The sequence below is a fragment of the Cricetulus griseus genome, chromosome X, assembly GCF_003668045.3.
Source record: "Cricetulus griseus strain 17A/GY chromosome X, alternate assembly CriGri-PICRH-1.0, whole genome shotgun sequence".
In the NCBI taxonomy this organism is placed as follows: domain Eukaryota; kingdom Metazoa; phylum Chordata; class Mammalia; order Rodentia; family Cricetidae; genus Cricetulus; species Cricetulus griseus.
The window spans coordinates 16,613,130-16,685,218 of NC_048604.1; the positions used below are offsets into that span (position 1 = coordinate 16,613,130).

General features: G+C 41.8%; 1 protein-coding gene and 1 long non-coding RNA gene across 4 annotated transcripts; one reads left to right on the forward strand and one right to left on the reverse strand.

Annotated features, from left to right (window-relative positions):
* Positions 1-24,754: 24,754 nt before the first annotated feature.
* LOC113837587 lies at positions 24,755-33,903 on the reverse strand. Its single transcript, XR_003488266.2, has 3 exons — positions 33,790-33,903; positions 27,644-27,785; positions 24,755-26,122 (listed from the first exon to the last, which is right to left on the reverse strand). It is a non-coding gene; the product is annotated as an uncharacterized LOC113837587 (long non-coding RNA).
* Positions 33,796-59,297, forward strand: Mospd1 (motile sperm domain containing 1). Of its 3 annotated transcripts, none has more exons than XM_027432081.2 (6): positions 33,796-33,932; positions 47,891-48,144; positions 48,250-48,325; positions 50,185-50,402; positions 55,848-56,009; positions 57,851-59,297. In XM_027432081.2, the coding sequence occupies exons 2-6, from the start codon at positions 47,991-47,993 to the stop codon at positions 57,880-57,882; spliced, it is 642 nt and encodes a 213-aa protein (XP_027287882.1). In that variant the 5' UTR covers positions 33,796-33,932; positions 47,891-47,990; the 3' UTR covers positions 57,883-59,297. The 3 variants fall into 3 exon arrangements, with proteins under 3 accessions (XP_027287882.1, XP_035305948.1, XP_027287883.1); XM_035450057.1 differs by having other exon boundaries at positions 55,848-55,900; XM_027432082.2 differs by lacking the exon at positions 55,848-56,009.
* The last annotated feature ends 12,792 nt before the right edge of the window (positions 59,298-72,089 follow it).

Below are 72,089 nucleotides of genomic sequence, written 5' to 3' on the forward strand. Positions count from 1 at the left end.
TTATGATCCAACTGGGTTTAACAGATATCTATAGAACATTCCATCCAAACACAAAAGAATATACCTTCTTCTCAGCGCCACATGGAACCTTCTCTAAAATTGACCACATAGTTAGCAGCAAAGCAAACCTCCACAGTTACAAAAGAATTGAAATAACCCCCTGTATCTTATCGGATCACCATGCATTAAAACTGGAATTCAACAGCAATATGAATTGGAGAAAACCTACATACTCGTGGAAAATGAATAACACCCAATTGCACCATTCATGGGTTGAGGAAGAAATAAAAAAAGAAATTAAAGACTTCCTAGAATTTAATGAGAATGTAGATACAACATACCCGAACTTATGGGACACCCTGAAAGCAGTGCTAAGAGGGAAGTTCATAGCACTAATGAAGAAACTGGAGAAAAGTCACATTAGAGAATTGACAGAACAACTGAAAGCTTTAGAGCAAAAAGAAGCAAACTCACCAAGGAGGAGTAGACGCCAGGAAATAATCAACCTGAGGGAGGAAATCAACAAAGTAGAAACTAGGAAAACAGTACAAAGAATCAATGAAACAAAGAGTTGGTTCTTTGAGAAGATCAACAAGATAGACAAACCTCTAGCCAAACTAACCAAAAGGCAGAGAGAGAGCATGCTAATTAACAAAATCAGAAACGGAAAAGAGGAACATAACAACGGACACTGCGGAAATCCAGAGAATCTTCAGGTCATACTTTGAAAACCTGCACTCCACAAAATTCAAAAATCTAAAGGAAATGGACAATTTTCTGGATAAATATCACTTACCAAAATTAAACCAAGATCAGATAAACAGTTTAAATTGACCTATAACCCCTATTGAAATAGAAGCAGTCGTCAAAAGCCTCCCAGCCAAAAACAGCCCAGGGTCAGATGGCTTCACTGCAGAATTCTACAAAATTCAAACAAGAGCTAATTCCAGTACTTCTCAAACTGTTCCGCACAAAAGAAGCAGATGGGATATTGCCAAACTCTTTCTATGAGACTATAATCACTTTGATACCCAAGCCACACAAAGATATGACTAAGACAGAGAGCTACAGACTGATATCCCTGATGAACATCGATGCTAAAATACTCAATAAAATATTGGCAAACTGAATCCAAGAACATATCAGAAAAATCATCCATCATGATCAAGTAGGTTTCATCCCAGGGATGCAAGGATGGCTCAACATACGAAAATCCATCAATGTAATCCACCATATAAACAAACTGAAAAAGAAAAACCACATGATCATCTCACTAGACGCTGAAAAAGCCTTTGACAAAATCCAACATCCCTTCATGATAAAGATCTTGGAGAGAACAGGAATAACAGGAACATATCTAAACATGATAAACACAATATACACCAAACCAATAGCCAACATCAAACTAAATGGAGAGAAACTCAAAGCATTTCCTCTAAAATCAGGAACAAGACAAGGATGTCCACTCTCTCCATACCTCTTCAATATCATACTTGAAGTTCTGGCTAGAGCAATAAGACAAGAAAAGGGGATCAAAGGGATGCAAATTGGAAAGGATGAAGTCAAACTTTCACTATTTGCAGACGACATGATAGTCTACATTAGTGACCCGAAAAACTCTACCAGGGAACTCCTACAGCTGATAAACACCTTCAGCAAGGTAGCAGGATACAAAATTAACTCAAAAAAATCAGTAGCCCTACTATATACAGATGATAAATCCAATGAGAAAGAAATCAGGGAAACATCACCTTTCACAATATCCACAAGCAACATAAAATATCTTGGGGTAACACTAACCAAAAAAGTGAAAGACCTGTACAATAAGAACTTTGAGACTTTAAAGAAAGAAATTAAAGAAGATACCAGAAAATGGAAAGATCTCCCATGCTCTTGGATAGGTAGAATTAACATAGTAAAAATGGCAATCCTACCAAAAGCAATCTACAGATTCAATGCAATCCCCATCAAAATCCCAACACAGTTTTTCACAGACATTGAAAGAACAATACTCAACTTTATATGGAAAAATAAAAAACCCAGGATAGCCAAAACAACTCTTTACAATAAAGGATCTTCTGGAGGCATCACCATCCCTGACTTCAAGCTCTACTATAGAGCCATAGTTCTGAAAACAGCTTGGTATTGGCACAAAAATAGACAGGTAGACCAATGGAATCAATTGAAAACCCTAATATTGACCCACGCACCTACGAATACCTTATTTTTGACCAAGGTGCTAAATCTATACAATGGAAAAAAGATAGCATCTTCAACAAATGGTGCTGGCACAATTGGATTCCGACATGCAGAAAATTGCAGATAGATCCATACCTGTCACCATGCACAAAAATTAAGTGCAAATGGATCAAAGATCTGACCATAAATCCAACCACACTGAATCTTCTAGAATAGAAAGTGGGAATTACCCTTGAACAAATTGTCACAGGAGACCGCTTCCTGAACATTACGCCAGTAGCACAGACACTGAGGTCTGCAATTAATAAATGGGACCTCCTGAAACTAAGAATCTTCTGCAAGGCAAAGGAAACAGTCAGTAAGACAAAACAACCACCCACAGAATGCGAAAAGATCTTCACCAATCCCACATCTGACAGAGGATTGATTTCCAAAATATATAAGGAGCTCAAGAAGCTAGCCACCAAAACACCAAACAATGAAATTAAAAAGTGGGGTGCAGAACTAAATAGGGAATTCTCAACAGAGGAATCTGAAATGGCTGAAAGACACTTAAGAAAGTGCTCAAAATCCTTGGCCATCAGAGAAATGCAACTCAAAACAACTCTGAGATACCACCTTACACCTGTCAGAATGGCTAAAATCAAAAATACCAATGACAATCTATGCTGGAGAGGATGTGGAGAAAAAGGAACACTCCTCCATTGCTGGTGGGAGTGTGAACTTGTAAGACCATTCTGGAAATCAGTATGGCAGTTGCTCAGAAAAATGGGAATCAGTCTACCTCAAGATCCAGCCATTCCTCTCTTGGGTATATACCCAAATAGTGCATGTTCATACAACAAGGACATATGTTCAACCATGTTCACAGCAGCATTGTTTGTAATAGCCAGAACCTGGAAGCAACATAGATGCCCCTCAACTGAAGAATGGATTGAGAAAATGTGGTACATTTACACAATGGAGTACTACTCAGCAGAAAAAAAGCAATGGAATCTTGAAATCCACAGGCAAATGGATGGAATTAGAAGAAACCATCCTGAGTGAGATAACCCAGTCACAAAAAGACAAATATGATATGTACTCACTCATATATGAATTTTAGACATAGAGCAAAGGATTACCAGCCTATAATCCTCTTCACCAAAGAAACTAGGAAACATGAAGGACTCTAAGGGATAAATGGTCCCCAGGAATGGGAAGTGGCATGAACTCCTGAGCTAATTGGGAGCATGAGGGTAGGGGAGAGGGAGCTGCCACAATAAGAGCAAGAGAAGAGGAGTAGAGGAGAGGAAATGGAGGAGCAGAAATATTGAGTAGGAGGAAGAATAGAGGAGAGAGAGCAGGATGAGAGATACCATATCAGAGGGAGCCACTATAGGTCCGAGAAGAGATCTGGAACCAGGGAGATCTCCAGAGACCTACAAGGATGACACGATCTGACAGTCCGGGCAGTGGAGGAGAGGATGGCCTAGAAGCCCTTCCCCTAGAATGAGATTGATGACTACTCTTTATGCCATCCTAGAGCCCTCATCCAGTGGCTGATGGAAGCAGAGACAGACATCCACAGATATACACTGAGCTGAAATCTGGAACTTAATTGAAGAGAGGGAGGAATGAAGAGCGAAGGGGTCTGTCCCAGGTTGGAGAAACCCACAGGAACAGTTGGCCTGAACAAGGGAGAGCACATCAACCCCAGATGCTGTCTGGGAGGCCAGTACAAGACTGATCCAGACCCCTGAACATGGATGTCAATAAGGAGGCCTCTGCACTCCAGGGAGCCTCTGGTAGTGGATTAGCATTTTTCCCTGGTGCAAGAAGGGACTTTGAGAGCCCATCAACGTGAAGGGATACACTCTGGCCCTGGACACATGGGGAAGGGCCCAGGACCAGCACAGGAAGATTTGGTGGACTTTGCAGAGCCCCTGTTGAGGGCCCTACCCTGCCTGGGGAGTGGTGGGTGGATCGGGTGGGGGGTAGGTTGGGAGTGGGGGAGGAGGGATGGGGTGAAGGGAGGGAGAGGGAGGAGGGACTTACATGTGAAACAAGCTTGTTCCCTAACGTGAACTAATAAAGAAATTTAAAAAAGGATGCATATGTGTGTACCTGCCCATCTCCATGTGCACCATGTACATGCCGCAGCCGTGGAGGCCAGAAGAGAGCATCAGATGTCCCGGAACTGTAGTTCCATGTGCTTGTGAGCCACTCAACCTGTGTTCTGGGGACCAAACTGGGGTCCTCTGCAAGAGCAATATGAACTCTTAATCACTGAGCTACTTCTCCAGCCTAATGTATTTCTTTGTTTTTGAGACAGATTGTCATGCGGCTCAGGCTGGTCTGAAACCATCCAGCTGAGATGACACGCATGTGCCACCATGCCCAGTCAATGCAGTGCTACACATCAGAGCTTATGGCTACACACATGTTAGTGCAAGCATTGCACGAACTAGAATATATACACAGCCTGTTCTACCCAGATCTCATTCCTCCCTACCCTGTAACAACTTCTACACAGATGCTGGGTGTGACAGTGAGTGCCGCCAACTTGACAAGGTTGGGAAGTCCCTCAGCTGGAAGTCCCTCCCACTTTCTGGAATCTAGACCCATCTTACAATAGGGTCTTACTGTTCTGAACCAGCATCAGCATATCAGAATTTCTTCTTTCACTGATTGTCCTGTCTAGAAAGCAGTTACATCTCCTACAGCCTAGATTACAGGACCAACCTGATCTAACTTCTCATTATCGAATTGCACACTGAACCAAATTCTAATTTGTACTTCCTGTTTGCAGTACTGGCAATGTTGTTTCCCCAGATTATGGCACTCTTTGTCTCTTCCTTCAATCTCTACTGCTTTCAAAATTGTCATATGTCCTGGCACAGTGGTGCATACCTTAATACTGGCACTTAGGAGGCAAAGGCAGGTGGATCACTGTGAGTTCAAGGACAGAGTGAGTTCCAGGACAACAAGGACTGTTACATAGAGAAAACCTTTCTCCAAAAAAAAGATTGCCATGTAAAATGGCATACCTTGGTCTTATTCCTTGTCTGCCTTGCTTTATTTTCTTGCTTACTATTTATCATGACCTCATACAGCATTTATGAAATTCTTTTTAAGGTTTATTTTTTGTATCTGTCTGTGTGTCTGTGTGATTGTATGCCACGTGTGTGTGTGTGTGTGTGTGTGTGTGTGTGTGTGTGTGTGTGTGCACCTATGGAGACCAAAAGAGGGTGTCAGATCTCCTGCAGCTGGAGTTACTTGATGTGAGTTCTGGAAATCAAACTCAGGCCCTCTGGAAGATTAGCAGATCCTTTTAAGCATGGAGCTTCTCTCTATCCCCAAGAAGTTGCTTCTTTCGGGTTTGACTTCCTGTCTCTTTCTTTGTTTAGGTACTAGTAATGGAACCTTAAGCCCCAAACATGCTGGGTAAATGCTTTACCTAGCTACATACCCAGCCTTTCTATTTTGAGTAAAGGTCTCGTTAAGTTGCACAGGCTGGCCTTGGTTTTACAATTGTCCTGCTTTGGCTTCCCAGGCAACTGGCTTCCAAACTTGAGTCAGCAGACACAGCTGACAACTAGAATGTGAGGTCTGCCAGAGTAGAAGTTTGTTTCGTTCACCGCAATGTCTCCATCATCTAGGACTAAGCTTGCTACCAACTAAGTGCTCAATGATTTTCTGAAGCCACCTTAATCTTCTCCCCCCCCTCTCTCTCTTGCTCGCTCTCTCTCTCTCTCTCTCTCTTTTCTGGAGGGGTTATTCAAGACAGGATTTCTCTGTATTGCTTTGTAGACTGTCCTGGAGCTTGCTCTGTAGACCAAGCTGGTCTTGAACTCAAATATCTGCGTGCCTCTAGCCGGGCGTTGGTGGCGCATGCCTTTAATCCCAGCACTCGGGAGGCAGAGGCAGGCGGATCTCTGTAAATTCGAGGCCAGCCTGGTCTCCAGAGCGAGTGCCAGGACAGGCTCCAAAGATACACAGAGAAACCCTGTCTCAAAACAAACAAACAAACAAACAAACAAACAAACAAACAAAAAGATCTACTTGTCTCTGCCTCCTGACTGCTGGGATTAAAGGTGCGCGCCACCACTTGCCTGGCTGTTAATATTTTCTTTATTCCCCTGCCACACATAGTTTCAGTGTACATTATCTTGAATTTGGATATTCTTTAGGTCTTCTATGTAACCTTCTAACCGCCCATTCTACAGTCAAAATGATCTTTGAAAACAACAGATATTTTATCTTGGTGACTTTGGTGGTGCAGGACCATAATCCTAGCACTTGGGATTCAGCAGCAAAAGATCAACAACAAAGGCTTCAGATCTTGTTTGTTTGTTTAGGTTTTTGAGACAGCCTGTGTAGACTTGGCTGTCCTGGAATTAGCTCTTGTAGACCTGGGTGGTCTAGAACTCACAGAGATCCACCTGCCTCTGCCTCCTGAGTGCTGGGATTAAATGCATGCACCACCACCTCCTCCTAGCTTGTTTGTTTTTGAGATAGGGCTTCCTTATTTAGCTAAGGCTGGCCTTGAACTCCAAGCAATCCCCCTTCAAAGTTCTGGGGTTACAATCATGTACCACAATATTATTTTTTTTTTTTTTGAGACAGGGACTCATTCTGTGGTCCTGGCTGTCCTGGAATTCACTCTTTCATACAGGCTGGCTTCAAACACTCAGCAGTCCCAGCAGCCATTTCAGCTGCCTATAATTTATTACAGGAAGCACAGAAATTTGCCTTCCACAGCTCACCATGGCATATACTCCTTTATTGATACAAGGTGGAGAGGACAGGCTGCAGAGATATATACAGGCTCAGTAGTTAAGAGCACAACTATCCTTCCAGAGGACTCAGGTTTGAATCCCAGCACCACATGGCTGCTAACAACTGTCTCTTACTCCAGTTCCAGTGGATACAATGGTCTTCTGGTCTCCCTGGGCATCAGGCACACAGACATACATATAGGCAAAACAATCGTAGCCATTAAATAAGTAAATGAAGGTTTTAAAAAGCAAGGTGGAAAGGACATTAGTTTACCTCTATGTGACTGGGCAAGTACTAAGTCATCACCAGGAAAAAGGTCTCAACTCTTTAAAATGTATTTTCTTTTAAACTATATGTACCTATATTTACATGAGCATGCTAAACACGTCCATTCCATAATTGACCTTTGGGGCAGATTATGGAGGTTCTTGGTGGATTAATGAAGTTTCTGGTAAACATAAACTGGCCTTTAGACCTCTGTTTGGCCAGCCAAAGTCCTTCTATTTAGGACATTGTTACCAGTGCTGTCATTTCGAGGGGCTCTTTTGTACCTAACAAGCCTTTTTTTAAAAAAAAAAATCAGGGCCTCATGCATCACAGACTGACTGCAGTTTTGCTAGGTAGCTCAAGATGAGCTTGAACTCCCAATCCTCTTGCCTTCCCCTCCCAAATGCTGGAATTCCAGGCATGCCCAGTTGAAGTTACCTAATGAACCTCACTAATTCTGGAGCTAATGCTACTGAGCTGTACATTGTTAGTCCCTCACTCACTTGCTACAGCATGGAAAAAGATACCACCTCTGATGTTTCTGATTTACGGGATAATGGTTGACTAGGAGACTCTTTGTGGACTTGAAGGCCATTTTTGTTAAAGCCACAAACTCTTCACATGTGCAGTTGGTGACTTCTTGATGACAGAAAGTTAAGTTGGCCCTCAGATCATCTTAACACTGTCATTTTCTGAACATGCATCCATGAAGAACCATGAAGTTTGATTCCACATATATAGACCACTGACTACATTTAATTACCTTTCCCCATGCCTGACCACTCTACTTTTTCTTTTGACAGGGTTTCATGTCATAAAATAGGCTGGCCTCAAGCTCTCTATGTAGTCAAGGATGCCCTAAAACTCCTGTTCATCCTGTATTTACTTCCCAATAGCAGTGATTATAGGCATACAACACCATGCCCAGCCCTTTATCCCGTAAATGCCCCTAAGCTCTGTCTTCAGGTTTGAGAGTCTGGTCTTTCCTCCTGCTATGCTCAGCCACCTTAAGAATAACTGTTTTTTTCCTTTGCAAAACTCATTGTTTTGGTAATTAACATACCATGGGATGAGCAAATGGGCCCAGATTAAAGGCATACGCTCCCTTCATTGTCATCCAGTATGAGAACTTCCCTCTACTGCTTTCTTGTCCTCTGAGACAAAATAGGCATACAATTTTAAGTAGATCCTTTCAATAGAAAGCAAAGAGTTTTAGAGTTATAAATGGTACTGAAGGAGTTGTCTTTCCCTGAGTACAAAGTACCATAGGTCTAGATGTGACTGAACTGCTTATACGGCAGATGAGATATTTAGTCCCCTTTGCTTTTTGATGTGCTCCTAGATAAGAGGATGGCAAGACCTACGATGCCTGCCTTCAAAGGCTATGGAAAGATTCCAGGAGATGGAGATTACCGCAATAAAAATAATAATAGCTAATACTTAGACGGGTAGGTTAGCTACATCACCCTTGAATGAGGTCGTCCCTATAATTACCTCCAGTTTGCACATAGAGAACCCGAAACACTGGAAAGTATGTCAAAGCACTTGAATGCTCAAGAAACTAGGATAAAGATATTGTGGAATATGAGGCTGGAGAGATGGCTCAGTAGTTAAGATAATATACTGCTCTTGTGAGGACCACAGTTCAGTTTCCAACAGCCTACATGGGTGGCTCACAACGGCCAGTCTAGCTACAAGGAAATAAAACACTCTGCCCTCTTCAGACATCTGTACTCATGCACAAAGCATCATACACAGCACACACATACACATAACTAAGAAATAAAATTAATCTGTTTTTTAAAGAAATGTTGAGGTATAGAAATGTAAATACGGGGCGGTGGTGCTGCTGCTGCTGCTGGTGGTGGTGCACACACCTTTAATCCCAGTACTCAGGAGGCAGAGGCAGACAGATCTTTGTGAGCTCAAAGCCAGACTGGTCTACAGAGTTGAGTTGTCCTCTGAGACAAAATAGGCATACAATTTTAAGTAGATCCTTTAAATAGAAAGTGAAGAGTTTTAGAGTTATAAATGGTCCTGAAGGTGTTGTCTTTCCCTGAATACTAAGTACCATAGGTCTAGATGTGACGGAACTGCTTATACGGCAGATGAGATATTTAGTCCCCTTTGCCCAAGGTTACACAGAGCAACACTGTCTGGAAAAATAAATAAAGAGAGGAAGAAAAGAACAAAGAAACAAAGAGAGAGAGAAATACAAATAGGACCCTGAGCAAGTCACATCCCAAATTGGGCTTATTTTTCTCATCTGTAAAATGAGAAGGTTGAACGACTTCAAAATGCATCCAAAACTTCCAGTAAAAGGTTCCAGAGTTGCACCAGGCATGGAAGCACATGCTTGCAATCCCAGCACTCAGAAAGCCGGCCGAAGCTGAAGCAGGAGGGCTGCAAGTAATAGGCCAACATACGCCACATGGTGAGACCCTGTCTGAAAACAAATATAAACAGGAAGTGGAGAGGTAGGTCTGGGGTGAAGAATACTTGATGCTCTTGCAGAACAATAAAAGTTTAGTTCCCAGCTGGAGTTGCCTGTAACTCCAGTCCTGGGGGTTCTGACTTCTCTTCTGGCCTCCATGGGCATCCACATGTAACACACACACAGAGAGAGACAGAGAGACAGAGAGAGAGAGAGAGAGAGAGAGAGAGAGAGAGAGAGAGAGAGAGAGAGAGAAGGAGAAGTAAATCATTAGCAAACAAATGGAAAAGGCTTGGAGTGTGATTTTGTTGATAAACTGTGAAATTATTTTTGAAAATTCTAATCAATTCATGGATCATGCTTTCTACAACTGCTCTATTACATTCACATGTTGAAGCATACATTGCCAAATTGCCCTTTATTTTATGTTTATTTGACAAGCATGAATGCTTCAAAGTGTTCAGAATATTTCCTCCTTAGAGTGCAATAAAAAAGCTAAGGGACATTCTCAGGAAGTCTGCTTAATGCAGATTTTAATTTAATAATACATTTATAGCTCTTTTGTTCTGCCTCACTGAAATATTTAATGTGTACTTTCCTGTAAGAGGAACAGAATGGTCATTTCCCCTACCCCCATACATCCCAGTACTAGGGACCGAACCCTGAGACTTGCACATGCTAGGCTAATAATGCTTGGGTCTCTTTTTACTTTTTGTTTTGAGACAGAGTCTGACTAAGCTTCCCAGGCTGACCTTGAATGCACTGTGTAGGTTAGGCAGGCCATGGACTTGGGATGCTCCTGCCTCATACTCTCAAGTGCTAGGATTAAAGACAAACAACACAATGCTTGGCTTCTGTTTTCTCTGTTTTGTTTTGAAACAGGATGTCTCTATGTAGCCTTGGTTGTCCCAAAGTCCCAATGCCAACCAGGCTGGCCTCAAAGTTCCCTGTTGCTGCCTTCAGAGTGCTAGGATTAAAGGTAAATGCCATCACACACACAAATGACTTTTTTGAGCACCGCCTCAGTGACAGATACACATTATAACACCTTTTACATTCACCTTCAATATGGTCCTCCTAGGGTTGAAAACATCGCCTTGTCTTCACTTTGCCCAAAGAAACAGGTTCAGACTGAAAAAAATCTACAAACAGCAGAGTCAAATAGTCTTTTTCTATGCTGTTGCCCAAATTTCTTTTTACCCATGGGATGGAATATCTCATTCCCTGTCCCTTTTGAATTTTGGGGAAAATGGAGGGCACTCTAAATTCTTTTATCTTGGATTGCTTGTTTGTTTGTTTTGGGGGTAATGAAAACTGAACATAGACCCTTTTGCATGATAAGCAAGCAAAGTACTGCTTAACTTCGTCTTCAGCTGTCTTTCTGCTATTTTTCTGAGAAAATCTTGCTATGTAGCCACGGCTGACCTGGTACTCACTATGCAGCGGTGCAAACTCACAGCAATCCTCCTGTCTCAGACTCCTGAGTAGCTGGGATTGTAGGCCTATGCCAGCAGGCTAAACTTTGACAGATTTCATAATGACATCCAGGTTTGAAAGGAGACAAAAATAGACAGGAAATGATATGCAATTTAGAGGAAGTTAAAGAAAATGAACCTGTTCCTTTTCTCCTTTCCTCACCTCCAGTCCTGCTACTGTAGCACTTACATTTGAAAAAAACCACGAGAAATGGTAGAAACTATTAGTAGCAGCATGAAACACAAATGACTGGGGTGCATTAAGTACACTGAATATTTGAGGAATGTCAAAGACTCATAGGCTTATTACATACATGCACCAGTGCTTAAAAGGAGGCCAAGGTCACCTTGAACCCTTGAAATATAACCAAGGTAATAATGGCAACAAAAACAAGATTCTAATAATAAGAATCCCTAAGTAGTCATGTAGCCCTTAACAGCCTCAATGGCCCATATAGCAGCTTCTCAGATATGAGCAATGTGTGGGCCCCCTGTGCCAGGAAGAGTTCACTGAATCCCTTAGTGTTGATGATTTATTTTAACATTAAATATATGACATCATAAAATGACAGATAAACTCCTGATGCTTTATGCCATTAGACAACTGTAACACCAGAAGGATTTTGCATGTTGAACATAAACAAATTAAATAATCAATGCAACTTGAGTTATCAATATTCAGTTAGTATGTTGGATGGCATTGATTTGTTGAAATAAAAGCTCATTCTCGAATGTGAATATTATTATGCGTATTGTTAAAAACAGTTCCTTTGAATTGATTTGATATGGTCTGCCTTCATGTAGAGTAAACATTTATGAATTGGGGTTGGCCTCTGTTCTTTTTGCTTGGATCCAAAATAGTACTCTTCGGCACTATTAGGATTATGAATGGAGATGCAACAAATTCTGTTGCTAACTTCATTCCAGTAAGTGGTTCTGAGTTCATCATCCTAGGATACACCAGGAGGATCAGTTTCAGAGACACAGGCAAAGAAGAGCATAAGTGTTGGACTCTGGCAGATCTTTAAATTGTGTCCTAGCTCTGGCTTTTCCACGTGCCAGCTGTGTGTTCTTGGGTAAGTTACCTAACTTCTCTGTTCCTCAGCTTACCTCCTCTCTAAAATGGGGAGGAAAATAATAGCACTTTAATTTTTTCTGACAAGGTCAGCAAGATGCTTCCATGGTAAAGGCAATTCCTACCAAGCTTGACAAGCTGAGTTCGGTCCCTGGGACTCACACGATGAAAGGAAAGAACCAATTCCTCCAGGTTGTTGTCTGACCTCCACACATGTCCTATGTTATGCACTCAAACACAGAGACTAAATAAATAAATGAATGAATGACCGTAATTATTTTCAAAACCAGCCAGCTGACATGTTGGTACACACCTTTACTTCCAGCATTCAGGAGGTAAAGGCAGGTGGATCTCTACAAGTTCAAGGCTAGCCTGGTCTATATGGTGAGTTCCAGGCCAGCCAGAGCTACAAACTGAGACAATGTCTCAAACAAACAAACAAACAAACACAGCCAACAGAAATAGGCACCATGACCTACTTTCCCGACACGTGCCGTGTTTTAAGAGTGAAACTCTAGAGAAACTAGAAGTCACTCTGTCACTTCGCAGCTCCTCTGTAACTTGAGAACGACACGGGCAGTTTGCAAAAAGACATTCCTCTGCCCCCCACTCTGTGCTCCCCATATCTGCATCTATTGACTCAGGTTCGTGTTTTAGAGTAGAACTGGAAATGGCCATACAGGGAGACAGAAAAAAGACAATGCACATAAACAATTGGGAATCTGTGGAACAAATGCCTGTAGACAGCTGATGTTATCTAAAGCCCACCGACAGGGCCTTGCTTATTTGCTTCCTGGCTTGGAATGACTCCCTTGATTCCTGAGGCCCCCAAGGTTGAAAATAGCTCAGCCACCTGCCAATGGTTGGTGTATTTTTAGGTCTAGCAGGACTGGAAACCCAGCTCTGTATGCCTGGAACTTGAGCCAGGCTGCTTGGTGGGTCTTTCGCCTCCATTGGTGGCTTGGTCTGGGCTGCTAGATACAATATCCCAGTGGAAGAAAGAGCTACTAGAATAGACTGGGACAGAGAGAGGAAGATGTGTTTGCTTGGGGAACATGTATGCCAGGTTTTAGCTGATAGGTATATGGTAAAAGGATATAGGTAAGTTTCATAAAAGGCAGGAACCCACAACAAACAAAAATAATAGCATCAGACTGTTTCAAAAATGCTGTTGGGGCTTGAAATGTAACTCAGATTTGCCTACTGTACAAGGGCCTGGGTTTGATCCTTAGCACTACAAAACAAATAACCCCCCACCACACACACTGTACTGACCAGGCCTAACCACACAAGTCTGTAATCCTATCTCCTAGGGAAACTGTGGGAAGAATATTGAGAATGCTAAGATTTCCTGGGCCACAGGAAGAGTTCAAGTCCAGCCTTGGCAACTTTCCAAGACTGTTTCAAAGTGAGAAGAGGGATAGGTATATCTCCCAATGGTGTGTTCTTTTGACTATCAGAAGTGAGGCCCTGGGTTCAGTTCCCAGAGCCACAGAAAAATTTCTAACATGCCAAAGTAGATGGAGAAAAGTCCATGTCAAAGACACACTCTCAAAAGAAATCAAATGAGAGGCTGAGGGTATAGCATAATGGTAGAGCACTTGCTTAAGATATACGAGACCCTAGATTAGATCCCCAATAATCTTTTAAAAAGCGAGATGAGTCACCTTATGGTCATAATCGCAGCACTCTGGAGGCTGAGGCAAGACGATTGTCAAAGGACATTCTTGGATATATAGCAAGTGCAGGCTAGCCTAGGTTACAGAGTGAAACTTTGTAGAGAAAAAATGCTGAGTGTTGTGGCACATGCCTTTATCCCAGCACTCAGGAGGCAGAAGCAGGCACAGGTGGATCTCTTTGAGTTCAAGGCCAGCCTGGTCTACAATGAGAGTTCTAGTCCTGCCAGATCTATATGGTGAGTCCATGTCTCAAAATAGGCTTGAGCAAAAATGTCTTTATCTTTTATACATGGTAGGCAGCCCAACCCAACACATTTGAAATTAATACATATGCTCTTGTCAAATTATATTATAATAAGCCAAGGATTGTGCTCTCTCAGTTTTTAAAGTTCTGATGTAGCCCAGGCTAGCCTTGAATTCTCTGTGTAGTCAAGAATGACTGAACTGCTGATTCTCCTGCCTCCAATCTTCCAAGTGTTAGGATTACAGGCATCTACTACCAAACACCTCAGGCCTTTCCCCTTTATTACTATACTACTGAATAATAAGAATAAGAATAAAATTCTCTACTATGGAATAATCCTTCTGTACACTATGAGTATGTATTACTCTCATTGGTTTTAATAAAAAGCTGATAAGCCAGTAGCCAGGAAGGAAGTTACATGGGAAAGCCAAACTGAGAATGATGGGAAAGAGGAGGGTGGAGTCAGAGGTATGCCAGCCAGCTGCCCAGGAAACAAGACATGATAGAGGACAGGTAAAGCCATGTGCTACGTGGCAATACATAGATTAATCGAAACGGGTTAATTTAAATGTAAGTGTTAGCTGGCAACAAGCCTGAGCTATTGGCCCAGCATTTGTGTGTTTATTTGGAAGCAGGTGGTTGGGATAGAAAAATCTATTGCTCTATCTTGATAATCCAAGCCCTTCTTTTAGCCCAACATGACATCCCATTATGTGGAACGCACACATCCAGATAGGGAAGAGATGAATAGATGAGATAGTAGGACATGAGAACCTAAGCTAATAAGGAACCCAGAAAACATTTCCCTGAGCTGGTTTTGTTAGTCTGTATCACCAACACTTGGAATACTGAAAAGGAGGACTGCAAGTCAGTACAAGACTGGCTAGGGTTATAAAGTGATAGCCTAGGCAAGACCTTGTCACAAAATGAAAAATAAAGGGCTTGGGGTGACAGCATACCTTTTTTGAAATTTTAACCAGTTTATTATAGGTCTGGCAGAGTAAAGAGACTAAGAGAGAAGAGGAAAAGGGTTAATGACTGACCGCCATGGCCAGTGGCCATAGAGAGGCAGAGAGAGCATAAGAGAAGAGAAGAGAAGAGAAGAGAGAAGAGAAGAGGAGAAGAGAAGAAGAGAAGAAGAGAAGAAGAGAAGAGAAGAGAGACCTAAGTGGGCAGGGTCTGTCTTTTAAAGGGGTCCTTTGCACCTGTGAGCAGACTTAGTTCCCATGGAACCCTGGGCTGACCAGAGTACTGCCTGAGTGGATTTCACCAGGTAACAGGGGCAGGCCAGCATAATGCCTGAACCTTTCAATCCCACCTTTACTTATTATTTTTAAAAGGTGGGGTGTTAGACATGGCAGATTAAGGAATAAGGGCGTCGAATTCTCAAGACTGCTTCCTGATGCCGTGGGGAGCGTTGACCATCTTTGGGGGACCCAAGAAAGTTGAGGTGCTGTCATGTCCTGGGGTATCTGGTTGTTTCATCACAGTCCACACTGTACGGAACTCCCTGGCACCTCTTAGACCTGGCAAGATGTTGGCAGAGCAGACGACAAGGTTAAGTGTAGGAAAAAAATTTTTCTTAGGTCCTGGTATTTGAGGGGAAGATTGTAAGATGAGGGAGGGGTTCCCGAGGAGTCCCAACATGAGGGAAGGGAGTCCTGGGACCAGGGAAAGATTGAATAATATTAATTTGGAGTGAATCTGACCTGTTTGTTTGGATCCAATTTAGCTCCCTGGAGCTTACAAGAATCCTTAGAGTTTGTGGAAACATAAGTATTAGACACATTAGCAGCATATTCATGTTAGAAGCAACTTGGCTGAAAGCATTAACATTTTAAAATTGACAGATTATTTTTTAGGACAATGAAAAACATCTTAATCTTGACCTTGTAGTTATGATCATATAGTGGTATTGTAGAACTTTACTATGAACAGTAGCATGAGAAATAGGGAAATCTGGAACATATTTCATTCTTTTTAATGTCTCAACTCATCACTTAAGCCTTTTATCCTCAGACCTTTATTACTTTAATTCATACACCTTACATTATCATCTTAGACCTTCCATTCTCAGACCTTCATAACCTGCATTTATCCACCGTGTTAGACCTTTCCATCCTCAGATCTTTGTAACTTACATTTTCAGACCTTCATAACTTTAGTTTATACACCTTACATTACCATCTTAGACCTTCCATTCTCAGACCTTTATACCTTCCATTTTCAGACCTTCATAACTTGCGTTTATCCACCGTGTTAGACCTTTCCATCCTCAGACCTTTGTAACTTACATTTTCAGACCTTTATGTGCCTTACACTTTCCTATCTTCACATAGATAAACCCTAAAATACCTGTTCCTGAAATCTGTTTTGCTTTAAGCTGGCAAGACTACCAGTAGTCAAAAGCATCAGAGTTCTTGAGAAGGATAAGATTTTACCTGAATTAACGATTAAAGAATAACAGAGATTTGCCAGCAGGCTGCATGGACAGCCATTCCCAAGGTCCTCCATCCATAATAGCGGGCTGCAGAACACCTGCCTTCTTGCTGATAGCATGTGACCTGTGGATTAGGGACTACAGGAAGGCTCGCCTATCGTTGACCCAAGCAACTCAGGAAAAGTTGATTCCACTGTCCTCTTGTCCATGGTCTGGAGTACTTTGTAGCCGTTGAGGTGAAGGGCAGGGTTGCTCAGTGACCAGCGTTGTCACTGACTCAAGATGGTTTCTTCAGTGCCCATCAGTCTTCTTGGAGGAAACGGGGGTGGGGGGAACAACAGCTGGCCTATCTCTCTGTTATAGGAAGCTTTTTAACAAAACATTTTAAATTCCATGTCCTCTAGATCACTGAGCATTTGAAGGCTGTCTGTCTGCTTAATATCTCAGCAGTCAAAAGTTTGCCTTTATTTAGAGAAAAATCCCTTTTTGTAATAAAAGTGTTACCTTTGTAAACGTCTTACAGGATGGACTGAGTGGTATAAATATTTTGTTATTTTGAAGTAGACCTTTATGATTTTAAATGTTCACCATCATTTAAGGATACATAGAAATTTGGAAATATGAGACTTAGAACAGTTTAAGTTGCATATAGAGTTAGCTAAGTATCAAATCACAGTACAGAGACAAGCAGACACATCAGGAGATTTAATGAGATAGAGTAGACTTAAACAGAGGGCCCTGGAAAGACACAGTATTCCATAAACAAGTCATGAGCAACAGGGCCAGTAAAAGAAGAAATCACAGACAAAAAAATAAAAAGCAAAAAGTCCTGCAGCCAGGTTTGCTGGCACAGGCCTCTGGGGTGGGCATACCTACAAGTACATCACATGGCCGAAATGGCAGTGCCCAGGTTAGCTCACATGGCCAAGATGGAGGCTGCCATAAGCCGCTTTTTTGCCTGTTTACCTGCCTGTTGGCTGCAACCAGAAAGGTTCTGTATGCATTTCCCATGGATGAAGCAAATGGAAAAACCGGCAAAAGCTCCTCTCAGGAAGCCCGTCTGCCCGTGGGAGTTGCCAGGGGCCTGGCCCCAAAGGTGGACACAGCTGTCCCGAAACCAAAAAGGACCCAGGGGTCCGAAATGAAAAAGCAAAAAGCCCCGCTCCTGGAGGGGATTCCAAACCTGACCCTCGGGAAATTCAAGGGATGTCTTACCAGATTGCAGCATACAGATGAGTGGGTTCCAAAGAAGCTTAGTTGGAAAAGCGGTGAGTTGAAGTGTACAGAGTTCCTGCATCTCAGGCCGCCCCCAAGGCAGGAGGAAGTGCCAGGAAAAACTGAGATGGAAAGTGGGTTGTGTGTTCGGACTCTAGGATCCCCGAAATGTCCTGTACCCCTGGCAGGAGAGGTTTCAGGGAGAGCCTAAACTGAGTTGGGTGCCAAATGTTATTCTTTTGCTTAAATTAGAAATAAAAGAAGAGGCGCAAGATGAGACATGAGACTAAGAGGCATATTACCCAGTTTATTATAGGCCCAGCAGAGTAGGGAGACTAAGAGAGAAGAGGAACAGGGTTAATGGCTGACCGCCATGGCAGGTTGCCATAGAGAGGCAAAGAGAGCCTAAGAGAAGAGAAGAGGAGAAGAGTAGAGAGAAGAGAGAGCGTGAGCGTACCTTTAATTCTAGCACTTGGTAGGCTGTGAGTTCAAGGTCAGCCAGAGTTATATAGTGAAGACCTGTCTCAAAACAAATAAGCAGAGATAGGGATTTAGCTCATATCATGTCTGAGGCTCTTGGTACTTAATCATTGTCTTAGCTATGGTTTCTACTTCTGTGAAGAGACACCATGACCACAGAAACTCTTATAAAGGAAAAACATTTAATTGGAGTGGCTTACATTTTCAGAGGTTTAGTCCATTATCCTCATGCTGCCACATGGTGGCATGCAGGTAGACATGGTGCTGGAGACAGAGCTGAGAGATCTACATCTTTACTTGTAGGCAATAGGAAATACTCTGTTTCACCAGGTGTACCTTGAGCATAGGAGACCTCAAAGCCCAAGCCCACAGTGACACTATTCTTCCAACAAGGCCATACCTCCTAATAGTGTCACTCCCTTTGGGGGGTCATTTTCTTTCAAACCACCACATTCCACTCCCTGGCTCCCAAAGGCTTGTAGCCATATCCAAATGCAAACATGCATTCAGCCCAACTTCTAAAGTCTCCATAGTCTGTAATGGTCTCAACAATGTTTAAAAAGTCTGAAGTTCAAAGTCTCTTCTGAGATTCATCCAATCTCTTAACTGTAATCTCCTGTAAAATCAAAATAAAAAGGAGAATACATACTTCCAACATATAATGGCACAGTATATACATCACCATTCTAAAACACAGGGAAGGGACCATAGCAAGGAAATACTGGACCAAAGCAATACTGAAATCCAGCTAGGTAAACTTCAGACTCTGTATCTCTACGTCTGATGTCAAAACACTCTTCAGATCACTATCTCCTTTCAGCTTTGTTGACTGAAACACACTTCTTTCTCTTGGGCTGGTTCCACTCCCTGTTAGCAACTTTCTCGGAAGATATTCCATAGCTCTGGCATCTACATCATCTTGGAGTCTCCAAAGCAATCCAGGTTTCATCTTCACAGCCTCACACAATGGTCTCTTCTAGGTCTCCATTCAGTAACAACCCTGACATATGCCTGGCCTCAGTGGCTTTCCTTAGTCACAGAGGCAAATTCCATAACCTGTTTCTTCTTTCATTAAAGCCAGAACCATGTTGCCAAAGCTGTCAAGTTCTGCTGCTTGCTGGGGCTGAAACATGCCCCCCTTATTCAATTACATCTTCACCAGCTTTCTGTTTTTGATGGTTTCCTTCACTGCCTAAGCTGTACTGAAACTGGATCTGTAGACAAGGTTGGCCTTGAACTCAGAGATCTTTCAATTACATCTTCACCAGCTGTCTGTTTTCAATGATTTCCTAAGTGTGGCTCTTATGGAACTTGCTCTGTAGACCAAACTGGCTTCAAACTCAGAGATCCACCAGCCTCTGCCTCTGGAGTGCTGAGATTAAAGATATGCACCACCACATCTTGCTCTAAGATTTTTCAAATCCCCTTTTCACAACTTGGAACTTAGCAGGCTGGTATCTTGCCCTGAGGTCACCACTCCCTTTATTCCATTTCTTAATCTGTTTAATTCTTTGACTATAGGATTTAGCTCCATTACACTTTCTGGTGCTCCTTTTCTAATAAAATATTTTTCCTTCCTCAGCTTTCTCATTTTCATTATAAATCTTCATTAAAGTTACCATTAGTAACCACATGACAGAGTCTACACTAGGCTGTTTTAAGATTTCCTCTGCCAACAGAATTAATCCAAAACTCTTCACTTTAGTGTCAGCAGACTCTTTGAACAAGGGAAAAGGTAGCTACATTCTTCACCAAAATATCTCAAGAATGATCACTAGGCAACATGATGAATTCTTCTTCTCTGAAACCCCTTGAGTAAGTCCCCCACAGTTCAAATCATTATCAGCATCTCTGTCTTCCATGATCTTACTAATATGGCCCATTAAGCAGTGCTTAAAGCATTCTACTGCTTTCCTAACCCAAAGTACCAAAGTCCATATTACTCTAAACAAAAACTTGGTCAGGCCTATCACAGGTATATTCCACTCCTGGTACCAACTTCTGTCTTAGTTAAGGTTTCTATTAATGTGAGGAGACATCTGTCCATGAACATTCTTATAAGGGAAAAACATTTAATTGTGGTGGCTTGCTTACAGTTTCAGAGGTCTAGTCTATTATCATCATGGTGCCATATGGGGGCCTGCAGGCAGACATGGTGCTAGAGACAGAGATGAAAGTCCTATATCTTGACTCGCAGTCAACAGGAAGTGGTCTGTCTCACTGTGTGTAGCTTGAGCAAAAGAGACCTCAAAGCTCAACCCCACAGTAACACACTTCCTCCAACAAGACCACACCTACTCCAACAAGGCCACACCTCCTAATAGTGCCACTCCATTTGGGGGGCATTTTCTTTCAAACCACCACAATCATCAGTACTAAAAAACAAAATGAACAAAAAATTCCCTGGAAAAAAATTATAGGACTAAAAGTCAGTGTGCATAAATGGTTGTAGTTTTTGATGTGATTTTGGTTTTATGAGACAGTGTTTCTTTTCTCCATTTTTAAATTTAAATTAGAAACAAGATTGTTTTACGTGTCAATCCCAGTTCCCTCTCCCTCCCCTCCTCCCCTACCCCCCCAACTAACACCCTACCTATCACATACTCTTTCTGCTCCCCATGGAGGGTGAGGCCTTCCATAGGGGGTCTTCAGAGTCTGTCATATCCTTTGGGATAGGGTCTCAGCCCTCCCCCGTGTGTCTAGGCTATGAGACAGAGTCTTAAGTGTCCATGCTTGCTTAGAACTCCTTGTGTAGCCCAGGGTTGTCTCAAACAAACTATATAGTTAGTGTTGACCTCAAATTTTCAGTCCTCCTGCTTCTTTCTCCTGAGTGATGGCGTTAATTTGTAATTGCTTCAAACAAAATCAGCACAAATGTTCATCAAATGGTAAATGGATAACCTGTGGTATAGTTATAGAATGAAATATTTTACAGTAGTAAAAGGGAGGATACTAGTTGGGCTTAGTCATGCACACCTATAATCCAAGCACTTTGGTGATCTAGGCAGGAAAATTGCAAGCTCAATCCCAGACTGGATGACAAGAGAGGCCTCCAGCTCAAAAAAAAGGAGGAAGAACAAACTATTATGCATACAGAAACATAGATTAGCCTAAAGGTAATCATGATGAGTCAAAGAAGGCAAACATAGCTTATTGCTGATTTGTATACAACTCTAGGAAATTCACATTGTTTTATAACTGCAGAAAGCAAGTCATCAATGGGTGGGGGTGAAAGGGAGAAGTAATGGCAAAGGAGCACTAGGAACCTTTTATGGCTGATGGCTATTCACCGTGTGATTGCTGTGGTTTCATAAATGTTGCACTCATCAAAATGTATGAATTGGAGCCTTAAACAAGAGCAATTTGTGGTATGTCAATTCCACTTTAAATAATATGGTTAGGAAAAAATGATATGGTTAGGAGATTTTTTTCAATTTAATTTTAGATCTAAAGGACAAATCAGAGGAAATTGTGGCTATGAAGTTGGGGGAACACTTGAAGGGATGAGGGGGGAGAATGTTCCAGGCAGTGAGAACACTGTGCAAAGGTCCTGAGTGGAAGAAGACTAGGACATACTTCAGGAGGTCAGAAATGTCCTGTTTGGATAGAGTTGAGAGATCAAAGAGAATCATTGAAGGAAATAAGGCTGCAGAGGGCTGAAGGGCCAGGAATATGCTAGTCATCTCTTTTTTGGCAAATATCTGCTTAGTCTTCACTGGACACCAAAGCTGTGCTAGGTGTTTAGGAGTAAATTAGTTTCTACAGACATCCAATAACAAGGTACCAACACGAACTAGCTTAAACAACAGATTTATTTCCTCCAAGATATGGAGGCTGGGATGTTCAAGATCAAGGGTAAGTCTCTCTTGGGAAACTCTCTGTGTGGCTTTTAGGCTGGTATGTTCTTGAGTCAGGCATAGTAGCACAAGCCTGTCGTTGCAGCATTCAGAGAGACGGAGGCACAAAGGTTAGGAGTTCAAAGCCAGTCTGGGCTGTGTGATATTCTGTCTTTAAAAACAGAGGAAGGAAGGGAGGAAGGGAGGGAAGGAGGGAGGGAGGGAGGGAGGGAGGGAGGAGGAAGGAAGAAAGAAGTAAAGAGAAAGAACAAAAGAAAGAAAGAAACAGAAAGAAAGAAAGAAAGAAAGAAAGAAAGAAGGAAAGAAAGAAAGAAAGGAAGGAAGGAAGGAAGGGAGGAAGGAAGAAAGGAAGGAAGAAAGGAAGAAAAAGAAAGAAGAAGCCTAGCGATTCCTACTCTCATGGAGTTTCCATTCTAAAAGGAAAGACAGGCAATAAATAGCAGTCAAAATAAAGTATATAGAAGATGAGAAGTGAGTCAAATGTTGTGGTACATACCTGCAATCCCAGCACTCAGGAGGCTGAGACAAAGACATTTTTGTGAGTGCAAGGCATGCCTGAGCTGCCAGACCTTATTTCAATACAACAAAGCAAAGGACAACTTCTTTGGAAAACTGAAAAGGCAGCATGAGGGTCCTGGGAATGTGAGCTGTGGGAGGGGGGGCAGTGGTATGGAAGGGATCAGGAGGGTCTCTAAAGTTTGCATGGATGTTCTTTATTCTAAGGGCAACAAAAATCTATTGAAGGGGTTTAAACAAAGCTGTGCCATATTAGAGCCAGATGTGGTAGTACAGGCTTGTATTTTCAGACTCAAGAGACTGCAACAGAAGAATTGTGGTGACTTTGAGGCCAAGCTGAGCTACAAAACCAGTTTTGTGCCAACCATGGGCTTTCCTCAGAGTAAGAGCCCTTCTCAAAAGAAAAAAAAATAAAAAAACAAACAAAAAACATTGAGCTTGATAGAGGGCTAAGTGTTATGGGGTCCTTGCTGCATTCAGGTAGCTCACAATTGCCTATAACTCTAGCTCTGGATCCAATGACCTCTTCTGACCTCTGTAAGTGCATGCTCGAATGCGCGCGCGTGTGTATGTGTGTGTGTGTGTGTGTGTGAAAAGTTGTGACATAATTTTCTTTTGAAAAAGATCTCACGGTGCTGAGGAATGTTGTTCTGTCATAGAGGGTAAGGCTCTGGATTTGATCTCTAGTGATTAAAAAATATAGGAGATCTTTAGTGGCCTGGAGACCTGTCTCAGTTGGTAAAACGTCTGCCATGTAAACATGAGGATGTGAGTGCAGATCCCCACTGCCCACGTGAAAATGTGTTAGGTGGTGTGTGCTTATAAATCCAAAAGTGGGGGAAGGATTCCTGGGGCTTGCTGACTAACTGGTCTAGCCAGTTGGTGGGCTCTAGTTTCGGTAAGAGAACCTGTCTCAATAAAAACAGGGTGTCAGGGTGTCCAGCAACAGAGGCAGACATCTGGCATCTCTGACTTCCACACATATACCCACATGTACACACATGCCACATTGCATTACCCACACACACACACACACACACAGAGAGAGAGAGAGAGAAAGAGAGAGAGAGAGAGGTCTTCAGACTACTACAAAAAAATAAAATCATAGGTGGGAGAAGTAGAGAGGAGGGTTTAACAATAGTCCAGATGAAAAATAATCTTGACCCTGAAAGGAGAAGCATTGGGGACTGAAGAAACAGATGAATAGGACTGGTGACTTATTGACTCTAGAGTGTAGAGAAAAATGGACAAATCAATCATGACTCCTAGGGTGCTACCTTGCACAATGAGATAGGTGGTGGCATCATTCCCTAGGATAAGGAATACTAAGAGAGGACCTGGTTTGCAAAAAATAATGAGTTTGATTTGGGATGGGGTGAATGAAATGTGTTCATGATGCCCAAGTAGAGACATCCAATGGCTATATGTGAGTCTGGAAGTCAGAAGAAATATGTAGACTGGAGGAAGAAATTTGGGAAAGAGCAATTTATAAATGATAAAAAGCAATGAGAATGGATGAGGTCAAGAGTGCCTGGAAAGATCATTTTGTTTCTCCAGTGTATGTGATCTCCAATTTTTATGACCCAATGTCTTGGGGTTTAGACCTAGAGCCTTGCCCAGACTAACCAAGTGTCCTCCATCCTCCATCCTCAGTCTATTTTATGTTGAGACCAGTTCTCACTAAGTTGCCCAGCCTGTCCTCGAACTCACTCTCTAGCCCAGGCTGGTCTTCTTCAGCTTGGAATCTTCCTGCCTCCACCTCTTGAATAGGTGGAATTATAGATGCTGGGATTACAGGTGTGTGTTGCCGTATCTGGTAAGAAACAGGATCTTAAACTCAGCCTCAAGGCACCGGCATTCAAATGAAAAGCACACTCAGGGATGGGAGGGAAGGAAATATGTGACTATTCAAGTTTTCTCTCTCACACTTTAGATCTGACAGGCTCTAAGGAGCAGACTTGGGCCTGTCTCCAGATCTAAATTAAGGTTTCAAAAACAAACAAGCAAAAGCCATGAAGCCAGGAGTAGCAGTGCACATCTTTAATTCCAATATCCAGGAGACAGAGGCAGGCAGATCTTTGAGTTTCAGACCTACAGAGTGAGACTCTGTCTCAAAGAAAAAGGTCATGAAAGTATCATGTCCTATGGTCCTGTGGATAGCAGGGACACGATGAGACAGATGAGTAAGAGCTGATGACTTTGGTAATTTGTAAGAATACAGGATACTTGAGTTAGCTAGTTTCTGTCAAAGAAACCATTCCTAAAGGAGTGTGCAGATCTGTATTTTTTTCAGATGGTCCTGGTGATGACTCTGGGGCTTGACTATGCCGAGCAAGTACTCCACTACTAAGCTACATGGTCCCTACCCAGTTTCATACCTCCTTTTTTGTTTGATTGTTTCAAATGACTTCTCATTGTATAGTCCTGGTTGGCAGTTGGCCAGGAAGTCACTATGTTGACCAGGCAGGTCTCAAAATTCCAAAGCTCTCCCTGCCCTTGCTTCCCATGCACTGAACTTGTAAGTGAGAGCCAACATACGTAGCTAGATTTTTGTTCTTTGGTTGGTTTGGTTTGAGAAAGGTCTCATATAGCCCAGACTGGCTTTGATCTTTCTATGTAGCCAAGAATAAACTTGAAGTCTTAATCTTCCTGTCTCTACCTCCTAAATTCTAGGACTACGGGTGTGCACTACTATGCCTGCCTAGCCTTTCATACCTCTTAAGAGATGGACATAGGACTGAAGAGATGACTCAGCATGCTTGGAATTGACTTATCTAGTTTAGAATTTTAATTGTTTTTTAATTTGTTACATTTATTTGTGTGTATTGTGAGGTGTACAAGACATGGTGAGAGTGAGCAAATCAGAAGATAACTTTTGGAAGTTGATTTTCTCCCACCGCATGGATCCTGGGCATCCAATCCAGGTCGTCAGGCTCAATAGAAAACACATTTATCAGCTTCAAGGTTTCCTGGGCTGAACTTGAGTTGGCCTCAGCCTCTCCAGTGGTGGGATTACACATAAGGGCACCATACCAGTCTCATCTCCATTTTATAAATAAGAAAGCCAGGGCTACCCTGAGAAAGCTTGACTAAAGTCACACACAGCTGGGATGTGTCAATGATGAAGTGGTATCCTAGAGCTGAATGCATCTTCTCCAAGCTCTTCATCAGTAGTACCCCGCAGTTCGGGACTCCTGCCTCCTGCCATGCACTCTTGGAAACAATACAACTGGATTATAGGGCTGGTTACTTTGAAGTATGAAATCACATGGGCTGAAGGGGAGTATAATTATACACAAGCTACATCTTAAGTATGTGTTGCTGAAGGATCTCCCTGCCTGGTTTACTCATCCCAGTCAGCAAAATCAGCTGTGCCTCTGTGAAGAAACATTCCAGATGTGCTATGCCATCTGTGCTTTCCTTTAAAATCCATTTGTTTGTTGTTCCCCAGATATGAGTTCTGTTTGTCTTCCAGGTTTGCTTGTGGAGAAAATTGAGAAGTGGGTAAATGTGCTATATCCTGGATCGTGGATGCTCCCCCTCCCCCCTCTCATGTGTGCAACATGCACTGGGATGAAAGGCATGCACAGTTGGATTTTTAAGGATATTCATTTTATCATTTTTAAGTTGGTGTGTGCACGAATGAGTGCATGAGCCCTTAGAGGCCACAGAAGTTGGGTCCTTCTGGAACCTGAGTTATAAGCATTTGTGAGCTGCACAACGTGAGGGCTGGGAACTTGGGTCCTTTTTAAAAGCAGGATGCACTCTAGCCACTGAGATATGTCTTCAGACTCCACAGTTTGAAATGTACTATCTTGGTGTCCCCCTCATTTTCCTTTGTTCCTTTCTAAAGGTTCTATCACCTGGGACCTTGCTCTTTACATTCCCCACATTGGCTTTTCTCCTGCTTGGCAGGCCATTAGGCTAACCAAAAAATTTCTACCTAGAAATTTAGATGGCATTCAATAAAACCAATTTATCTTTAAGGCTCACATTTGTGTTTAGCCTTTTGGAACACAGTGTAGACAACATATCAAAGGGCAACACTCAAATTTCATGATGCATCTGAGATGTAAATCTGGGTGGGCTGCCTAACACCTGTAATCTTTGCACTTGGAAGTCAGATAAAGAGACTCCCAAGTTCAAGGCCAGCCTGGAATCTCCTGGCCCTTCAAAAACAAAAAGAGTAGAAAGCTATTTAAAATACAAAGTGGGACCTCTACAACAACCACTTGCAAATTGAGGTAAAAGTGGCCTGGTATGGTGGTATACACCTTTAATCCCAGAGGCAGGTGGATCACTGTGAGTTTGGTCTGTGTAGTGATTTCCAGGACAGCCAGAGATACATAATGAGACTCTGTTTCAAAAAATGTTGAGTTAGTTATCTAATAAAATGTTGAGATAGTTATCTAATATAGAAAATACTGAGTGTGTCAGAATTTCTTGTAGAAAATGGAAAAACCTAGGATTTTATGTGTAACAGAAGCAAAATGACATGGACAAATGTCCAAGAGCAGGGAGACATTGAAATATGAGGAAGTGTAAACTGGAACCCCTGGGCTGAGTGTTAAGATATGAGCCAGATTTTGGAGTTGGCCTAAGACAGTATTTGGGTCACACAGCATAATTATCATAGACTCCACTTGACATTTTTTTTTCTTTTGAGACAGGGTCTCCCACAATCTTGAACTCATTCTGTAGTCCCAGTTGACCTCAAACTTGAAGTGGTCCATAGTAGCCTCTAAAGTTTGAGGATTTCAGAGATGCAGTAACCATAGCATGCCTACTTTATGCAGTGTGGGGATTGAGCCCAGGGCCTCAGGCAAGCACTCTACCAAACTGAGCTACATCCCCAGCACCCCCACTCCCTGATGCTGTACAACAAAGTTAACCAGTTTCTGTAACCCTTGGGCTTTCTTTAAATCCCTGAAGGTCTTCTATGTTCTACTCTCTATACAAACATACATTATTCTCTCAGCTCAGCTTGGTTAAGCAATTTACCCTAGTTTCCAGAGGTCATTAGTCCATGCTTTTCTGAAAGTCCACGTGCTTCATATGCTTCATTCCACAGCCATGTTGTACAGTCAGCAAGAATTCCATCCTGGGTGAAGTGGTGCTTACCTGTAGTGCTAGCACTTGGGACCTAGAAGCAAGAGAATTAGGAGTTTAAGGCCATGGGTGACGGAATAAGGATGATTGCTCATGAGTCTGAAGCCAGCTTGGGTCACAGAGTGAAACTCTGCCTTAAAAGACAACAGCAAGCTGGGTTTGGTGGTGTACATCTTTAATCCTAGCACCCAGAAGGCAGAGGCAGGTGGATCTCTGTAAATTCAAGGCTAACTTGGTCTACTAGTAAGTTCTAGGCCAGCCAGGACGATATAGTGAGATGCTATCTCAAAATAAATAAATAAATAAATAAATAAATAAATAAATAAATAAATAAATAAGAATTGGGGTTGAGAGATGGATCACCAGCTAAGAATACTTGCTGTCCATGCAGAGGACCTAGGTTTGATTTCCAGCCTCCACGTGGTGGCTCACAACCACCTATAACTCCAGTTCTATGGGATCCAATGCCTTCTTCTGACATGCTTGGGAACAAAGCATGCACATGGTACACATACATATACATAGAATAAAATAAATAAATCTAAAAGAAAATTTAAAACCAACAGATGAAAATGATTCTTCTCTCTCTTTTATCTCAGTGCTATGCCCACAACATTCTTCTTTATCTTAGTCAACTTTATTTAGCAAGATGACTTGAAAGCCTGTGTAAATAGTGTTGTAATTTGACAGATACAAACAGTACAGGTGCCCTTATTGCCACAACAGAAGATGAAAAACATCCTTGGCTTTGCACACATGCTCTAAGTAACCCACAGTTCAAGTCATAGGGCTCCCTTGCCATCTCTAAAGCGACCCAAAACTCTTGCAGCATGGAAAGTGTTTCTACTCTTTTAAAAAAAAACAAAACAAAAATGAAAAAGTCATTTATACAAAGTGTGACATATAGCAGACAATTTACTAAGAATTTTAATGTAACTGATAATTGTTAATACGTGTAAAGATGTGGTGTGGCCATAAAATATAGGACAATTTCTCCTGTGCTTTGATTCTGTAAGTTTGTACAAAGAACCAGATAGGAGATTCAGATGGTGATGGTGGATTTTCTACAACAGCTGCGCATGTTGTAGAAAAACACACACACACACACACACACACACACACACACACACACACACACACACACCAGCAGAAGCAACAACAACAGCAGCATGAATAATGACATGAACATGGTGTGTGTTTAAAATCAAGCTAAGACATGAAGGCCCAAAGTTGAACTTTGGCTGCCCCCAATAAGCTCCTCCAGTAGTTGGTAAAGTAGACAATGAACTGGCAATTTGAACAGTCAGCTCTGTGTGAGCCCCTACACTATATAACGCACAGTGCAAAGCACCAGCTGTAACAGGGTGTGTTAGACTAGGTCCAGCCCTTATCACCTGAGAGACGAACAGGAAAACGATGAGAGTACTAAAACACCATCAAAGAAGGCTGGGGGCTGTGAGAACTCTGGAGAAAGTATCTAACAACACTAGTTGGTCAGAGCATTGTAACACTAAGAAATGTTTGGAACCTCACCAATTAGTTTGAGGCAGTAAAGATCCTGTTTAATCATATGACTTCCCTGGTAAGTTAGTTAGATTAGCTGCAATTCTTATTTCCCCTGGAGCCAGGTTCTAGAACATTGGGAGCAAGGATAAGGAAGTACAAGGAGGTTTTATCCAGACTAGCTATCGGCATAATTTGACTCTTTGTTTGCTTGGCTGGAGACTCCTTCCAAGCTCTGTTTGTGTTCCCCTCCCCTTTATCTAAAAGGACTTTTTCAGAATGAATCCTAAATGAGCTTGCATTGGTATGTGCCTAACTGTTCATAGCAGAATCTCCCACACTTGCCTAAGGATAAGATCTACCTGGAATCATTCTTAATTGTATGGTCGACCATTTGTTGGGTCTGGTAAAGGGTCTGGAATCTGCTTTTTAAAAAGTCATTCTTACCCTTAGGTAGATTTGGAAAGTCATCTTCCAAGTAAAATGTCCCTAAAAAAAAGAACTACCATATAACCTAGCTAGACCACTCTTGGATATAGAAATGTGCATATGCACAATGGAGTTTCAATCAGCAACCAAGAAAAAATGAAGTCACAACTGTGGAAAAATAGATGCAGTTGGAGATTAAGTGAAATAAGCCAGACTCAGAAAGATAAATACTGTGGGGTTTCTCTCTTGCATTGATCCTAGATTTAAAAGTGTTTGGGGGGTGAGAGACGACAGAGAGGGTCAGGGGTGTGTGTTATGAAATTAGAAAGTGGATCATAAGAGGGAAGGAAGAGATTTGATAAGGAAACAGCAAATGTAATACTTGACAGTAGGAACCCAGTCACAGGAGGGTAGGGGGATGAATTAGAACCAAGAATGATACATATGTAGGAAAATGTAATAATGAAACCCTTTACTTTGTATGCTTACTTAAAAAGCAAAATGTAGACATTAAATAAAGGTATTGTCCCAAGATTTGTAATAAAGCACTTTGATTCCTAAGCACATATGGCTAAATTGTAGAATGTTAAGAATTTTAATAACAGAACTTAGGGAGATGGCTCAGTGGTTGGGAGCAGTTGCTGCTCTTCCAGAGGACCTGGGTTAGTTCTCAGCACCCACATAGTGGCTCAAAACCATCTGTAGCTATAGTTCCAGGGGATCTGACACCTTCTTCTAACCTTGCAACTACACAGTACACAGAACCTCTCACAGACACAAATATATACACACACAAATAAAAATAAATATTTTTAAAATTTTTAAATGAAAGAATTTTAATAACAAAACAGACCTTATGTTTGAAAAGCATTATACAGTTTATGATATTTTATATACACCATACATGTTACCATAATAGAACCTCCCAAAAGCCTGTAATTCATATAGGCTATCTTTATCAGAACGACTGAACTTGTTGGAAGAGGCCATTGCAACCAGTTCTGCAGACTGTTGACAGTCCCTCAAAGAAAAATGGGCTGGGGTGGGTCACTGGACTATTACCTGAGGTTCCAGTCATTCTGCTCAGCCATTTGTATGTGTGCAATTCTGTCTTAACTACTCTTGGCCTCAGTGGTCTCTATAGGTGCTAGAGTCCATAGGCTGAGTAAGGCTAATGAAGGGATGCTCCCTTTTGCAGCTAAGAAGCCATTGTCCATGCTGTGTGAAGACTTTCCAAGGTGGCTTTGGGATCACCCATACACTTGTAGGCAATCCCTCAGTCATGCTCTATAACTAAGCCTCAAACTCCTTGATTCCCCAGGTTGAACTTCAGTGGAATCATACTTTAGTTTGTTATTGGGGACTTATAAAGAGGAAGCAGACTTTGTTTACATCTCTCTAGGGAAGGAATTCTCTCAACATCTGCCATTATATAGTCTATAATATAATTAGAAAGCAACCACACCTTAAATGATTGGAGAACAACAAAAAGTAAGGTATCTATTGTTAGATCACAGAAGCTGCCCCTTTAGAGGGGATCAGCCATGCTTTACATCCTATATATTCTCTAAAACTGCTAAGCATGTAGCAGACCCAGAGTTGTGTGGACCAACAGGATTAGCTTCCTAAATTAAGGCTTTATATTCTTCTTAGTATCTTCGTTAATCTGCTACACTTAGAGATTCCTACTCTCTAAGCTCAAAGACCACTTACCTTCTTAAGTGTAAACTACAACTGTAGACTTAGTTCTGTGGGTGGTTGCTGGATTGTTACCATATCCCAGCTTCCCCTCATCCCAGGGCTTTAATGAACCTAGAAAAGAGTCTTTTTATTTTAATGCCTACTTTTGCAAAATACTTTATGTCACAGACAATGTACATAAGGTTTGAACTGATATGGAGCCCAAGGATAGACTGAACCAATAGGAATCAAAAAGCCTCCAAAGCTAGGTAGCATATTTATATGGAAACTTAATCATTTTCTGTGGCACCATATACTTTTCTGCACTGGTTTCTCCTATGAGCTGCACCACTTATGTCTTCCGCAACCACATTTTGTACCACAAACCAGTCTGACCTGCAAGAGGAGTACAGGCTTTGGTCCTTTTGCAATGCTCTGCTGCCTAACCAGTTTGTGTTTGCAAAAGCGACATTGGTCGGGTCAAGATGGAGAGATGTCCTAGTGAAGGAAGGGTGACTATCATATAAAGCCTTGCTTAGAATTCTTTCTGGGCCTACTTAGGATTTCTGATGCAGTAGAGATGCAGTATCACATTTAATTAAACTGTATGCATATATGTTGTAGAAGGGGCATCATGTTGGCAGCTGTGACCTGTTCTGATGTATTCATATCCTAGGCAGAGTAGAAAGGAAAATATAAACATGTTACCTATGTGAGGAAGAATTACAAAACAGAATAAGAAGTGTTCTTTGGTGACAGAGTAGGAGTCAATGGTTCTTATGGAAGAATCTGCTGGGCTTGATGGTGCATGCCTGTGATCCCAGCATGACAGAGACAGGAGGATCACTCTAAATTAGAACTATCTTGATCTACACAGTGAGTGTCAGTCTAGGGCTACATAGTCAGGCTATGCTTCAGACAAATAAGATACAAGGTTTTTATGGAAGATTCTGAAAGGTTAGTTGGGAAACTGGCATTTCCCCTGGATCCTGAAAGATAGGTATTCAAAAGACAGATAATAGCATTACACACTGAATCTGTGAGTAAAGGTATCACTTAGGCTCTTGTCTCTGGCAGTTACTGGATAGCTGATGGCTACCCATTGCTTGGGTAGGACAACCAGGAAGAAGTCTTTGGGTCTTATACTTGTGGAGACAGGACCTATGACCATTATACCTTATTCTTTCTTTTTGAGTAAATAAGTTTGAATTTTCAATTTATTTTTGAGATAGGCTTTCTCTATGTAGTCCAGGAATTCACTTTGTAGACCAGGCTAAGCCTTAAACTCAGAGATCCCCCTGCCTCTGCCTCCTAAGTGCTGGGATTAAGGGTGTATGCCACCAGCCCAGTAAACTTCTTTTTAAACACAGGGTATCGTAGTTAAGTCCAGAAGCTATTGTTTCAACGAAACAACATGACCAAAGCAAGTTGGGGAGGAAAGGATTTATTTGGCTTACACTCCATATCACTGTTCATCATTAAAGGAAGTCAGGACAGGAATTTAAATAGGGCAGTAACCTGGAGGTAGTAGTTGATACAGAGGCCATGGAGGAGTGCTGCTTACTGGCTTGCTTCCTATGGCTTGCTCAGCCTACTTTCTTATAGGACCCAAGACCATCAGCACAGAAATGGCACCACCCACAATGGACTGGGCCCTCCCACAGCAATCATTAATTAAGAAAATGCCTTCAAGGTTTGCCTACAGTCAGCATTTTCTTAATTGAAGTTCCCTCCTCTCAGATGACTTCAGCTTGTGTCATGTTGACATAAACTAGCCAGCATACTACCCCACCCCACAGGGTATTGCTATGCAGACTAGGCTGGTTTGGAATGCAATCCTTTGGATCTTCTGGACTTTGCCTCTTGAGTGCTGGACTTACAGCTGTGTTCCACCATGCCTAGCTGAAAAAATCTTTCGCTGATTGGTTTTGAGACAAGGTCTCACATGTAGCCCTGGGTGTCCTGGAACCTGTTGTGTAGACAAGGCTATGCAGAGGAGTTTAGACAAAAGTAACAGTGGAAGGAATGAATCCAAATTGGAGGCTACTGTAGCAGCATGAATAGTCCTGGAGCCTAAGCAGTCTGCCGAGCTGATGTTAGAGTGGAGACAGAGGGCTGGTCATCAAGACATGTCTCAAAGGAAGAGTCACTGGCCTTGGGTACTCATTGAGTGTATTCTGGGTTGGGGAGAGGAGTGAATGAGACCGATGTCAATGGTCACCACCAAATGAGTGCAAAGAGATTGCTCTCTGAGAAAGCCTCTAATCTTCTCAGGGGTCAGAGGAAGAGGAGGAATAACACACAACAAAGAAGGAAGTAGTTTGAAGCACTGAGAAGGAAGCCCAGAAGCCAGGTGGCAACAACGAAGTCCCGCCCCTGGTTAGACCCCGCCCCCAGGTCCGCCTTCTCTCCCTCTTCTCACCCACCCTCCAGTTGAGACTCATCCTTCTGGGCGGGGAGAGGTGGCAGTTGAGTCCTCCCGTATCCCAGCAGGCAGTGCAGTCTGGAGACGCTGACAAAGGAGCAAGGAGCAGTCGCTGCTGCTTTGGAAAGAGCCACTGTTACTGAGGTGAGAGTCCCCCAATGTCCCGTCACCCACTTCCTCTGACTTGGGTAGAGGAACGTGGAACTTACGTGGCCCAGGCTGCCCCCCCGTGTAGACAATGCCCAGGATCTGCAGCCAGAGCTTGGCTCCGTGACTGACAGCAGGACGGCGCGGTGCCGGCTGCGGTGGGTGGCTGGGACTAGGCAGCGGGTCCACCGCTCTCTGACTGCTGGTGGTCCTTCCGCAGGGTCCGGCCAGCAGATGTGTAGCTAGCTGCCCCTGCCAGGGTGAAGGCAACTTCCCAAGCCTCCCGCTGCCTGCCTGGCAGAGTTCAGTTGCCCTGGGGATGTGGCTCCAGGGACAACTCTTTGGCGGACATTGCCTGGATGGCTGCGGGAGGGAAGTCGGTCTACTACCCTGTTCGGGGTGACACTGTCCTCGCCCTTCCTGCAGTTAAGCCGGTCCCCCCAGCGAGCAACTGGGAGGAAATGGGGGGGTGGAGCCAGGCGTCCCGGGGTGGCTTTGCCTGAAGGGACATGAAAGGAGGTGGAGAAACAAACGGGGAGGGTTGTGTTGGAAGCAAACGTCTTCTTGGAATTAAAAGGGAGAAAGGGGGTACGTGGCCTGTCTCCTCACCCCTCCCTGGACCTCTGCACGGATCCTGATGGTTGCACCAGCTGCTCAGCTGTAAACAGGCTCACATGACCAGTTTCACATGGAGCAGGGCAGTGTGGGGATAGAGCAATAAAGGCTGGGCCCCAAGCAGGTGGGGCTGATGTCTTAAGGAGGACGGTTTTAGTACCTCTCTAGATATCAGCCTTTAAAGTTCTGTGGTTCCCCTGTGAGGAAAGTAACTGACATGTCTTTCTCCCACTGAAGTAGCTTTGGTGTCCCAGTAGAATTGAAGGAAATTTCACTTAGGAGAGCCACAGGGCAAATATGAAGTGAAAAGTGTCCTAGCATTTTGTTCTTTAAGGAAATGAAGAGATGTATGAAAAATTCAAGTTCCCGAATTTTGCCTAAAAGGCAGTCCTGTTCTTTTGGAACACATTTTATTCTTAATGTGAATTCCAGACAGAAGGAGAAAGTCTACTCTTTCAAGAAAGGCACACATGGGATTTAATACATTCTTAGTGATGAAAATCTTGTCCACACTTCCTGTAAGTATTGGGAAACCTCTTTGCCCATTAAAGACTACATTCAGGAAATTGAGTAAGGGGTAAACACCCACCTTTTTACACATTTATTTGGTACAGATCGGTGGTGAGTTTGGAAAACAGGAAACATGGCCAAATGTGTCTTTGAAGCTGTACAATCTATACACTCAAACAGGATGTGAGATTAAACTGGTGTCTGAAGGATATGTAGAACTGGAAAAGCAACATGGGTTTTCTAACATGCCAGGATACTTGAAACTTTAGAATTTTTCAAATCTGTGAGAAATGGTTGTGATAGATTCCCTTTACATGTAGTATATATATAGTCAAGTGTAATAGGCAGTATTTCAGTGTAAAGTGGTAATCCCTTTGTAGGCAAAGACAGAAAATAGATACTTCATCTATCTTCCTCAAATTGTTCATGTCTATTCATCTCAAATTTTGTATATATATATTTTTTTCTCATAGGGGATTTATATTCAAGTCCACTGTCTGAAAACATAAGAAACTACAAAACCCATCCCATTCCTTACTAAGCCTGGCCATGACTATATATGGGATGTCTCAAAATATTGCTACTCCACCCTTTTTAAATTTAATTAGTTTTTTTTTTCGAGACAGGGTTTCTCTGTATTGTTTTGGAGCCTGTCCTGTCACTCCATCTGTAGACCACAGAGATCCACCTGCCTCTGCCTCCAGGGTGCTGGGATTAAAGGCGTATGCTATCAATGCCAAGCTCCTTCTTTTGTTTTTAAAAAAGACTTAAGATAAGCTGCTAAACTGCATAGTATCTTGAATTAAAGGCTGGCCCCTACATACTGAGTTCCAGGACTTCCGGGGCTGTTCATAGAGAAACCCTGTCTCGAAAAACAAGACAAAAACAAAAAGGCAAACCAGAACAAATAAACAAAATCACAATAAAGCAAAAAAGGGAACTTAACATAGAAAATGGAGAGCAACAATCTGGCTGACATAGGCTCCCAAATGTTGGGAGTACAGGCATGAGGGACCATGCCTGGCAAATGTGTAGTTTTTGACAGGGAGCTATTTTTGAACAAATATGTTGGCCAAATAAGGCAAGATATTGTAACAACTAAAAAGCATGATAAAAATAGGAATTGTATCCTGCATTAGTCTTGAGGCAGGTGGATCTGTGTGAGTTTGAGGCCAGCCTAATCTATACTGTGAGTACCAGACCAGCTGGGTTACATAGTGAAACTCTGTCTCAAAAACGGAGGTAAATTAGTCATGTAGGTTGGCGTGTACCTGTCTTACTTTTCATCAGGTAATTGAAGATGGCCCATACTAAATCATGCCTCCCAAATGAGAAATAACAGCTCTGCTTGGCTTTCTTGACCTTCAGGGTATAGCCCAAAGTCTAATTCATAGGAGCTCGAAGCCAGCATGGTCTACAGAGTTCCAAGACAGCCAGGGCTACACAGAGAAACCCTGTCTATGGAAAGAAAAAAAGAACCACATAGGGAATGCTCTCAGCTTCTCTTTTTCTGGGGTCTATAAATTGACAAATACAACAAGACTACAGCTTTTATGTAAAAGCCACTTCAGTGACACATCTGTATGATTGTGCTTTCGTCACTTGATTGACCTTTGGTCACTTGAAACATCTCTTAAATCTGATTCCATTCCTATAACCTTAGCCTCAGCTTACGTCATCTCCCCATGCCATAGTCATCAACAGTTTCTTCTTGTAGCTACACTGGAGGCAGGTGTTGGACTTGGATAGTCAATGGCCACCATTCACCCACCTCCAAACTTTTCAGGCCAGTCTCTGTTGCTTACAAATCCCTTCAGAGGTTTCTCACTGCCTGTAGCAGGGGTTCTCTAAGCTGGTGAATCTCAGAACTACCCAGACAACTCAAAAAACAGATCCAGACTCTACTCCCACCATTCCTGATTCAGTAGGTGTAGGGCAGGCACTAAGAATTTCCGTGTCTGACAAGCTCCAAGCTTAGGAAAGTTAATGATCCTTCCACAATCTACCTCCAACTTCCTTTCCAGTTTTCCCTCTTCTTGTTACTTTGCCCATACATATTTCAATCATATGCAGTGCCACATGCTCACTGTGAGTGCCCCTATCTCTTTTATGCCTCTGCACGTTCTTCTTGCAATTTACTCCTTCCACCCCAGATACAAACCATCAGTTTTTGCTCCCAGAGCACACTGTGTCAACTGGCATTTCAATATATGTCCTGACATCACAATAGCACCATATTTTAATACCTATGATATGTTTTCCTTGCTAGTCTGGGCTTTCAAAGGTAAAAATACTGTTTTCATCTTTTCTCATATTCCCTCATACTCCTGATATAGTAAGGCTAAGTATATGGTGAATAAATGAAAGATATTGTTACTTCATTTTGTTTTGAGACAGGGTCTCACTATGTAGCCTTGGCTTGCCTGGTACTAGATCAGGCTGGCCTCTAACTCAGAAATCCTTTTGCTTCTGCCTTCTGAGTGCTATGATGTGCTCAATGATTCGCTCCCCAAAGCCTGGAATTAAATAAAGGTCTTAAAACTCTATATGCCACATGTACCAATCTACATATTGTAAATACAGAATTAATATAGATTATTATTATTCTTTGCACATCTTGTAATAACCAAAGATATTAGCATGTTGTAAGTTGTTTATTAAAATGGAGAAATAAAGTTGTTTTTGCTTTAACAGGGTATTTTGTTTTCTTTTTTGGTATGTGGTTTTCTGTTTTGTTTTGTTTTGAGATAAGGTCTCACTATATATACTATGTAGGTTTGGCTGACCTCGAACTTGCTATGTAGACCAGGCTGACTACCAACTCATAGTAACCCTTCTGTATCTATATGCTAAATGCTGGGATTGCAGGCTTGTGCTACCACACCCAGCCATATATTTACAAAAAGACATTTCTCTAAGACATTGCTTTTTGTGTGGTACTTGATCAATTCCAGGGCTTCATGAATGCTAGGCAAGCTCGTTACCCCCAAGCTACATTCCCAGCCCCTTTAAAGGCTTTGTTTGCTTATGTATTTATTTATCCATTCATTTGCTTTTTGTGAGACAGTTTCACTGTAGCCCAATCTGTCTTGGAACTCACTGTGTAGCCCAGGTTAGCCTTGAACTCACTATTCTTCTCCTTCAGTCTTAATATTGGGACTATAATTGTATATCACTAATTTTACTTATTTTTGAGACAGGGCTTTACTTTGTAGCCCCAGTTGTCCTGAATATGCTATGTAGTCCAGGCTAGCCTTGAACCCACACAGTTCTACTTGCCTGTGCATCTCAAGTGCTGGGATTATAGGCATTATGTACTGTGCCCACCCACTAATTTTATTTTGATATGTGGTCTTGCTACGTGGCCCAGGTTATCCTTGAACTTGTGGTCTTCTTTTTAAATTTTATTTACTTACATTTTATGTATGAGTGCTCTGCATGTACACCTGCATACCAGAAGAGGGATGAGATCCTATTACAAATGGTTGTGAGCCACCATGTGGGTGCTTGGAATTGAACTCAGGACCTCTGGAAAAGCCATCTTTCCAGTCCCCCCTTGTGATCTTCCTATCCTAGCTTCCTAAGATGTTGGAATTTAAAGGCCTGTCCCACTGCTCATGGCTAGGGTGTTCTTTGGTATATACTACTCAGCTTTTATTTTTAAATGTGAATTAGCTTATGACTCTGTATGATTTGTATGTAGTAGTCAGTTCCACCAGAAAGATAGCATATTATACCCAAACCCAAAAAATGTAAAAGAAAATGCTCTTGAAGAATTAAAATATATTAAAATATAGTATGGGCATTAAAATATAAAATGAGCTTTATGATATTATTGGTGGCATTAAGCTTCTGATAGGTGATACTGGAATTCATATTTTGTTGCTGAGTTTATAACATGGAAGAGAAAGGGCTTTTATATTAAAGAGCCTAAAGGAGTAAAACTTATTGCTGTTAGCTAATTTGCATTTTCTTGGATTTTGGCAAAGACTATATACCCAGTGTGGAGGACTAAGATAGCCCTTGCACCCAGATAAAAGGGGCCTGGCTTAAAGGTGGATCTGAGAAACAAAATAAATATCTAGAGTCAGAGACATGTAGTCTAAGTAGCTGGCCCTCTATAGCTAAACAGATGGGTCACTAATTCCTGGTGGGTAGAGGCTAAACTTTGAACAAAATGTTTTTTTAAACTTTATTTGTTTTATATGTATTTGTGTGTGCCTAAGTGTATGTATGTGCACGACATGTATGCTGATGTCTATAGAAGCCAGAAGAGGACATTGGATCCCATGGTGACCGAGGAATTACAGGTTGTTATGAGCCATTAGATATGGATGCTGGCAACTGAACTGGGGTTCTCTTCAAGAGCAGCAAGTGCTCTTAACTTTCTGTGTCATCTTTCTCTAGCCCCATTTTTAACTGTTTGTAAACTTTGAACCATTTCAGTGCAAGAATCTAGGACTGCTTCTGTCCTTCTGATAGGCTCCATCTTCCCAAAAGGGGAGGGGATGAAAATATACTTTTAATATAGTTTGCATGCTTTCTAATAGTCCCAATGTTTTAAATCTACAGCGTTGAAGTCTTTTGAAACTCCCCTGCCTATCCGAGAGCCTTATCTTTTCCTTCCTCTGCTCAATGCAGAGTGAGGAAAACAGCAAATGATCAGAACTGTGGGCAATAGTTTAGAGCAACAGCAAAGAGTGTGAAATTTCAGGGTTGCCAGAAATGGTGCCATCCACCTGTGATGCCAGCATTCAGGAGGCGGCAGCGGAAGGAGCACTAGTGTGAAGCTAGCTAGCATGGACTGCATAGCAAGCCTCTGCCTCAAACAGTCAGGATAAAGTTTCAGTGCTGACACGCCATCCTGCAGGAGAGGAGTTTGTAAATTGCTCACAAAGTGGTGTGCACAATAAGGTTTGCTAATTTTACTCAGGAATGTTCTGTACTTTTAGGAGAGGGTAGAGGACAAGACCGTTTCCCATATCCCCTCTCAGCAGGACTGTCTGCCCTTATGGTCAGAGCCATGCTGGAGTGTCAGGATTTATAAACACTGCTGGCCCAGATTGACTCTTAGGAGATGAAAGGGAAGCAAGAGGCAGGGGGAGAAGAGAGGCAGCTGGGAATGTGGATTCCTTCTTTCCTCTCTCCCTAGCCTGTGGTTAGCAGCTACCTCTCTGGATGCAGTGCTATCTTAGCTCTTATATTGCTGGGAGAAGACCATGACCACAGCAACTCTTATAGAGGAAAGTGGGTGGCTCACTTACAGTTCAGCGGTTCAGTCCACTATCATTGTGGTGGTTTACAAGCAGACATGGCGCTAGAGAGGTAACTGAGAGGTCTACATCTTTCAGGCAACAGGAAATGGTCTGGGACACTGGGTGGTACCAATGCCCCCATAGTGACATACTTCCTCCAACGAGACCACACCTCCTAATAGTGCCACTTTCCTTTGGGGGCCATTTTCTTCCAAACCACCACAAATGCCTTTAACTAAGATCCTTTGCCTGCCTTTTATGTCAACAGCACTTCCACACATGCTCAAAGATGAAAGAACTGATTATTAGTAGACACCTGTAGGAAAACCAGTGACCTCAGTGTCTTGCAAGTGCCTGCATTGAACTTGGGTGTATCATGAATTCAGAACAAGATAAAAATTAATGTGACATTAGGGCTAATATGTAACTGAAGAGACCAAATATCAAAATACTGGATCCATACAAGAAGAACATTAAAAATGCAACATTGTTGCCAGGAATGGTAGCACAGACCTATAATTGTAGCACCCGAGAGATACAGAAAATACAATTAGTATTTAAAGCCTAGCTTGGGCTATGTGAGACCCTGTCTCAAAAATAATTTCAGTCCTTACACAAAGTCCTGGGTTCAATATCCAGAGTAGGAAAAGGAAAAAGAAATAACACAGTGGAAATGTACATTTTGTTTCGGTCATGCTACTTAAGATTAGAGTACATACAGCAGAGTCATGGGGGTAGGACCTTCTAATTGAGATGCAGAGGACATAAAGAGTATACAAGACAGTGAGGAGACAGTATTTCTGCCTTTAATAACCTGTGCCACTCTGGGAAAATAGCTTAACCATCCTGGGCTTTCCTTATCTGTGAGGCACTAACATACTTTGACTTGGCACACACTAGACTTTTGGAAACCGTCTTCATAAACTGATCTGCAGGAAGGTTTTTGCCAGCTTAGTATATAATCTTTCCCCTGGATTTTTGCACTTCATCATTTTGTAATATGGAGTAGGGCAAAGAGAAAGTGTTAGTCTCCCGGAAAACCATCCATCAAAGGTAAGTGTTGTGTTCCCTGATGTTTGTTGGCAATGCTAGTGCTACTCTGCTGACCTGGTGCTAATTCTTCCCTTATCGCCCCCTGCTTGGAGTCGAGGAGGCAACTTCTATCAGCCAAGATAAGTGATGAATGGGAAAAGGGATATGAAAAGAAACAGTAAACTGCTCAAAAGCAATTAAACACTTCTTTAATATTGATAAGAAGATGGCCTGTTTGTGATTCATGGGGAAATGAGAACATCTTTAACTCACAAAGAGGAAGCCTCAAGATGCAAAGGATAAAAATGTCTTCTAAGCTTTTATTCCAAGCTAATAAAATTCCTCCTCTGACCTGTGCCAACTAAATTCTTCTTAAAGTTAGGACAGTGACTTAGCACTTGTCTGTGTAGTTGTTTTTGCCTTCACAGTAAGATTTGTGAATCATCTCATATTTCTTTCTTTTTGTTGTTGTTGTTTGAGATAATCTCATTCTGAGAATCTCTACTGCCTCAGTTTCCCCACTAAGATGACCTTTGCCACCACACCTGTCTGAAAAGGCTTGAAAAGTACATATTTACTTATTTACTTACTTGTTTGAGGTGGGATCTCATGTAGCCCTTGCTGTTCTGGAACTCCCTGAGTTCCAGAGAGGTCGGCCTTGAACGCCTGATCTTCTTGCCTTAGAATCTGAAATGCTAGGATTACAGGCATGTATCATCTTTCATTCTTTCATCTTTCCTTTCCATACAAATGACGGTATGTGCTTCACAAGGTGCTCTTGCTTTTCTTATTCAACCCTGCATCTTCTTTTGGTGGAGAAGGCATGCTGGAGACTGGCCCTACCACTGAGCTTTATCCCAGCTCTCCTTTTACTTTGTTTCTCCCTCTCCAGCTTTTTGTTTTTGCTAAGTCTTTTATTTCGTACTAAGGATTGAACCTGGGACTTCATCCATACTAGGTAAGTGTTCTACCTCTAAGCTATAGACCAGCCCAGTTTTTGTTTTGATACAGAGTCTCATAAAGTATCCAGGCAAATCTTCAATTTGATAGCATCCTGTTTTAACTTCCTGAGTAGCTGAGATTACATGTCCAGCTCTATCTTACATGGTGAGGCTTGATTCATGCCCAGCTGCACAAAGAGCTTTATCTATTGTTTTGATAGGTATCTTGTATCCTGATGTGTGGATATACCACACTTTAATAAATCCCCTATTAATGAATAGCTGGGCTGTTTCCAGTCTTTTGCTATGAACAACTAGCTTATATTGAGTATCAAGGTCTTTTCACCAAACTTTGCATAAATCATTTCCTTTAATCCTTGACACTTCATGTAAAAACTATCACATATGAAACTTCACACTTCGTGGCAGTGGTGGTGGATATGTGTTTCAGAAATACTCTAAAAGTATAGTGTCTCTGAAGATATGAGGATTTTATTCGAGCAGGATAGTAGTTATTCCAATTTGTATCTCCATCAGTAATATAAAAATGTGCCTGATTTCTGATTTCTCTCACCATGTGCTAACAAGGTTTTTTTTTTCTAATCTGATATCTTTTTAAAAATATATCATAGCATGGCTTTAGTTTGTGTTTCTCTTGTGAGGTTAAATTAAATAGTCTTTTTGTAGGCTAAGTCCCTTTCCTATAGTGTGTGTGTGTGTGTGTGTGTGGTGTGTGTGTGTGTGTGTGTGTGTGTGTGTGTGTGTGTGTGTGTGTGGCTCTCATGTAGTCCAGTCTGGTCTCAAATTTGCTGTATAAATAAGGCTGACTTTGAACTTCTGATCCTCTTGCCTCCACTTCCCCAATGCTGGGATTACAGCCCAGCTGTATGTGCTTGTAAAAGATTTTTTTTTGTAAAAGTTTATGTAGCTAAATTTGTCACTCTTTCTGGGTTTTAGTTTTATGTCATTGTTAGCCTGAGAGTTTCTTTTAATTCTCTATGATTTATTCTAGAGCTTTTCTTTCCCCTTTTAACACTTAAAGTTTTGAACTGTTTGAAATTGGCCATGGTATTAAGCAAAGGACTAATTCAATTTGTTTTCTAGATGACTCCCCAGTTTAACCAATACTTACTGATTATGTCTTCTATAAATCAAAACATCTACCTTTTAATCATAAACTCTTTCCCTCAGAACTGAGTTCTAGAATGAGAACATATTACTTAGTCATGTCAAATTTGGATCTCCCTAATAGCCAGGTTTCTTAAGAATGAAATTACAGAGCTTATTGTTTTATTTCCTTTCTTTTCTTTCTTTCTTTCATTCTTTCTTTCTTTCTTTTTTTCTTTCCTTCCTTCTTTTTGGTTTTTCAAGACAGGGTTTCTCTGTGGCTTTGGAGGCTGTCCTGGAACTAGCTCTTGTAGACCAGGCTGACCTTGAACTCACAGAGATCCACCTGCCTCTGCCTTCCGAGTGCTGGGATTAAAGGTGTGCACCACCAATGCCCGGTGAGCTTATTGTTTTCTATTTAAAATATATAGCAAATTTCTGAGAGTGCATTATCCAAATATCAGTGTGTGGGACTTAGAGCAAAAGAAAGGAATTCAGAGCCCTGTGTGGTGGCTTATGCCTGTAGGCCCAGTACTTGGGAGGCTGATGCAGGAGAATTGCTGTGAGATTGAGAACAGATTTACCAGAGAGCCTGTCAAGAAAGAAAACGAGGGTAGGGGGTGGGGGAAGTGGAGAAGGATGGAAGGGAAAGGAAAATAGATTCAGTGAAAATATGCTAAATTCTCATTACTTGAGTCAGATGCTTTTCAAAATGTTCTTCTTTCTCTTGTGGAAATATTTTGGTAAAGTGGAAAGAATACTGGCCTAGAAGGCAGGAACCTCATGATATGGTTTTGTTTGTTGTCTGTTTGTTTCAGGCTGGTCAACTCATAATTAAAAATCACTGTGACCAATAATAATCGGAAACATTTAGCACATAGTATAGTCCAAGCAACACTCTATCTAAGAGCTTATTAATCATTCAGTCTGTGCAATTAATAAAAGTCTGGGTAATCTGTTATGAATTATATAAACATTAGATATTGTTACTCATAAAAATGTCAACAGGCTCGGTCAGCTTATTGAAAACCAAACTCAGGAACGAAGCCAACATTGTCGTGAGCTATGCCCATGCTGTAAAGTAGAAGCTTGAGAGCTGCAGACAGCCGGGGCTCAGCGCCTTCCCTTTTGCCTTCAGGTTTGCAAGCCTGTGCATGTGCAGCAGTCTCCTTCTCAGTGCCCTCCTCCTAGTGCTCATGTGTACACTTTCTTGCTTTGCTTTGGTTTGTGGGGTTTTGTTTTGTTTTATTTTTGAGACTGGGTTTCACTTTGTAGCCCAAGATGGTTTCTAATTGTGGATCCTTTTGCCTCAGCTTCCAAAAGCTTGAAAACCACAGGTTTTTCACCCCCAGAGTTGAATTTATTTTTTCCTTTTCTTTCATTCTGTTTTTTTGTTTGTTTGTTTGTTTTTGAGATGGGTCTGACTTATGTGCCCTGCCAGGCCTAGAACTTGCTATGTAGTCCAGGGTAGCCTCAAAAGCATAGAGAACCATCTGTCTGTGCTTCCTGAGTGCTGAGATTAAAGGTAGAATCACCATGCCCCAGTTTAGAGATGAATGTCTTGATGGCAGGGCCTGTGCATGACTTCCATCTACATTTTTACATATAATGCTATTATATCCTATTTTGGTGAAAGTTCAGAACCTCATTAATGATTAGAGGCCTGGCAACTGATAAAACTAATGTGCTCAAAGATTGTAGTTCTCTTTGAATGTGTATGAAGCTCAACTCACAGTAATGGCATAGAGCCTATTTTAAAAGTATGTTGTACAGAATGAAGAAAACTGGGCATTTTTCTGAATGCTGCATCTCCCGCTTTGCTGATTTGGTTGGTTTAGAGATAGGGCTTCACTGTGTTGACCAGAAACACGAGCTTCAAACTTACAGGCAGTCAGTCCTCTTCCCTCAGTCTGTCAAGTGCTAGAATACAAGTATGCATCACTGCGCCTGACCAAATTTTGCATTTGGTGTCAGGAGGGGGGTGGGTTCTGGGGATTGAGCCTTGATTTTTTTTTATTATTATTTTTTCTTGGGGCAGAATCTCATGTCACTCAGGCTGATCCTAAACTTTCTATGTACCCAAGGATGACTTTGAAATTTAATCTTCCTGCCTCTACCTCTTTTTTCAAACTTTTATTCTCTTTTCATACATTACACCCTCACCTCAGTTTCCCCTCCCTGCACTCTTCCCAATCCCTTCACCCACTTCCTCTCCTCCCAGATCAATTCCTCATCTTCCCCGCCCCCCCCAAAAGAGCAAGCCTCCCAGGGATATCCACTGAATGTGGCATAACAAGACACAATAAGACTGGGCACAAACCGTCATATCAAGGCTGCATGAAGTGACCCAGTAGGAGGAAAAGGGTCCCAAGAGCAGACAAAAGAGTTAGAGACATTCACCTGCTGCTACTGTTAGGATCCCACAAGAACACCAAGCTACACAGCCATAAGGTACACGCAGAGGACCTAGCTCAGATCCATACAGGGTCCGAGACTGTCACTTCACTCTCTGTGAGCTACTGTCAGCCCTGCATAGTTGATTCTGTGGGCAGTGTTCTCCTGTTGTCCTTGATTCACTCTGCTTCCTACAATCCTTCCCCCTCTTCTCTGGGGTTCTCTTGTTTCTGCCTAGTGTTTGGGTGTGGGTCTCTGCGTCTGCTCCCACAAAGTTGCTGGATGACACCCCTCTGATGACAATTGGACTAAACACCAATACATGAGTGAGTATAGCAGAATATCATTAGGCATCATTTCATTGACTTTTGTTTTCCAGTTGTGTTGGGTTTTACCTTGTGTTTCTCTGGTCAGCCTCTGGTTCCTGGCCATCCAGACAATGTCAGGCATGATTTCCCTCTCTTAACATGGGCCTCCAGTTGGACCTGTCATTGATTGGCCACTCCCACAAATTCTGTGCCACCATTGCCCCCAGCACATCTTGTAGGCAGGACAGATTGTAAGTTGAAGGCTTTGTGACTACGTTGATGTCGCAGTCCCACTGCAAAGATCCTTGCCTGGTTACAGAAGAGAGTACTGGGAGACATGACTGGAACTGGGGAGATTTGGAGGGGAGGATGATGAAGAAACCTGGTACAGTGGAAACTCCCTGCTTCTGCTTCTTCAATGCTGGAATTATAAGTATGGGGACTGAAGCCAGTGTTTTGTGCATGCCAGGAAGACACTCTACCAGCTGAGCCACATCCTCAGCCCATGCATTTTTATGGCACTTTTAGGAGGCTTGCTAAATAAGAATATTGACTACAATGAGATTAGGAAATAAAAGCAGAAACATCACATTTGACAGACAGACTTCTACAGCTACAGCTACCTGGAACATAGTCAAGAAGCCCAGAAGGGATCCTAAAAATTCTCTGAAGTTGGAAAAAAGCAGTTCTCATGAAGCCTGTGTAACTTCACATGCGAGTAGGAGAATGGTGCTGCATGTGTCAAAGAGTACTATTGACTTGGTATTTTCAAAGAAAATGCCAAGAATTGCTTTGCAAGTATAGTCATTCAGCTCCCAGACATCTTGGGTGGCTTGGTTACAGTAGGAAAAAAGGATTAACAGAACCATCTTCCCCATACTTTGACACAGCTCTAAATAAATCATTACTAACGCCAGTGTAAAGGCGATTCTTAAGTTTTCTACAAGAAATAGTGAAATTTTTTAGTTTTTTTTTTAAATGAGTGTATGTGTATGGGTATGTTCATATGTGTGTGGGGGTGGGGTGGTTACCTCAGGAGGCCAAAAGATGACATCAGATCCGCTGAAATTAGAGTTCCAGGTAGTTGTGAGTCATCTGATGTGGGTTCTGAAAACTACACTCTGGTCCTCCAAAAGAGCAGGAAGTACTCTTAACAACTGAGCCATCTCTCTAGACCCAACTTTGGCTCCCAGCACCCACGTAGACCACTTATAACTCCAACTTCAGGAAAGATAGATGGACAGACAGACAAATACACACACACATAAAAATCAAATTTTAGGGTCTGAGGAGATGACTGCTCTTCCAGGGGATCTTGGTTTAATTTCCAGCACCAACAGTGTCTCAGCATCTCATAGCTGGCCTGGAACTCACAAGAGATCTACCCGCCTCTGCCTTCTGAGTTCTCGATTAAAGGTGTGCACCACCACACCCAACCTGCTTTAATTTCTTCTTCTTCTTCTTCTTCTTCTTCTTCTTCTTCTTCTTCTTCTTCTTCTTCTTCTTCTTCTTCTTCTTCTTCTTCTTCTCCTCTCCTCTCCTCCTCCTCCTCCTCCTCCTCCTCCTCCTCCTCCTCCTCCTCCTCTTCCTCCCCCCTTCCTCTCTCCCTCTCTCCCCCTCCCTCCCCTCTCTCCATGGGACTTGTGGATGGAATGTGGGCCATCAGGCCTGGCCTGACATCAAGCATCTTCACCCGCTGAGCCATCTTGCTGTTACCTAAATATGCTTTTTTTGTGGAGTGATGATAGATTAGTGAAAATTGGTATCATGCAGTTTCTTTTTCTCATTTCTAGATTGCCAAAATGCTTTGGAGTTTTTAACTGAATCTAAGAAAGTCCAAAATAGATTTGAGACTGTAAAGGCGGAAGCTGCAGCGAGGGGGACTCAGTGCCAATGCATCAACAAAAAAGACAACCAGAGTTAGTGGAAGGAAATCTTCCTGTTTTTGTGTTTCCCACGGAGCTGATATTTTACGCAGATGATCAGTCAACACATAAGCAAGTGTTGACGCTGTACAATCCCTATGAGTTTGCCTTAAAGTTCAAAGGTGAGTCGCCTAGGTTTGGAATTTTTAACCACTTCCTACTAATTTCTTACTTGTAAAAATGAATTGATTTAATCACACTAGTGACATTGTGACTTTTTCTTTCAGTTTTATGTACGACTCCAAATAAGTATGTTGTTGTTGACGCCGCAGGTGCAGTGAAGCCTCAGTGCTGTGTGGATATGTAAGTCAGACTCACTCCTGTAACATGCTCTCAGTGCTGTGTGGATATGTATGTTTGGACTTTAAAATGGTCCCTTCTCAAAGTGATACCTGAGTAGGTATTTCTGTTTTTTTTGTTTTGTTTTGTTTTGTTTTATTTGAGGCTGAAAGTTGATCAAAATTTAAGAAGTTTCTGAAAGATTCTATATAAGGCAATCAAATATTTTGGACAATCAAATACAATTTAGAGCAGCATTTTCTTTAATAATTCCTCATTGTTTTAGTTGGGGCAGTGATGTTTATGGTCAAGTTCTGGCTTATTCCTTGAAACTTCCCCAGCAGTAATAGAGAATTTAGCTTTCTTTGAGACATCCTGCTATTATAGTGACATTTGTGAAATGAATAATACTATATTCTAGAACAATAGCAGCATAAGATCATCTGAAAGGACTCAGCTAATAAGCCTGGGGTTGAATTGAAACAGGAAGCAAGTGTGTCTACTTGCTCATCTAGAAGAGGCTGAGTGCTTCCAAAGAGTTTTGCTTCAAAGTGTCAGATGAACGATTGTGCAAGATGTTCCTATTGAATTTGTACTTTAGAAACTAGTAGTGGCCAAGTGAATCCACTAGCCAGCCCTTAATTTAAACTACCATGTCAGCTGTCGTTAGCCCTTCTATGAGAGGCAGCTCTTTCCTCCTCAGTGTGTTTTCCCCAGCTCAAAGCAACACCTTTGTCAAACCTCAGCTCCACAGCTATTTACAGTGCATTCATAACAGTAGCAAAATTGCAGTTATGAAGTAGCAACGAAATAGTGTTCTGTTGGAGGTCACTACAACATTCAAGGGTCTTACACAGCTTTAGGAAGGTTAAGAGCGACCACCACAGGCCATGCGGCTTGTTTTTTTTTTTTCAACTTTTGAGACAGGGTTTCTCTGTGTAACAGTCCTGGCTGTTGTGGAACTCGCTCTGTAGACCATGCTGGCCTCAAACGCACAGAGTTCCGCCTGCATCTGCCTCCCGAGTGCTGGGATTAAAGGCACCACCACCTGGCAGGTGATGTGTCTTTTTAAGAACATGTTTTTTGCACATTTCTTTGGGTTGTCATTTAGTACACAATAAGCCAGGGTATTCCAAAGAAATGTTCTCTTATCAAATAAACACATTGACCTAATTGTTTTTTCATTCCCTTGGAAGAACCAGGCACAATAAAGGGAAGATTTCTTACTTCAAAAACAAATAAGTAACAATGGGAATTTATTATGTTTGTGCAGAAGAAACTATTTTATGTGTTCCAATTTAGGAAAGAAATCATTAACAGATGTATAGAAAAAACACTGCTAAAGGCAATTTCCTTTATCATTCTTTTACTTGAGACTTTGATTTTTGGCAGAAGCCATAGCTCAATAGAAGACTCCTTGCTTATTCAGCCTGTTTGAAGCCCTGGATTCAATCTTCAGCCACACACACACAGAAGACTTTTATCCTGTGTTTCAGACTGTCTGCTTTCTTTCTTTTTTCTTTTTCTTTTTTTTTTTTTTGGTTTTTCGAGACAGGGTTTCTCTGTGTAGCTTTGGAGCCTATCCTGGCACTTGCTCTGGAGACCAGGCTGGCCTTGAACTCACAGAGATCCGCCTGCCTCTGCCTCCCGAGTGCTGGGATTAAAGGCGTGCGCCACCAATGCCCGGCAGACTGTGTGTTTTCATCTACCAGTTCACAATTGCTCCTTTTCTTCCTTAGGCTATATAATTTTTTTCAGTGTAATTAGCAAATTTTGAGTTTTTAGTTATAGTCTGAAACATTATTTTTACCCTATTGAAATTTCTGATGCCTTCTGTTTGACAGGCCCCTGAAAACCTAAACGTATTATTTTGCTGTTTTCAGTGTGATTCGTCATAGAGATGTTCGATCCTGTCACTATGGTGTGATAGACAAATTCCGCCTCCAAGTCTCAGAGCAAAGCCAGAGGAAGGCTTTAGGAAGGAAAGAGGTTATCGCTACTCTTCTCCCATCCGCGAAAGAACAACAGAAGGAAGAAGAGGAGAAAAGAATAAAGGAACATTTAACCGAAAGTGTATTCTTTGAGCAGTCATGTCAACCAGGTATTGTTTTGAAAGCCTTATACATTTCCAACTGTAATCATGGATCTAAGACTAACTACTACTAAGACAACCACTTGCAGCCTAGTCAGCAAATGAAGATGCAGGGAAGAAAGGAGTGCCTGCTACAGTAGGTAGGAGGAGCACACAATTGCCATGCTAGGCTTTGAAATGTTGGAAATGCCATATATCTCCATATATCTCCAATATATATAAACTTAAAGAATGCAGCTACAAACTTTATAATACCAGCACAATTTAGCAGTTATATGCTATTGCTTCTATGACTTTCCTATATCCTTTTTGATTTAATTAGTTTGAAGTAGGAGACAGGTTCATTTTGGCAATAGGCCAAGCTTAGTGTGCTGTTCATATTATTTTGAAAAAAAAATCTCATTAAAGTTGAAGTTAATTAAACTAAGTAGATTATAATATCCCCTGTGGGCTATTAATTGAATCCCTCTCCATTCCTCATTTCCTTCCAGCTTAGATACTCAGAATCACTATGATATATATTTTCAACAATGACACTCTCCTCAGATCCAACTTTAGACACCATTCCCACTTCCTCCCAACTTCTAATTATTGTCCTTCTATCCCGTTAGAAGAGTAGGGAGACAAAAGTTTCCGTAGACAAAGGTCTTTGCAGAGAGTGATATATGAATGTGAACCAGCCGTCTATAAAACTGAAATGCAAAAGTCAGGAGTGGTGGGTGAAGCAGGAGGATTGCCATAAGGGCTCCCTATTTAGACTCTATCAAAACGGAAAAAAGTGGCGCAGTAGTAGAGCATGTGCCCAGCTTGAGCAAGGCCCTAGATCCCATCCCCAACAAAAACAAAGACAAACATTTTGTAAATAATAGTACACGTATATGAAATGAAAATAAAACTAAAAAGTAAATTAAAACAAAGATAAAATGGAAAGAAATTGAAGCTTATATTGGGGATATTTTACAAATGTATTTGTCATTGTATCAACTCATATATCAATATGTTCGTCTTCAAATATTTATTTTAGATGACAGCAAATGCTATTTTTTTGAGGTGGTTCTGCAGTTTTTCCCATCTGTACATAGAGTGCCTAGACTTTCTGCTTAATAACAGGACTACGACTAGGTATTAGTTTCCTAGCAGAAATTGTTCATTGACAGGACCATCTTTTTATCTTTTGATGAAAGAGAGCATTTGACTGGTGTGGTACCCCAGGCCTTTAATCCTAGCCCTTGGTAGGTGTCAAATGTCAGGGGACAACTTGTAGGATGAGGTTCTTTCGTTCCACATGTAAATCCCAGGGATGGAGCTCAGGTCATCAGGCTTGGCAGCAAGACCCTGTGCTACTCACTCAGCCATCTTTCTGGCAGTCATCCTCTGCTAGATACAGAGTTTAAGGCCAGCCTGGTCCACATGAGAAACTGTCTCCCACAAAAAAACAATAAAAACTACATAGCAACAACATAAATTTAAAAAGAGCCACCTACAATTTCATACACTTAACAAGTTGGCTTGTGCATATGAAAATATAGTTTTATATTTTGTGGATCTCTTCATGTAATAAACAGAAACTATAAAATTAAGAAAAATACACAAATATTATGCTTTCATAAAATACTATCCAAGGTTATTTAAGACATTTTAAAAGATAGAACTGAATATTGGTAGATTTTTTTAATTACTTACGTTAATAATGAACTGCAAATGCTTTGTGACACACTTGAGTCTGTGCCTTCTGGCTTCAGAAAATTATGTTCTGTATTATTGTTCTTAGTTTTGTTTGTAACAATAAGAAACTGAAAGTGAGCTGAGAACCATCATTTGAGAATTGATTAAACTATGACTGTTAATGAAAAGGAATGTCAGGCAGGCCTTTACAAGGATCTGTTAGAATGAAGTTTGTATACTTAGTGGCAGAAGTTTCAAATATAGGGCTGGCGAGATGTTCAGCAGTTCAGAGCACTTGGTGCTCTTCTAGAGAACCTAGGTTGGACATCAAGCACCCACATGGTGGCTCACAACTGTCTGTAGCTCCAGTTCCCGAAGATCTGACACCCTTTTCTGGCCTCCATAGGCACCAGGCACACATGTGGTGCATCGACATCCATACAGGGCAAAACACTCATATATGTAAAATAAAAGTAATTAAATCTTTTCAAAAGTTTCAAGTACATTAGCAAAGGGGGAAAAGCAGTTGTGTAACATATGCTGTTTATGTAAAATTGTACATTTTTGTCTTTGCATGTGTAAGATGGGGGGGCATTTTTGTGTGGATGCAGGTGTACACGTGACACAGTATATGGAGGGGTCAACCTCAGGTATCAGTCTACCTTGTTTGAGGCAGGGTCTCTTATTCACAGCTGCGCTCATCAGCTCTCTGCCTCCCCTCTTGCTGTTGGAATTACAGACAAATTTGCGGTGTCCAGCTTCATGTAGGCTCCAGGGATTTCAACTCAAAGTCCTCACATTTGGTATAAAGCAAGCATTTCATCCATGGAGCCCTCTTTGCAGCCCCTATATTACATTTGTAAAATTGGAAAGTTGTCAGTAGTGCTATCTGTAGGAAAGCATGATGGAGGACATTGGTTTTGTCTTTATTATTTTTCTTTGCAATAGGGTTTTACTCTGTAGACCCAAGTTACTGCTGATCTTCCCGCGTCTATCTCCCAAGTACAATTATAGTTGTGAGCTACCACACTCAGCTCGTATTTTCCAAGGCTAGCCTCAAATGTACTACTAGCTGCTATGTAACTCAAATGGTCTGCAATTTACTATGTAGACCAACCTGGCCTTGAACTTTAAGCAGTCTTCCTGCCTCTATCTCCCAAGTGCTTGGATTACAATTGTTCACCAACATACCTAGATCTTTGAAATTATGTTTATTTTAATTTGCAGTGAATGGGGTAGTTATCATTTTCCTTAAAATCAATTTTGCAATGGATATAAATACAAAGTTATTTTGCTTACGAACTAAGGGCTTTTAAAGTTATTTATGCTATTGTTTCATCCCAAGCAATCATTACTATGAAATTTGACTTTGTTTTACCTATTTGGCTTTGGTGAAGTTCAATTAAATTTCACAATAGCTAAGGTATTAATAATTTAGAAAAGTTCCACTTAATAATAGAATGAACAGCATTATTTCATTAATAAAACACAAATTGTGTTGCTCTTGGCTATTCCTTTTAATGAAAGGAAGATTAGTGGGAAAAGGTACATGGTAGAAAAATGCTGTTACTAGATTATTAGTCAGGGTTCTCTAAGGAACACAATTGATAGAATGAACTAATATATATGTATATATATTCACATTCTTTATATTATTATGAGTGTGATATATATATGAATGTGTGTGTGTGTGTGTGTGTGTGTGTGTGTGTGTGTGTGTGTGTGTGTGTGTATGGGTTAATTTAGGTGGCTTGCTGTGGTCCAAGTAGTCTGACATTGGCAGTTTCCTGATGGAAGGGCCAAGGATCTAGTAGTTGTCCAGTCTTTGAAACTGGATGTCTCAGCTGTCACGATCTGGTGTTGGAGTCGCAGGGACATCCTAGAGAGCTGCCAGTTTTTAGTCCACGTTGGAATCCTGAACAAGTAGATTATAACACCATCGAAGGAATAGGTCAGGATACATGGCCTTACCAATGAAAGTGAGGGCAAGCAGACAAAAAGCAAAAGCTTCCTTCTTCAGTGTCCTTTTATGTGGGCTGTCACCAGAATGTCTGGCCCAGATTTAGGGTGGATCTTCTGACTTCAAATGATCTGGAATTAGTATGTATCTCCTACCTCAGGATTGGCAGCAGAGTGTGTGTGTGTGTGTGTGTGTGTGTGTGTGTGTGTGTGTTGGTGATTTTGCATGGATTCTGGGGTCAAATTCAGGTCCTCTGGGGTCAAATTCAGGTCCTTATGAGTTATCTTCTATCCCTATATTTACTTTTGAGACAGGGCCTCACTAAGTTGTCCAAGCTGGCCTTATAATTTCAATCCTCCTGCCTCAGCATCTGAAATAGGATCACAGACTTATGCCACCATTTCCTCTGGAATAGATGGGATGAGCCACCATGTTTGGTTATGTTTCATTTTTATTGTGACTCAACATGGGTTTAGAGCATGGTATCTAGCATAGGCTGGTCCTGAACTTATGATTATCTGACGTCAGCCTTCTGAGTGCTAGGATAATAGGCCTACATTACTATATCAGATTCTGAACTAATTTTTAGGTGTATAAAAGGATATTGCAATTTTTGTTGTTTGAGACAGGGTCTTACTAGGTAATCTTGACCATCCTGATTCTTGCTATGTAGACCAGGCTGGCCTTAAACTCACAGAGATCCACCTGCCTCTACCTCTCTCATGCTGGAATTAAAGGTGTATGTCACCATGACCACCCCCAATATAGTATTGTTAAATATAGGTCCTATGTGACAGAGTGCATCTTTAGATGTATAAATCTCATATGATTGAGACTTGTATGAACTGAATTACAGCGTCCATTAGCCTCTTCTCCCAGATCCAGGAAGCCACAATTCTCTCTGATTCTATGAATTTGACTATTTTAAATCCCCAATTTGTCCCAATTAACTCATTATAAATTGAACATGCTATTTGTGGGGAAAGCATCGAGTATGCAATCCACTCCAGGCTGTTGGTGTTTTCTTCTTCTGATAGCTATGCCGACAAGAGTGCTACAGCTCATTGCCGAAAGCAAGTATCCTAACTAGCATACCATATGCCAGTAAGGCGGAAAACCATCAAAATTCGCAATCTGGGGTGTGGTTTCTGTTATGCCTATTGCATTCACAGCAGTGTAAAGTTGAGCCATCTTAAGTCAGGACTTTCTGGGATATCCAAGTCATCCACTGGTGGACAGGAAGAAAATGTTGGATGTCCATTCATTTCTAGCACATTATTTTACTGTTTGCATGTTTTCTCTTTGGTGTACATGCTAGTACAGAAGTCATCTATACAATTGAAAACCGTGTTGGGTTTGGTAGCGCACACCTTTAATCCCAGCACTGGGGAAGCAGATGTGGGTGGATTTCTGTGAGTTTGAAGCCAGCCTGGTTTACATATTGGCTTCCAGGACAGCCAGGGCTACATAGAGCGATCAAACAAACAAAATAATTTTTAAAGGCATTTATGATTCACACTTGAAGGAGTATTTTCGATTGTAGACTACAAACGGCGTTGGGGAATTTGTAATCACTGTTATTTTCACTGACTCCCTTTGCCATTTAAGCAAGCCACTGTATAACGATTGAGGGTTAAATTATAGACTTCCATGTAAGTGCAACATGAAAGTCTCCATGGGATTAGAGTAGTAGTGAAGGGGTTGGTTGACAGAAATAGCCAAAACACAGTCCTGATGCACGGTGGCCACTATCTGTGAGGGAATTTTCAACTTGCATCTTATATTGGTTTTAGAAGCAAGCTCAGAGATTATCTTTTTTTTTAATACAGAAAACAGAAGTGTCTCTTCAGGACCTAGTTTGCTAACTGTCTTACTGGGAGTGGTATGTATTGCGGCCCTGATGCTGCCTACTCTGGGGGATATGGAATCGCTGGTGCCTCTCTACCTCCACTTAAGTGTGAATCAAAAATTAGTGGCTGCTTATATCTTAGGTAAGGGTTTTAAAGATGCTTCGGTACTGCTGTGAGGGGTTACTGATTTCCAATGTTATAAAACATGTATAAAATATATTCATTCCAGTTGGGCATACAAGTGTAATTGGGAGGTGGAAGAATGAGGATTAGGAGTTGAAAGTCATCTTGGGTCCAGCCTCCGCTATAGGAGGTAACATCTTAAAACAAAAGTCGTTCCTTTTCCTTCTCTGATGTTCTCCTGTCACCTCTACTCGAATGCCAATTCTTTCTTCTATTTGCACTCAGTGTTCCCTAGAACGCTCTTTTGTTCTGCTCTTTTTCCCTCTAAGACAGGGTCTCGTGTAGCTCATTCTTCCCTTGACTTCCTAGCCTTCCTGTACTCACCACCCCAGCTCTGGGATTACAAACACACACCACCACACTAGGCTTTCTTTTTGCTTTTACTTGTTTGTATGTATGTATTATGTATGTATGTATGTATGTATGTATATGTGTGTGTTCCATTTATTTATTTATTTCATTTTACATTCCAATCACAGTTCTCTCTCCCACCCCTCCTCCTGCCCCCTTGCCTCCCCCCTGCCCACCCTCCATCCACTCCTCCCAAAGGGTAAGGCCTCCCATGGGGAGTCAACAAAGCCTGGCAATTAAGTTGAGGTGGGACCAAGTCCCTCCTCGTGTTTCATTTTTTTTAATCCTGATACATCATATCTGGATTTCTGTTTTGCTTTTTTTTTATTTCAAAATTGCCCTTCTATTTTCTCCTTGTATTCCCACTCTCCCTGTTCCTTCCCCCTTGACCTTATCCCTCAAACCACGCATCACATTGTCATGAGGTTGATTTCCCTTCTGTTTCAGTTTCATGATGTCTCCCTACTCTAAAGATCTCGATTGGTCCCCCAAAGTCCATGGGATAAAGTGTAACAGCATAGCTTGGCATTTATAGCAGTGTTTACAAACCTCATACAACTGATGTCTATCTAGTCCACTTTATAAATCCTTCAATAGCACCTGCTGAACTATTCACTGCATCTAGAAAATCTCATCTGAAATTCTGGGCCTTTATCTAAAGTCTTGATCATGTCACCCTTTCTTGAAATGTCTGCCTTGGTTCTGTATCTTTTCTATCCATCTTCTGAGAGTTACTCCAGTGTACTGTTTGGAGACAGTGTTTCTGACTGCTTAAGTCCTAGGCAGTCAACTTCCTTCACTGTCCTCTTTTTTATTACTCCCCAAGACTCAGCATGCAAGCCAGTATAGTGGTGCACACCTTTAATCCCAGCACTCAGGAGGCAGAGACAGGTGGATCTCTAAGTTTGAAGCCAGCCTGATCTACAGAGTGAGTTCCATGAGAGCCAGGGTTATGTAGAGATACCTTGTCTCAAAAAAAAAAAAAGAGAGAATGGAGCATGTTCTTATGTTGTTGAATAGTTATGGTTTTAAACGTGGAATCTCTCAAGGAAATGTGGAACACTATACTGCTGTGCCTTTGTGGCCCTAAAGCCCTGACATCAATAGGCTGTTGACGTCTGTTTGGTTTTACAGACACATTTAAATGGCATGTCTGCTGTTATTACAGCTGATGTGACTGGATAAACTAGGAGGTATGTTTGATAGTGAAATTAGCTATGACCAGACATAAGTGATTCATTAAATCTATCCAGTGATGGCCTATTGTTGTAAATTGGATTTCTTCTGTATAATATCAACTAAATTCAAATTGACTTTGAGTCCTTGGTAGAGTGCCTGCCTGTGGCACTGTATTTTATTTGCTTGCTGAGCTCCAAACAATTGTTTATTGAATGGTAGATTTTGTAAAATGCATTTCTCTAACTGTCCTCCATTTTTTTCCCTTTCAGGTCTTATCACAATGGCTATACTTAGAACATGAACAAGGATTAAAACTGACTTCTGAAGGAAATTTATCTTAAATATGAATGTGGACTGCCTTTTATCTCTATTTCACTCCATTAACACACTACAAAATACTGAATGATTTCAAATAACTGCAAATGTGTAGTATATATTTTCAATTAGTCTATAATTTTATTTGAAGGACTCTAGCACTTTATGTTACAGACAACAAAAAGATACTTCTGAGTGAAACATAGGGAATTATTTGAAGAAATTCTTTTAAAATCTATACCTGTTGTGCAAATAACTTTAAATGTTATTTTTCATCTTTTTTTTTGTCTAATTCACTTTGATAAGGGTCATGGGTCCTTCAAAGTTTAAGACCTAAATGAGCAACTGACCAGCTTGAAAAGACTAGACCCAAGCATCAACATTACTATGTAAATCATAAATCTTCCTGTATCATTGCAAGGAGTTGCTGTAGTGTTTTTAAAGCAAGTATGTTACAGTCAGCGTGTGAGAGGGTTGAGAAAACAAGGTACTTACTGAGGGGTCACGCTTACCCTAGAGGTAAGGTACTTACTGGGGGGGTCACACTTACCCTAGAGGCTCACAGAACACAAGTTGTATTTAAATCATCTTATGAACCACAGACCAGGCTGTGGTCTGGACACCAGGCACCTCATAGAAGTAGGCTGGCTTCTCTGTTTGGCCTGAGAGTTCTAAAGGAAGGTAGGCATTTTGTAAACTTAGTATGTTCATCCTGGCTTTACCTCTGGTTAACCCTTAATGTTATTAAGGGAAAAATAACCTTTTGGTTTTCTCCCAAGTCCTTTGCTTGCCTGAGTGTAAGTGATTTGCCCTGATTAGGAATGTCAGATGACAGTTAGTTTCCAAGGACATGATTTTTTTTCACCTTTAAACTCTAAGCCAAGTAGAGAAAGCCCTAGATATCTGTGTCTATTTTGTATCAGTCACTGAGACATTTTTTAAGTTTTTATTTATTAAAAAATTACCAAAAATATCCCCTAAGCACAACTATTTCCATTTCTTAATAGCATTTTCTGACCTCTGACATCTGTGCAGTTTTAACTGTTCTTGTCACAGCAACTAATCTTTTTTGTCCTAGGATTTTTATCTGAAAGCACAATGCATTGAGTCTCTTGAAAATAGATTTCTCTTTTAGCTCTTTTTAATAAACTTTATGCACTGCTAATGTAGCATTCTCAAGGAATATATGTAAACACAAATGTATGCCTGAAGTTGATTTTTTGCAGGAAAAAGTACTCTGCTTCTAGAAGCTTTTTGTCTAGTATTTCATAGGAAATCATTGTTTAACCATTTGAGGAGCATAAATCATCCAGTGGATCATGTCTGTACATTGTATAATGACTGAAAAGCACATAAATGTAATCATCTTTGAACTCATAAAGACATGTTTGTGAGGTTCTATCTTGCTTCTCTATTCATTTTTTGAATTGTGTGTGTCTCTGTGTATGTGATTACATCAGAAAGAAAAGATATTACTTTCAAAAAGAAAAGAAAATAGAGACCCGAGTTTTGCTTATTTAAACGTTTTATTTGTATCACCTCTGAGGAATGCCCAAGTATTATCTGACCTCTTTAAGTTGGTTCATACTTCTGTGTGTGTACATGGAAAATAATAACATGGAAATAGTAGCAGTTGTAGCTTAGAATGTGTAAGATTCTGGGTTCAATTAGTAGTATCTTACAAAAAAGGGAAAAATACTGAAATAAATGAATAGAAATATCTTGACTTCCTAGACATTCCAAGACAGTTGATTCTCTTTTCAAATAGTTTTTATTTTCTTTTACATGTATCAGTTTTATGTGTACCAGTTGCATGTATGTATATGCACATATGTGCTTGGTACCCACACAGGACAGAAGAGTGTGTCATTTCCCCTGGAACTGAAATTACAGATGTTTGTGAACTGCTGTGTGGGTGTTGGGAATTGAACCTATGTCCTCTGGAAGAGCAGCCATTTTATTTATTTATTTGTTTGTTTGTTTGTTTTGTGTGTGTGTGTGTGTGTGTGTGTGTGAGAGAGAGAGAGAGAGAGAGAGAGAATGGGTACCATTAGAGGCCAGAAAAGGAGGCTGGATTCCCTGGAGCTGGAGAGTTTTAGGGAGTGTGAATGCTGGAAGCTGAACACTGAGCCATCTGTCCAGCCCGCTTTTGTTTCTTTGTTTTATATGCTTGTTTTTTTGAGGCATGCCCTGACTCGAACTCAAGCTCACTATGTAGCCCTGGCTAGCCTCAAAGTGATAACCATCTTCCTACCTCAGTCTCCCAGATGCAGGGATTTCAGGTGAGAACTACTAAACCCAGCAATTTTTTTTGAATCGTTCATTTGTTTGTTTGTTTGTTTTTCGAGACAGGGTTTCTCTGTGGCTTTGGAGGTTGTCCTGGAACTAGCTCTTGTAGACCAGGCTGGTCTCGAACTCACAGAGATCCGCCTGCCTCTGCCTCCCGAGTGCTGGGATTAAAGGCATGCGCCACTGATGCCCAGCGGAATCCTTCGTTTCTTACCCCACTTGGTTTTCTCATCCTCTTCCTTACTTCTTTTTCAGATGTAGTCTCCTTGTATAGTTTAGGCTGTCCTTGAACTGGCTATGTAGCTGAAGGTGACTTAAACTGATCTTCCTGCCTCCACCTTCCCCAGTGCTGGGATTATAGACTTGTACCCCTACACCTGGCGCAAATCATTTTTATCATATAACTAAACAGTTGTGTTTGAAAACCTAAAACCTAGCCAGGCATGGCATTATATGTGTTCATCCCAGCAATTGCAAGTCCAGAGGATCAGAAATAAGCTCAAAGGATAGTCTGGGCTACATAGAGAGACCCCGTGTCAAGAATAAACAAATAAATACATTAAAACCTATTACAAAGTGCACAGTGCAAATATCACACCTCACTATCCTTGTCCATCCTTCCTACCCTAATGACTACTTTGAGTAGTTGAAATATATTTTCAGGGCCTGGGAAGACAGCACAGATGGCTCAGGAGTTAAGATGATGACTGCCTTTCCAGAAGACCCTAGTTTGGTTCCCAACATGGCAACTCACAACTATCTGTAGCTCTAGTTCCAGGGACTCTAACGCCCTCTTCTGGACTCTGTGTGTACTACACTTGTGTGCACAGACTGACAAACATGCAGACAAAACAATTCCACACAAACTAAAATAAAAAAAAAAATGTTTGAAAATAAAATATATTTTTAGTGTTCCTTTGTGTAAAACATAAGAATTGTGAGTGTTCAAAGAACTGGGAGTCGAGGCAGCTCTGTTTTTGTAAGCTTGGCTACTATCTAGAGATGAGTTCACAGAAAGGGCATGGCTGAGCGCCACAAGGTAAGGGTGTAGGGAGATACTTGAGACTGATGTGTGAGCCATTGTTTCCACTCTGAAACTTCACTCTCAGTGACTTAAAGGGATGCACTGGGACTAGTGAGGAAAGGACCCTGCTAGACAAGGGGCTGCCATATGTATTCCAAGGTGCAGTGAAGGAGGTGCTGCCACTGTGCAAACAAGTATGATTCATCCTCAAAGCAGCTACCAAACAGGAAACTTGCAAAGAGAGGCAGGGCAATGGTTATAATTATCTGTCACTGCAGGTGTGTCTGCCACCTCAACATTGTTAGGCCAGCATAGCCCTGTCGTCCCAGTTCACTTTAAAAGGAACTGTGCAAGGCCAGCATATACAGTTTGGGGTTTCTAGAGGGATTCTGGGAAGAAGTTCTAGATATTTCCATTTCAGCAAGCAATTAAGCGGGAAGACCGTGGCAGCTTCTCAGGAGATAGCTACCAAGGCGGCTGGGCACACACATGGAAGCAGACGCTGGGATTTAGAGACTGCTATTATGAAAAAGATTGAAGATTGCAAGTGGCAGCAAATGCTCTGACATTTAGAGAGCGTGCCTAAAAAGAGCAATTTAGACCTGAAGGAAGGTGGGGGAGCTGCTGTAACTGTTGGGCTGTGATAGAAGATTCAAAATGGAGGAATCCACCAGAACCTCCATGTGGTATTCTAGCTGCAATGTCAAGTTAGGGATTATTGCTTTAAGAAAATATTTGCTACACCAATAATCTGGAAGTGATAAGCAACATGCCAGAGCAGAACATCAGTCTTCAGGACTAAGTACGGAACAAGGTAACGAAAGTAGATCCGGCTGCAGGATGGTAAGGACCACTTACTACATCAAAGTCGATTTAAGTCAATCCCAGAGAAAGGAGGAATGAACTACAGCACTGACCTAGAGGCAGAAGACAACAAACTCTGGCTGTTTCCCTCATTTTGTTCATTTACTGTTTGTCTGATCACTTGGGTAGTCCAACGATTTTCAACACATTAAAGAGACACCTTCTCTGAGTTATGACAGCTTCAGTGCCACTGGAGGGGAGGTGGCTGTGGGGAATGTCCAGCTCACTAAATGCAATTGCCTGGGTAATTGCTTTGTGAATCACTGACTTAATGAACACATGAGGTGGCGGTGATTCAGGATGTGATCAAGGTAGATGGCAGACAAACTTCTTTCAATAAAATAAACATACATGCTTTCTTGGGGAGGGGGCAGATTTTTGTCCATCGGAGCTAGAGACAAACAATATAATTCTGTCTTGAATCAACAAAGTGTAAATTGTGCCAATGTTGAGAAAACTGCTAAATTCTGGCATGGAAGGTAGCTGGCAAAACTGGTGTGCACACACACACATGTGAAACTTCACCATTAATTACTTTTGTACAATTGGAAGTCTTGGGAGTTAAAATTAGGAATGAATTTACTTGGATATTGAAACAAAAGCTGCTTTTTGAAAGAATGTATTTTTGGAGCCAGGCTCAGTGACACACACCTATAAAACAACCAGTACTTGGAGGATGGAAGCAAGAAGATGAAGAATTTGAGAGTTCAAGAACAACCTTTGGCTATAGTCACTTTAAGACCTAGTGAGCTACACATGACTTCTATCTCAAAAACTCAAACCAAACAACACAATGTGTATTTGAATTTTTTTGAGGGGAATTCTCACTATGTTATCCAAGCAAATCTTGAACTCCTGGGATCAAGTGATCCTCTTATTTCTCCTCTGGGTACATTTAAAATAAGTGGTTGTTGAGCGTCGGTGGTGCATGCCTTTAATCCCAGCACTCGGGAGGCAGAGACAGAAGCAGGCGGATCTCTGTGAGTTCGAGGCCAGCCTGGTCTCCAGAGCAAGTGCCAGGATAGGCTCCAAAGCTACACGGAGAAACCCTGTCTCGAAAAACCAAAAAAAATAAATAAAATAAAATAAAAAATAAAATGAGCGATTTAGCCTTGTGCTGTGGCTCACACCTACCACCCATTCCAGGATGTGAGAGGCAAAGGCAGCAGGGGGCTTAGTCATTAAGAGCACTGGCTGCTGGTCCAGAGGATCTAAGTTCAATTCTCAGCACCCATATGGCGGCCAACAATTCATCTGTAGCTTTAGTTTCAGGGAATCCATCGTCCTCTTCTGGCTTCTGTGGGTACTGCACGCATGTGGTACACAGCCAGACATACATGCAGGCAAAATAATTATACACATAAAATATTTTAAGAAGGACTCAAAGACAGGAGAATTAAAGCAAATTTAAGGTGAACATAACCTATATAGTAAGCGTAGTCAGCGTAGGTTACCCAAAGACCTTGTCTGGAAAAATAAAAGGAATGCTTGAAATATTTTGTGGTAACTATTATTAAGTACTAAGTGTAATAGACTCTTTCAAATGATAACAAGCCCCTTGCTAGGGCTGGAAGTACTTGTGCATGCCTACAATCCTAGCACCTGGGAAGTAGAGACAGAAGATGGCCGAGATCAAGGTCATCCTCCTATATACCAAGTTCAGACTACAAGCAAGGAAAGAAACAAGACTCTAGCTATCCAAGTGTGGTACTAGCAGCACATATACCACCTAGGAACTTAACAATAGAGACCAACTCATTCAGGGTCAGAACCTCACCAAGATCCCCAAGAGATTTGGATGTGTATTACAAGTTGAGAAGCACCATTTGCCTGTCACAGTGTAAACACTGCATAGCCTTCCAAAAAATCTTGCAACAATTCTACATGTAGATATTTGCCCAGTTACAGATGAGATGCCTAGCACTGAGACATAGTATTTGGCTTTCCCAGGATCCCACAGCTAACAAATTTAGATCTGTCTACCTTACCCATGTATGATTTATAGTGTGTCTCTCCCAGTTAAAGAGTTTGATTCGATGGCAACTCTGTAAAAAAAAAAAACAAAAAAAAAACAAAAAACAAAATGATATGCATTCTTGCAACAGCCAGTCCTCTCAGACACGACAGCAGAAAAGCAAACTGTGCTAGCAATCACTTGCTCCACTGAAAAGTCTTTTCACTGTCAGCTACTTATTATGGTATCTTGTAGCAGGCTAAATATTTCAGTGGTCAGGAAAAAAGTGGAGCAATTGAAGTTATTCCCTCTTACCAGTTACTGTTGACCAAACATGCATCAAACTGCAAACTGCAAGCTCTTGGAAGAAAGAGAGGATTTGCTATGGACCCAAATAATTGGTAAATGCATTTCAAAAGCTGTCAGGCCAGTTTGGCATCATCCAGGCAGGAAGGGCAGGTGGTTGACTGATAGCTATTTCCAACCACTTGAAAACTGTACAGGGATGGGCATTTGGAAGGCTTTGGATCTGGCTGGCCAATACAATAGGCCTTTTAATTTCTAGGTAGGGTTTTTGTTTTTTGTTTTTTTTTTTTTTTGTATAACTGGAAAAGGTAGAAAAAGCTCTGACTCAGGAGCATACTTCCAGGTTATCAGGAACTCATTATGTCTCAGGAACTTCTATCTGCTAATCTTAGAAGGAGATTACGCTGTTTCCTTCTCTTTTTATGCCCTAATGACTCGGGAGGCCTGCATTAGTAGATCAGCATGGCCACTTGGTTTTGCAATGAGCTGATGTGATGATTAATTAGCCTGTAGCAGGAGTCTGGTGATGTTCTCGGCTCAGAGCCCCAGGGATCCAGTACAGGCAGTCAGCCCTCACAAGTATGCACACACACACACGTATGCATGCACACACACAAGCATAGCTAGGTGATGAACTCTGAAAAATTGTATTAGATTGGTGATAGACCACCACTGGAGTTCTGACTGATATTTACAATCAAATAACCTAGACATAATTTATGGTTGTGAAACCACAATCCAACTTTGTTTGAGACATCAGAGTCTCACTGTGTAGTGCAAACTCACAGATAATCCCCCGCCTCTTGAGTGCTGGGATCACAAGCATGTACCACCATGTCTTGCTTGGATGTCCTTATGAAGGAGATACATTTCTATTGTTGTTTTTTTTTCTTTTGAGATAGGCTTTCATGTAGTCTAAGCTGGCCTTCAACTCAATACATATTAAGGATGATCTGGAACTCCTGCCTCTACCTCCCTAGGGCTGAGATTACGTGCATGAGCCTCCACATTTGGTTTATGCGATTTCTGGGGATTGAACCCAGTCCTATGTAAATGCTAGTTAAGCATTATACCCACTGTATCCCCAGCACAGGATCAAATTCTATGTTTAAATCATATTGATTCTGTATGTGTGTAGAGGTCAGAGGCCAACTTGCAGGAATCAGTTCTCTCCTTCCACCATGTGGGTCCTGGGGATGGAATTTGGTTGTTAGGCTTGGCAGCAAGTACCTTTCCTTGCTGAGCCATCTGGCTAGCTCAAGATTGAATTCTTCATGTATCTTTTTTTCCCCATTTAGATGGCTATTTGGTTAATTTGATGCCACATTTTAATTGATTTATTAATATCCCATGGCCTTTTCCTTGTACTTAAAATTATAATGAACAATGCTAAAAATTAAGTCAACATAATAAGAGAAAAAGGACACCAAGAAAAACAAACCAAATCAACAATGAAGAACCCCTTAAGGTAAAACACTGAAGCCTTTGTAAGAGTTGCAGCGCAAGCCGATATTCCCAGAAGCACTTGGGAGGCTTAAGCTGAAGAGCATCGTTAGTTTGAAGTCAGTCTTGCTTACATAGTGAATTCCAGGTGGACTTAGGCTAGAATGAGACTTTGTCTCAGAGAAAAACAAAACAAAATAGTGTCAGCTCTTTATGACATGACATTATCATCTAAATTGTGTTGGGCCTCATAGCTATACTGGGATGCATGTGGCCCATGGGCCTCAGGTCAGAGGTTACTTTAGCACTGTTTTCTTAATGCTGGAGAGATGGTTCAGCAGTTAGGCCAAGTTGGCTTCAGTTTCCAGTACCCATATGGTGACTCACAACCTTCTATACCTCCAGTTCCAGGGGATCTGAAACCCTCTTCTGACCTTTGTGGGCACAAGGCATGTTTGTGGCACACAGATACATGCAGACAAAACACCCACATAAATAGTACGTGAAAATTAAAAACTAAACAAAAAGTCCAGGCTGGGTGTAATGGCACAGCCTTTAATCCCAGCATTTGAGAGTCAGAGGCAGGTGGATCTCTGTGAGTTTGAAGCCAGCCTGGTCTATGGAGCGAGTTTCAGGATAGTCAGGGTTACACAACGAGACTTTGTCTTAAAAATACTAATTAAAAAAATCTAAGAATCCAAATACAGAAGAGAAAAAAAGAGTACTTGCTGTTCTTAGTACAGGACCTGATTGTCTTCCAGCCCCCACATTGGGCAGTTCACAATTGCATGTCATTCCAACTCCATGGAATCCAATACTTTCTTCAGGCCTTCTTGGATGCCCTTGGTATGCAGGTGCAAGCACAACACAATACACACACACACACACACACACACACACACACACAATAAATCTTTGAAAAACAGAGTACAGAGAACAGTGTGTTGTAGTAATGCCTTGAGCACTATATTTTCTCTCCAAAACCTTTACATTGATGCTATAGTTCCCCTTTGACCTCAACGATTATCTTTGGAAGGGCATAAGAGCTCTTCTTGTCTGTTCATCTTTTGTAGGTAAGGAAACTGAGGCTCTAAGTGTTCACATTACTTTTCTTCACAGTAGGGCCTCACAGCAAGTAAGGGACAGAGTCAACACCAACATGCTAACCAGGTATTGCTTGTATTTTCCACTCCCAATAACTTGAGACAGCACAGAACAAGCCACAAAAGCAATCCCCTAAAGAAACCAAAGTAGCTGAGAATGTGGGAAGTGGCCATTGTTCTGGGAGGCAAGGGAACTCTTACTGACTAAGTAGGGAACTGGGCCTGATTGCCAGAATTGAAAGTCTCCTCTGGGGCAGTTACTAGCCCCTCTATCTCTGGCCCTGGCTGTAGAGGGAGCCATTAGTCTGAAGTCATTTCTTCTAAAGGGGACCACATGTCGGTTTTTTTAAAGCTATTGTGTGTATGGCCACTTTGCCTGTAAGTGTGTCTGTCTGTGCACATGCATGCAGCACCAGCAGATGGAGTCAGAACTATTGGAACTAGAGGTATAGACAGTGGTGAGCCACCATGTGTGTGCTAGGTATCTAAGCCAGATCCTCTGGAAGAGAGCAGCTCTTAACCACTGAGCAGTCTCTCCAGCACAGGACACAACATCTTAAAGGTTCTGAGCCTGGCTTTGTGTATGCACTGCTGGTCAGGTAAAGAAACCTTGGAGTTCTTTATGATGAGAAAGGTAAATTAGGGCCAAGTATGAAGATGTTTTAAAAAGCAGCCCAAGAGAGAAGGTAGTGGATCCAAATTAATCCTAAGCATAGACTAGCCAGGGCTTCCCTTTGGCTTTCTCCCTCCAGCCTTTGCCTGACTTGGAGCTCTTTTCTGATTCCATTTCAGTAGGCTAAAGTGTCCTGTAGAGCTCCTCTACTTAAGGAAGTCCTTTTGAGGTGCTGTTCTGTTCAGATGATCTCAGAGAATGACCCTTGTAGATACCTATCAGTCACTCTGGAAAACTTCATTTGTTAAGAGAAGTCTGGAATTTCCTGTGAGCCTTCCAGGCCTCCTGAGCCTCAAACCTTTCCACTAGGTAAAAGGAACAGAAAAGGGAGATGCTTGTTTGAGATTACAGACACTTAAAAATTGCTTGTGCTGAAAAAAAACACCCACTCTGAAACCCACCATAGTGGTTCACACATCTTTCCAGCACTTGGTAGCGGAGGCAAGAGGATCAAAAGTTCAAGGTCATCTTTGGCTAAGTAGTGAATTCCAGGCCAACATGGCCTACATGAAACTCAGTTTCAAACCAACCAACCAACCAACCAACCAACCAACCAACCATTTATCCCTTAGAGAGCCTCAAAGGAACCAAATGCAAGACAAAAGGCTGACATCTCTGCTTCATTTTTGGGTCTGTCCCTTTTACTCAGGCTGCAGGCACAGGGATAAAGCATAGGCCTGAACCTCCAGCCACCTTGGATTCCAGGAAGAAGAAAACCTCACAGACCAGACCCCTGTCCAGTTCTGGACAATTCTGTCTGATGATGACATCACACACTGGAGCAGAAGCAATCATTGTGTAGGGACCAGACAGCTGCCCTCAAGTCAAGACTACAATGAGAGTTTGGAGTACCTTGGGGAACGAGAACTGAGACAACGATCAACCAGGCTTCAGCTTGACCAGCATTGCTCATTCCCACATGCCCACTGCATTCCCTTCTCACATGGCAAGTCTATCACTTCCCCCCAAAGACAGAAGGGAATCACGAGATGCTTTTTGTCTTTTTGTCTTTCCAATCCAACCTGAAGAAATAGCCTTTCTCTGTTTTCACCATTTGTCCTTTCTTTAGTTTGCATATTGTGGCTGGTTAACTGAATCTAGATTTTTGGGGGTGGTGGTGACTGCTAGAACCCAGGCTTTTGTCCCCTTTAAACTCCACCTACAACAGGACACTATGTGATAGGGACATGTTACAATGCCAAAGACCATTTGTAACAGTTAAGTTGAATAAAGGTAAGAGGTTGCTAATCACAGAATGGATGGACAGGAGGACTGTCCTTGCTCTAAACATTAATGTGAAAGACTTCAACACCCCTAGAATGGCAGAGCAGGCTTTAGCTTTGCAAGTGGAGCTTTTAGGACAAAAATCCAGGCACTGCTAACCCTAACATACTATGTTTGGCCACCCCTCCATGATATGCCAATTCAGGTTAACAAGTAATAGTGAAATCTAGGAGAAGATTTATTTAGTGTGGTGACATTGGAAAAAGGAAACAAAGAGCGGGGCTCAATTTCCAAGGCACTGATGTGAGATTATGTTTAGCCATATGTAAGGCATATTGATAATTAAACAGCTCTGGTCATGGTGTGGTCTTCATCAACACTGACCTATTGTCTTAACTGGATCCCTTCGGCCTGTCTTACAAGGTGGTCTGATAAGTTGCCAGAAGTGTGTGAAGTCCCTTCCTGACAGGCATGTTCTTCATCTTGTGAGCACCAAGTCTTGCCCTTTACTTGCCCCCAGTGTGAAATTTCTGGGAAAATTTCAGTTCTGATAGCTAGAGGCATAAGAGTTGCCCTTCAAAGCATCTCCCTTCTTGATAGGACAGTTGTAATTTGTGTGTGGTTTACAGCCAGCTGTGCATTCAACAAAGACAATGCAGAAGGGATGGGTGCGTGTCAAGGATGGAAAAACTATAGCATTGAGCCTGAGAGTCTGTTAAAACTAGGGATGTTGGTCCATTTTTCTTGAGAAATTACCTTTGGGGGGGGGGCTTGAAGGAGTCTGGCTGTCGGTTTTTGAAATAGGATATCACTGTGTAACCTATCCATGCTGGCCCTGAATATATTATACTCCAGGCTCAGTCTGAGTGCTGGGGTTACGGGTATGTATTACCACACCAGGAAATTGTACTTTAAAGTATCAAAAGTATAGAAGTGGACCATAAAGTCATAGCAGGGGTTGAGATAGTGGAGGAGAGGTGGGGAAGACTACAGTAGTAAGGGATGCTTGAGGGGGATCTTTGTGGTGAGGGAATAGATCAAGATTTGATTGCATTGCTAGGTGCACAAATCTATACACGTAATAAGATGGGACACAAGTAGACACACAGTGTGCCTATGTCAAATGTTCTGGTATATATGGTTGTGTGCAAAGTATTTATTGAGGGAGACTGGGTAAAGGGAAACTTCTTGCAAACGTATACATTATTTCAAGATCAAAGTTACGAAAACCCAGGGAGATGGCTCAGTAGAGAAAATCCTTACTGTGCAAGCAAGCATAGGACCTGAGCTCCAATTTCCAACGCGCAGAAAGGAGCTGCTACAATAAGAGCAAGAGAAGAGGAGAAGAGGAGAGGAAATGGAGTAGCAGAGATATTGAGTTGGGGGAAGAATAGAGGAGAGAGAGCAAGATGAGAGATACGGTATCAGAGGGAGCCACTGTAGGCCCGAGAAGAGATCAGGAACCAGGGAGATCTCCAGAGACCTACAAGGATGACACGATCTGACAGTCCAGGCAATGGTGGAGAGGATAACCTAAAAACCCTCCCCCTAAAATGAGATTGATGACTTCTCTTTATGCCATCCTAGAGCCCTCACCCAGTGGCTGATGGAAGCAGAGACAGACATCCACAGATATACACTGAGCCAAAATCGGGAATTTAGTTGAAGAGAGGGAGGAATGAAGAGCGAAGGGGTCTCTACTAGGATGGAGAAACCCACAGGAACAGTTGACCTGAACAAGGGGGAGCACATCGACCCCAGATGCTGTCCAGGAGGCCTGTACAAGACTGATCCAGACCCCTGAACATGGATGCCAATAAGGAGGCCTCTGTACTCCAGGGAGCCTCTGGTGGTGGATTAGTATTTTTCCCTGGTGCAAGAAGGGACTTTGAGAGCCCATCCCACGTGAAGGGTTACACTCTGGCCCTGGACACATGGGGAAGGGCCCAGGACCAGCACAGGAAGATTTGGTGGACTTTGCAGAGCCCCCGTTGAGGGCCCTACCCTGCCTGGGGAGTGGTGGGTGGATGGGGTGGGGGGTGGGCTGGGGGTGGGGGAGGAAGTTTGGGGGTGAGGGGAGGGAGAGGGAGAAGGGACTTGAAATAAGCTTGTTCCCTAACTAGAACTAATAAAATAAAAAAAAAAAAAAACAAGCATGGTGCCATACGTGTGTAATCACAGGAACCGGTGACAGAGACGTGACTACTGGGAGCCTGCTGACCAGACAGGTTATCCAGAATGATGAACTCTAGGTTCAGTCACAAGCCATGTCTCAAAGGTTAAGGTGAAAGGATAGAGATGACTCAGCAGTCAGAGAGCAGAGGTCCTGAGTTCAGTTCCCAGAAGCCACACTGCCAGGCTCACAGGCCATTGTAACTCCAGCTCCAGGGAATCCAGTGTTCCCTTTTGTGCTCCTTGGGCACCTGGGCTCACACATGAACACTCATGATTAAAATGTAAAAGTAGATATTTAAGAAAAACAGAGTAATGAAGTGATTGAGGCCATCCTAACATCAAGTTCTGGCTTCCAAATGCAGCCATAAGGATGAGTATGCCTGTGCACACAGATCCAAACGCACACACCATACACAGCATACTCAGTGAAAAAAGAAAACCCAGAAAGGAACACTTTGAAAAAATGAAAATGAAAAACCTTAAAGCACAATCCTACATTTCTTTTCAGTGGCCTACAAAACCCTTCATTTTCTAATTTCCCTTTGGTGAGAAGCCTTCCCTCCAATTCTCCATAAATTCCTTGCCTCTTTTTTGTTGTTGCTGTTGTTGAAGCCCAGGCTGATCTTAAATTCACAGTGATCCTTCTGCCTCAGTCTCCAAATACTGGGCTTACAGGCCTGTGCCATTAAGTCTGGCCACTCCTTGACTCAGTGTTTGTTGGAGGGTAGGAGTACCATTGGTGAAACCATGGCTTCAAACATGCTAGGCATACTCTACCAATGACCAACATCCACAGCCTCAAACATTAAGATGGAAAATGAAAGTTGATTTCTAAGTCTGTACTTCTAATTCTTAAGGAGAGCAAACTGGAGATGTCATTTCGTTATGATGGTTAGCTTTCTCAGCTTGACCCAACTGAAAATCACCTGAGAGGATAGTCTCAATGAAGAATTTTCTACATTGAGTTGAATTGTGGGCATGCATGTGTGGGAGGTTGTTTAATTAATTGGCGTTGGAAGAACCAGCCCACTCCGGGCAGCACCATCCCTAGGCAGGGGATCCTGAACTCTGTAGTGGAGAAATTGAGCTGAGCACAGACAGACACGTGAGAATTTATGCATTAATCCATCTCAGCTTT

Excerpts from the sequence above, each read along its gene's own strand:
- Mospd1 (XM_027432081.2), top strand. The coding sequence starts at position 47,991 with ATGCATCAACAAAAAAGACAACCAGAGTTAGTGGAAGGAAATCTTCCT. Across the intron at positions 48,326-50,184 it reads CCTCAGTGCTGTGTGGATAT|TGTGATTCGTCATAGAGATG; the intron begins GTAAGTCAGACT and ends TGCTGTTTTCAG. Across the intron at positions 50,403-55,847 it reads TGAGCAGTCATGTCAACCAG|AAAACAGAAGTGTCTCTTCA; the intron begins GTATTGTTTTGA and ends TTTTTAATACAG.